Source organism: Pseudorasbora parva, chromosome 14, assembly GCF_024679245.1.
Source record: "Pseudorasbora parva isolate DD20220531a chromosome 14, ASM2467924v1, whole genome shotgun sequence".
NCBI classification, from domain to species: domain Eukaryota; kingdom Metazoa; phylum Chordata; class Actinopteri; order Cypriniformes; family Gobionidae; genus Pseudorasbora; species Pseudorasbora parva.
This window is the reverse complement of record NC_090185.1, coordinates 6,762,358-6,816,738: the sequence shown is the minus strand read 5'-3', so window position 1 is coordinate 6,816,738 and position 54,381 is coordinate 6,762,358. Positions and strand designations below refer to the sequence as shown.

Genomic DNA, 54,381 nt, shown 5'->3' with positions numbered 1-54,381 from the left:
TCAATCCGAGGGGTGGATAAACGGTTGTCTTTCAAACTCCCTCTGCATGCGATTGGATAGCGCTACAACCAACCAGAGCAACGAAGGTGAAGCGGAGCTCGTTGATAGATTAAACTTTAGCCGTATCCAGTCGGAAAAACTCCGAACACATCTTCCCTTCTTAAGAATGACTTCAGTGCCGTTCTTTGTTCCTTTCTCAGAGAAGAGCTCCAACTCTTCCAGAGTCGCGGTCAAAGCCCAACCGAAAGATCGCCAGCTTCTGTGTTTACTAGAAGCACGCAAGCGCAACTCGGCCGTCATTGTTAAGCCCCACCCACCGACTCTACACAATGTGATTGGCCCGACCAGCGTTAGGTGTTTACAGCTCAGAAGTGTATTGAGAGTTGCTAGACGACACTCGCGGGCAGATTAGATTTGCTGCCACTAGGGTGCGTCTAGATTTCTAGGCTAGACTTGATTTTATTGCAATTCCGAGGTTGTTTATCACAGTCTTTATTTCTTGCAACAGAGAGGTGCAGTGTGACATCACTTTAAAGGCCAAAACATGGCGAGTTCGCATCTAAGCACTTCTGGGTCCCGAAGTCGATGTTTTTTTTTTTTTATCAGGGTTTTGGTTAAATGGCTGAAATAACATCTGTGGTGAACACAAAGTCAAGACACGTTTTATTCTGTGACACAAAATTTGACAACCCACTCATGATTTTTTTAAAGCTGTTACGTGTTTTGAAAAGGCGATTTGCTAACAAGTGGCTAAATGGGACTACAGGTGATCGAGAAGATTAAACATCCACCAAAAAAGGTAAGCTCAGTCTTCTTTTACAGCCTCATTATGTTCATAACTGTGCTCTTAAACTATTCTAACTCAAATGTTATGAGAGAGACTTCGAGTCGTCGGAAGTTTAGTGATGTGTAGTCGTTTATAGCTTACCTTTAGCTTTTTACTTCTGGCGACTGCATGTAGAAGTCAAAATTCATAAAAGTTGTGATCATCTGTGATAATTATCTTGATGGACAAAATGTGCAAGTATCAAACTTTTGATCACAGATCTTCGTTTTTAATTTTTTAGATTAATCCACCTATTGGATTATTGTTGAGGGAACCAGCGTGGCGCCAATATATTCTGAGGTTATCTCGCGATATTTTTTTCCCCTCAGAAATTTAGATAAACTCGCAAATGTGTGATATAAAGTCAGAGTTCAAGCAAACGTGCAATTCTGGAAAAATAGATTTGAATTGATATTTTTTTCCCTTATGCTGATAAACGTGAAACTGCACGGTATAACATCGACAGCGTTGATTAAAATAAGAGCGTTCTGATTGGTCGACATCAAGATTCCATCGCTGGCCAGTTGAGTACCGTCGCTAAAATAAAATAAAAATAAAAAACAGCCCGGCGGTGTTTAGGACCCTGCGTCGCTGCACCGTGTCGCCTGCAGTCACTGCGCCAGGAATCAAACCCTCCAAAATACTCAATATATCCTGCAAATCCATTGACTGCAAGAGGAGCAGCAGACAAAACTACCGTCTAGTTTTCTGCTGTTTTGCACAGTACATCACGCTCGTCCAGATAGACAGGCAGATGAAGCGAGAGACTATCAACTGAGCGCTTGTTTTTAATTCCGATGAGTGATTTGTGTTAGTGTGCGTCTCTTCTCGCGCACATTGAGGTCAGTAAGTCACATATGATGCACATATGAAAATACTGACGCGATTATTTCTCACTGCGATCATTTAAAGCTGCAGAGATGTCAGTCGTGTCTCTTCAGTGCCTGATGTTTGGTGAGTAAAATATTTATTTTGAGCGTTTGTGTGGAATTAATGAATGCTTGTTATGTGTAAATGTACTACAAAATATAACATTTTATATTTAAAAAAATATTTTTTTAAGTTTATTATAAATTATTGTTAATCTATTCAATATTTTTAAATCTTTGTCGGGTGAAAATTAACCTATGATGATCATTTCTTGATTTAATCATTGATAAACGATTTTCTTTAAAGTGTGAAGTGCTTTATAAATAAAATGTATTATTATAAACGTCTGAAAATGTGGTACAGTATAAATTTGATTTATAGTCTGTTCACTATTGTGTCTGAGAATTTGCATCATCACTAAGACTTTTCATTGTCGCCATGAGTGGAGGAAAAAAGGCATTGTTGTTTTCTAGGATGCTCATTTGTGATGTGCTTGTCATCTCCAGCATCTTGTATGCAGAGTCCAGTCACTCAAATCATTCAAATATTTAAGTTATTGATCTGATAGTGCAGATTACGGCACACGCCCCTTTTTCCTCCCTATCTAGAGACAGCTAGTGTATTCAGGTCCAGTCAGGATTTTCAGCATGATTCATCATGCAACTGAGAAAAGAACATTTTGCAGCTGTTGTGGACGCTGATTGTTTTTGGCGTGCTGTGTGTGTGATGGCTTGTCATGCCCATGAGGCCACGGCTGACAGATTGTGCTGGTCAAAAGCCGCTCCGGACAGACCGATGACCAGACACAACAATGACAGGTTAGGTTTGTTTAGTCTAATGGGCAGCACACATTCAGACTTAAGCCAAGTCTCTTTTTAACACTGAACTCATCTGGCATTTATTAATGTCCTGATTTAATGTTCATTTGGGAGTCTTTGCTCTCCCTTTTCTAAACTATTGGTATTACCATGTTTTGTTTTTAACATACAATCCTAATATCTTTTTTTATTCGGATAAGTACATTGGAGCACCATGTAAATACCATGGTATTACTGTATTTTATGGACACACATAATGATATTCTTTCACATACTTAATTGTAGGAAAGTAATCCAAGGAGTAACTATAGGATTACTTTTTTTAAACCATTTTCACTTCGAAATTTCTGGTAAATTTCACAAAGACAAAGAAATGGAAAGAAACGCATTGGATTAAATGTGAAACTTTGAAATAGTAAGAGTGAAATATCGTATCGTGATATGTATCGTATCGTAAGGTCCTTGCCAATACAAAGCCCAATAGTATTGTCTTGAAAAACACTCCAATAATCTTATTTACAATGTAAATACATGTGAATATCATATGCATTTTGTCGCCATTAATACCGTGGTGTAAATACCATATTAATGACCCAATACCATAATATTTATCAAAGTATCACACATTTTTGTTGTATTACTATTATAATACAATGCCCTTTGAATGTATACCATGGTGTTCTTTGAAATAAGTTAGTGTGCCATACGTTAAACATTTCATGTCATGTAATATATTAAAACACCTCATTTTGGTTATGGTCTCGGGATCAGGTTTATGCCACTGTGCCATATGTATGGTATGGGATGGATGGATAGATAGATTTTTTTACTATGGAAATACAATGTTTTTGAACTTATACCATGTCATTGGTATACCTTGGTGTACTTTGGCATCATTTAATTTAGGTTGTAGTAACAGTATCATGTTTATACCATGTATATATCATCTTTAATTGCACTCGTACCATTTGGAGAGCAATTTAAATACCATAGTATACAAATATGGCAGTCATTCAGTACTATGGTTCCACTCATGCTCTCTTTAGCAGTAACAGCAACCGCAGACCTGCAGCTGCCAGTCTGACGACTATAAATCTGACTCCTAATGCTCGATGCCACCTACACCCACAGGCTCTGCTGCAATGCAAGCTGGCACAGCCCAGAAACCCATTCAGGTCAGGTGAAATCAGCATTTATCTCACCGCGCAGCCCGTCTAGACTTCATATCCGAGAAGAAAAGAAAAAGGACGGGGGGGTTTAGAAAGACGTGGGGCCATGAATAAATCGGCAACTGTGATTTTGCAGTGGGTTGCTAAATTCCACCAAATTGGGCCAAGATTTGGTGGGATTGTGGATTTATGAATCATCTTATTCTGTGCTCAGGTTCCTCGCCTCTTTCGCAGAGTCTGGCGCTGACTGAACTGCTCATATATTTAGTACAATAGCTGTGAAGGATTTGTGTTCGTATCAGATGGCAAAGGATTGTGGCGTCTTGATCTTTCTATATTAAGACATGTGAAATCAGTCAGAAACAGGTGGGCGCTGGACACCACGGTCTCAAGAACGTGACTGATACATATTTCACATCCATAGCAAGATATTTCCTTGTCTTCCTCTTCAAGTTTATGCACAAATGTTTTGTCTTCTTGAGTTTCATCTCTCCGTAGTGTAAATACCCCGGACAGGGTTTGTGGCCGCAGAGCTTTGATAAACGCGGTAATAGCTTTTATGATTAATGTATCATCCAACGCGTGTCGATACTTTGAGAGCATCTCTGAGGCAGAAGGCCAAGGAGCGTTTCCTCAGAGATAGACGTGCTTGGGTTGAGCCGTCAGCAAATTCACATTTTTCATTCACTGTTGTTCAAGCGAGGTCAGAAGTAGCCTTGCAGAAACCAGAGTCCACTGAGGCAAAATAAGATTGCGTCAACCATAATTAATGTGATGATCTGGGGTGAGGCACTGACGCTTTCTAAGGGCATGCACCACAGAGATAAGGTGACTGTGTGTATGCGACTGCACTTTTGGGCTGGTTTAATGATTGCTTGATGTTTAGTACAATAGAAAGGTCCATTAGTTCTTACCCAATCACCCGCAAAATGTAACACTGTAATTTTTCCTTTTTGTTCAACACAAGTATGGCGTTCTTTCTATTGTAGAAAACAAAAGGAGAGCATGTAGGGGCCGCCAAGTTCCAAAAAAAGCTCAATGAAAGTAGTTCATGCGGCTTGTGCATTGTGTTCCAAGTCTTTTGAAGTCATTTGACACTTTTGTTTTAAAGGGGGGGTGAAACACTCAGTTTCAGTCAATCTCATGTCAATCTTGAGTACCTATAGAGTAGTATTGCATCCTTCATATCTCCGAAAAGTCTTTAGTTTTATCATATTTATAAAAGAAATATGGGCTGTACCGAGTCTTTCCGGAAAAAACCGAGCGCCTGGAGGCGTATCGTGTGGGCGGAGCTAAAGAATGACGAGCGCGCAAAGCTGTGACGTCCTCAAGCGTGGAGAAACCCATGGCTATCGATCTCAGCTCATAGATATGGTCCAGAATCAGATCCGGAGGCTGAAATAAATTGAACAGGAGAAACAGCAACAGCAGGACGTCCGTCTCTGTGGTATGGACTGTATTTAGTGGCCTGTCAACATTTGTGTGTGTTTACTCGCAGTTTATGAGGACATGATTCGGTTTATGGACTATTGTATGCGACTAAACCTTAGCAGTAGCAAGCAAAAAGGTTTTGCACGTCAGACTAGTGTAACGTTATACAGAACAACAATGAAGTAACCGTTAGCGCATTTGAATGACGAAGCACGCGATCGTGTCGTTTACTGATGTTTACTCTCGCGACGATAGCCAACAACAGACATTTGAAGCAGTTTTACTCACCGGCTGCTTCCAAAGCAGGACCGAACCTTTATCGCTGGGACCGCTCCGTCAAAAACACACTTCTTTGGTGTGATTTGCTGAAGTCCTGTGACAGCAGTGACCGTGGAAATCCGCGATGTTGTGAAGCTTCCCGTCATTTCGGCGTTCAAATCGGTTCAAATGCAGCGCTGCCTTCCCGGAATGCTGTGCTGAAGCGTTGAAGTCGCTTGATGTCACCCATAGGAATAAAGTGGAGCGGGAGCGTGGCGCGTCAAAAGTGTTCAGGGACGAGTGGATCTGCAGCTGAGCGAGTGTTTATGGGCGTGCATTTCCTCTCTCGCTCTAGTCACGTGCGCGCGCCCTACCGGGAGAAGAGGCCCTGTTTAGATGAATTAAAATTAAATAATGTTAGTTTTTAAATCAATATAAATGTTTAGTTAAAAATATGTTTAAAGGTCCCGTTCTTCGCGATTCCATCTTTCAAACTTTAGTTAGTGTGTAATGTTGCTGTTAGAGCATAAATAATACCTGTAAAATTATAAAGCGCAAAGTTCAATGCCAAGCGAGATATTTTATTTAACAGAAGTTCCCTTTCAAAGCCTACAGTGAGCGGCCGGTTTGGACTCCACCGCTGCACTTCCTGCTGTAATGACGTCACTAGAACCGTTTGTTGACTAACCCTCCGCCCACAAGAACACGCAAAATAGGGGGAGTGGTCTCGTTGCTCTCCCACGTGGAGAAGAGCTGCATTCAGCGCTTGCATCTCCCCGTTATGGTAAGAGGCGGGACCTTTCCAGGCAAAGTGCGCTAAGCTGCTGTCCAATCACAACACGGGAAGCGCTGGCCCAATCAGAACTCGTTACGTGTTTCTGAAGGAGGGACTTCATAGAACAAGGAAATCATGAGGCCGTTTTTAGGACAGAGGAAACAGCGCTGGACAGATAAGAAAATCGTGTGAAAAATACTGTTTTTTTACACGCGAAACATGAACTCGTTATATTGCACACTGTAAACATAATCAAAGCTTCGAAAACACGCGAAGAACGGGACCTTTAATTAAATTAAAATGGGGGGAGAAAAAATGGGCAACATGACATTGTGTCAAATGATGGACAACGGTTCCCACTTCCCGTCATAATACGATTAAGTAGGCTAAATATTTATTACTATTAAATAAAAGTAAATACATAAAATGTGAAAGTAAAATAAGTAGCCCTAAGTTAATGATCAATTAGATAAATGAATAAGAGGCACTGGATATGCTATGTACGGTGGTTTACAATGGTCTCCCTCTTTTCGTTTTCTTCCTTGCTGCTTTTAAAAATGAAATGGTTACTTCTGCTTTCACGCGAGCGTAGTGAGGGGGGAAATCAGTTTGTGGCGCTGCTTCAGCTGTGCGATAACCTCACGATGGGCGACCAGAATTTCTGACACCCCAGAAATTCATCCGATTCCCGATCCGGAGGGGTTTGTCGCCTCTCGTCCCCTGTACACTGCACGAACACCTCACAACAAACGACGCACGATAAACCTGAAAATCAGCGCGACCCAAAGTCGAAATCGGATGAAAATTGCACCGTGTATGCCCAGCTTTAGTGGACACAAGTAAATTGAATATTTATTGTTAGGCAAATGGCCAATTCGTCTCTTTAGAATTTATGCAATATACTGGAGCCGAACCTGTGAAGGGAGTCCTGAAATTTCCACAGCGTAAAATACGTGTTCAGGAACGCTGTTCTGTGGGGCCTATGCTAATTGTGGAGGATTGTGTACGTGCACGATATTTACGAATGATTCGCTAACATGTTTAACTATCAAATTCGAGCGTTTGCGAATCCGGAGAAGAGTTTTCGGGAATGTCTGTTTCACTCTTAAATTTCTCAGAATTTACTTATATATTTACTAAATTTAATGAATGATGTCCATTATGTTTTTCTGTCGTCGTCACATTCATATGCAAATTGTATGAGCTATTTTGTCCATTAGATCGAAATTACCCGTTCTATTCCATTTACCTGTCCGTAGACCCTTGAAGAAATCAGGACAGAAATGGTTAAAAGTGGACAAAAGCGATGGGAATGTGTCTACTCGTGATCGACCAAAATGCATCTTAAATGCCGGGTGTAAACAGGGCCAAACTTTATAATCAGGACATTTACTTAGTAAATGTCATTTGGATATTTGGGATTATACTCTCCCAACAGCCTTCTGGTTTGCTTTGTCGCATTGCATGGCTCAAGTTCGCTGGCCATCCAGGGCCTTTAGATTCTCTAAAGACCACTGGAACGTTTCCAGAAAGCAAAGTTGATCGATTCATAAATTGGAGCAGGAAGTGCCCCGTTTTTCCACCCTGTTAATTACCGCACAATCACACACTTGCTAAATATAATACCAGAGTCGCCGAGACATCATCCTGCTGGTCTCCTTAATTAAACCAAGCCTCGCTAGAGAATATATTTCATTAAACAGCTCCATGAATAAAAACTAAAGCTGTGTCAGACTTGGAGAACTGTGTAATTGGCTTTGAAGCTCCAGCAGAAGGGCAGTTGCAGATTTCAGCCCAGTTGTCGCCTTTTTCAGCTGCCCACTGTAAAACCAACGCTAATCCTGTGGTGACCTGGTAGAGCGAGCAAAGATAAGACCAGCTGGGTTGAGCGACAATGCTAAGCCGTCGTGATGCAGAGCCATCTGTGGTTGAAGCCCATTGAGGCCAGGACTCGAGATGTCTCCAGTCAGTCTTTGATGGAGCTATAGACCCTTGAAACCATCTGTCACTGTTTCATTTGTAGTGAAGTAGATTGTTAAAGTTGGTTTGGTTCTTTCATGTTTGTTTGTGTGTTCACTCTGCCCAGGGGCTGTATTCACAAAACATTATATCTTACCACTTAAGAGTTCTCTGAAATGGCAGTAAAAGTTCTTGGTTACGAGTTTTTTCTTAATCTATTCCCAAAGCTGCTGAGAGCAACTTTTACTAAGGAATAGAGAGAAGTCTTAAGCTAAGAGTAAGGGCGGGGTTAACCTACTTGCTATGGGTGATGTAATCACTCTTACTAACTATAACCACAGTGATTGGCTGATGGGGGAGGAGTCTCTGTCAGTGATTTAATTATAGAAATATTTAGTAAAACGAGGTTTCATGTTGTCTATATTCAAATAAAATGTTTAAAATAAGAATGTTGCCATATTCAAATAAAGATTTAAAAAAGTAGGCTTAGTGTCACTAATTAAACTAGAATATGTTTAGCTAATTGTCAGACTCTATGATGTCTACATCTCGAGAGATTGCAGAATTCAAGTGAAAATGATTTTTTATAAACAAAGTTTGTGAGGAGCACGTTCAAACTGTCTGTCTAATCAGTGCGAGAGGAGCTGAGAGCCAACTCTTGTCTTCGGGTGGATTGCAGCCACAGTCAATTTGATTGTTCAGTGATTTGGTCTTAGTGACTTAGCAGTCCTCTCGACTACTAGCGTTTCATGGATTAGGAGCTAGTTTTAGAGCTAAAATGCTTTGTGAAATACTCTTAGAGCACAAAGTCCTCAAATTAGGACTGACACAGCCATTATTTTTAAGAATTTCTCCTAAATTGGTAAGTTTGGAGCTACTTTTTCCTTCAGATGTTTTGTGAATACGACCCCAGGCCCATAAAGTGAGGTATTTAAGTCTTTGTCTTTCATTTAGGTTCAGTATTCCTGGTTCTGGTGTGTGCCGAGGTTCTAAATGCCGGTGCAGCGCTCATCCCCAATCATCTCCGCTCGCACGGGCCAGTTCTGGATGTTCCCATAGGCTTTGAGGAACATGAGAAGGTCTCGAGGGATCGTAAACCCGGATTCATGGAGAGTTCTCAGGAGGGCTCCGGGTTCTTCAGCGAAGACGGCGAGGACGGCAAGAACGCTCAAGCCAAGACCAAAGACAGCGGTGCAGGTGCCGTTAATGGTGAGTAGAAGCAGTGATTCAAAACTTGATTCATAAGTGCACCTTATGCTACAAAGTCATTTCAAACAAAACTTTCAAAGACACAAAAGATACGACTTTCCTCTCATTTGTCAACTTGGGGTCTAAATAATTTGCTTCAACTATAATTTGACTTGATTGGTCACATTTTATGATCTGTCAAGTACTTGTCATTTGTCAACTAGGGGTGAGCAGGACTTCGTGAGCAGGGACTTTCTGAGGGGGACATTTTTAGCTAGCCTGACGTGTTCATACTCAACTGTAGTCAGAATAGGAGTCTGATGCTCCATTGGGCTGTGATTAAGAGGCGTGTTTCAACCCAACCAGGAAAGACCTCAATTGGATAGACCTTTAACCAATCATACCCCTTTTCCACCAGAATGAACCGGGTGCTAGTTCGGAGCCAGTGCTAGTGTCAGTTCTAAGTTGGTTCGACTTGAGAGCCTTCTAAGAACCGTTTGCTTTTCCACATGCTAAGAGCCACAACAGAGCCAGGTCTTACGTCATACCAGAGTCCTGCACGGGTCCATCCCAGACCCGTTAATATTTGCCCGTTACCCGATCGGTGCCCGCAATAAATCACACACACTAAAATCATTCCAATTAAAATGCTTTATTTTTTTTTTATATTGCACTTCTCTCAACATCAACAGCATCATGAATGGGCTAAAGAAACAGGCTAAAGTGCCTTTATAGACTCGTTGTCAACAATTTTATATACTTCACTCACCAACTTTACTTTTACTTCATCCATTGCTTATCCTGCAACGCTCGCTCCATCTGGGCTACGAGTGGCATCAACAAAAGTCACAGTGGTGGTGACGTGATGGATCATATGGCATATCGTTGTTGCGTGTATGTGTAATGGTAAATTGGACATAGAAATTGTAATACAGTATGTTTGGGGGGGAAGAAGGACGACCGGATCGTTTTGATCGTTTTTCGAGAACCGGCGAACATTTAAAAGACTTAACCAAACAAAGCGAAAGTAACGCGGCCCCTCACGGACATCTGCCACGCACACACATAATAAAACAAACACAACTCAACGTAAAATCCAGGTCTGGTGATCTCTCGTCCTTATATGCCGCCGAGCTCCCTCGTGAGAGGATTTGAGACCGGTGTGGCTCACAGGTGACACTCATTCGCCATCACGCCCCGGTCTCGCTCGCTCCTCCGCCTCGCCACAGCACAGAAAAATATTGCACACATTTTTCATCCGCGCTTCTACCCGCTCGCACGGAATTAATTATCCGCCCGCACCCCGCCCGTGTATTTTATAATTTATGTCACAATCCACCTGTTTAAGCCACTTTTATGCCCGCGGGTACCCGACCCGTTGCAGGACTCTACTGCTAGCGAGGCAGCGGGAAACACACACACACACACACACAATTTCCAGGCGTGTTCTATCTAATGCATTGACGCTGCGCAGACCAACCCACATATGATCCAAATACTGCGCGAGCGATTCAAAAGCATAAGGGGTCGTTGGCGCTCGCTCTACTTTGATGTCATACGCAATCAGTCCGCTCAGCGCGCGCCGATGCATCTCGAACAAGCCTTCCCTCAGTGGCTCATGGCTTAATGATCCTACATCAGCATTAAAACGCTGCAAATCCAACGCATTTGTGCAGCTCTCCATGATTTGTATAGACGGAGATTACAATCCAGCAGCTGTTAGCTTGATTAGCTGCTATTGAAAAAATGGCGGTCACAGGTTTGTGTTCATCTTGTTGATTACGGTAACGCCGCCCCCAGTCAGTGACGCAAGCAGTTCTTACTTCTAGCCCAGCAATGTTTTGGTGTTACTTAAGAACCACTTTTCCTGGCTCAGAGCTGGTGCTTTGGCTGTGGAAACACAAAGAACCGATTTGAAACTAGGCTCTGGCTCCGATTTAGCACCAGCACTGCCTTGGTGGAAAAGGGGTATCAGAGCAACGAAGCGACGTCAACAGAGCTCAACTGCACTGTGTTGCCAAGTCCGCGGTTTTTTTTCGCGGGTTGTTTTCTATGTCCGCGGGTTGAAGCGACTATTGTGTGATATATAGACCCATGAGTGCGAATTTTAGCAGACAACCTAGGCAAAATAACACATTTTACCCCAAAACACCATTTTTTTCTGAAGTACCCCCCCCCCGAGAAGTGATTGTTTAGGGCTAGTAGTTGGCGGGTTTTGTTGTAAAAACTTTGCAACCCTGTCTGCACACGCGCTGGAATAAACGATCTTTGCTGGTGTTAAAAAATCCGAACAGTTTCTGTTCGAGGATAATTACTCCTCGATGGAGCGAGGCCAGACTGAACTGCCCGACCTAAAAATGTTGTGGGCGGGGCTAAGTTCGGCTGGCATCCAGGCTAATTTTTAGCTGAAACTTCATTTAGACCCTAGTTCCTGTGGTCGAATCACACTGAGTACCACTCCAAAGTTCCTGGAGAAACTTCCTCCTGTGGAAAAGCGGACATTAATAGGATCTGTAGACATTAAACCAGGATCTGTAGTGTGTAGTGTCTGCTGTACCAAGAGTAATTGCAGTCTTTTTGTTTGAGTGGCTTGATTTAACTAAATTAACATTCATCCTTGTATTTGGAGTGGAAATGTCTGTTTTTAGTGTTTGAATCTCTATCAAGTTTTTATTTTTGCAATTTCATTTGCTGCTGCTAGTGCTGCGAAAATGACTTGTTCCATGGTGGAACAAAGGCACTGATTTTTATGTCATTATATGATGTTGGATTCATATTAGGTCAGTCTCTCTGTATGACTCAGCCTCTAGACAGCTATTTAACTCTCAAAAATGACTTGATTGTCAAAACGGCAGTTAGAAGTGTAAAGTGGTGCGAATAACAGCTTTTAGGACACATTATCGTGCGTCATTTCCTCGACACCTACCGCTCCCTCCTGATGCTTACCTTATTTGTGTTGATTCGAGTTTTGTCGGCTTTAACGGATTCTATTGTTTCAGCCATGGAGGTGTTTCGCAGTAGTGTGTAGAGAAAATACATCCACTTTTTACTCAAACGCCTGGGAATTAATGTGCCTGAAAACAGTATTATTTTTAGTTCACCTGCTAGCTCGCTAACAGCGCTTCTACCGCAGTGGCCCGTTTCCGGCGTGTGTGTGTGTGTGTGTATAAGATGGGGAGAAGGACAGAGCAGTCCACAGATTTTCTGCCGTGAGGAGTGTGAAATTGAGATTTTCTCTGGTGGATATCAGCTCGGGTCAGCTGGCACTCTTTAATAAGACATAACTGTTATAAATGCACATATTAGGGTTAGTGATATGAACAAACCCCTAGAACCAAGTGTAAAACTAGCCTGTCATATGCTATTGAATATATGAAGCAGTAAAGTCATATGGTCTGTCATACGGACCAATCAGAAGACACCAACATAATGATCTGCTTAAAGTTCACCTAAAAATTAAACTTTGACCTTTGTCTGCTGACCCCCAGGGCATCTGAGATGTAGGTGTGTTTGTTTCTTCAGGAGAACACAAATCAAGATTTTTAACTCAGCCGTTGCTAATTGGTGTTCAACTGAAGAAACAAACACACCTACATCTCAGATGCCCTGGGGGTCAGCAGACAAACATCAAAGTATCCTTTTAGGTTGAACTATCCCTTTAATGACTCGAGATAAACTTCCTTTTCTAAATGTTTAGTAAAGTGTTTCAGTGTCTCCATATGGAAGATGACTACATTTGTGCCCGCCTCAGTAAATCTGAGCGTGAACACGAGTCTGTCACACTCAACCGCTGCTGAATAAATAACACACACACAGTGTCACACTGCAGACAGGCGTGACTGATCAGCCATATGGAGAGACAGGTGGACAGAACCGTGACTGAGTGTGAGTGTGTGAAGACACGTCCAGGTGTGTTCTCCTCGCCTGGCTCTGTGCCTGACCCATCTATCTATCTATCTATCTATCTATCTATCTATCTATCTATCTATCTATCTATCTATCTATCTATCTATCTATCTATCTATCTATCTATCTATCTATCTATCGTTCTATCGTTCTATCGTTCTATCGTTCTATCGTTCTATCTATCGTTCTATCGTTCTATCGTTCTATCTATCTATCTATCTATCTATCTATCTATCTATCTATCTATCTATCTATCTATCTATCTATCTATCTATCGTTCTATCGTTCTATCGTTCTGTCTGTCTATCTATCGTTCTATCTATCTATCTATCTATCTATCGTTCTATCGTTCTATCTATCTATCGTTCTATCGTTCTATCTATCTATCTATCTATCTATCTATCGTTCTATCGTTCTATCGTTCTATCGTTCTATCGTTCTATCTATCTATCTATCTATCTATCTATCTATCTATCTATCTATCGTTCTATCTATCGTACTATCGTTCTGTCTGTCTGTCTATCTATCTATCGTTCTATCTATCTATCGTTCTATCTATCTATCGTTCTATCGTTCTATCGTTCTATCGTTCTGTCTGTCTGTCTGTCTGTCTGTCTGTCTGTCATTCTGTCTATCCTTCTGTCTGTCTGCTGTTCTATCTATCTATCGTTCTGTCTGTCTGTCTGTCGTTCTGTCTGTCTGCTGTTCTATCTATCTATCTATCTATCTATCTATCTATCTATCTATCTATCTATCTATCTATCTATCTATCTATCTATCTATCTATCTATCTATCTATCTATCTATCTGTCTGTCTGTCTGTCTGTCTGTCTGTCTGTCTGTCGTTCTCACTATCTATCGTTCTGTCTATCTATCGTTCTGTCTGCCGTTCTATCTGTCTATCTATCGTTCTGTCTATCTATCGTTCTGTCTATCTATCGTTCTGTCTGCCGTTCTATCTGTCTGTCTGTCTGTCTGTCTGTCTCTGTGGTTTTGTGCTCTCTCACAGGAGTTTCTCCGTCCTCTTCCCTGTTTTCACACATCCACCTTTCTTTAATTAGTGTGAAGACCTTCAGTTACCTCATACTTTTTATCCCAAGCCAATAGCAGTTCAGTAACTGACCGGAGGGAGCGACTTCGACAAACGTTGAGATTCTTGTTCTCTAAAGAACGCTTCCAGAAGTTCTCAGTGTGTGTATTCTGTTTGTTTTGGCTCTCAGAGCACTGTCTGATGCCCAAGATGGTGGGACCTTGCCGTGGGTCGTACCCTCGCTGGCACTTCAACCCCGCAACCATGAAGTGCGAAAGCTTTGTATTCGGGGGCTGCAAAGGGAACCTCAACAACTTCTTGTCGCTGGAGGAGTGCGCCAAAGCTTGCCACACAGTCTCTGGTACACTGCTTTCTTTTATTACATCCAGTTATGGTCATTTCCTTGAAAAAGTATAGATGTAACAGCTCTCACCTGCTGACATTAGACAAAAGCTCTCCTCATTACAGCATGTCTCAGTGTGGCAGTGTGTGTGCGTCTCATGAATAATCAGGCTGCGATCAAGAGCTCTCGAGTCCCTGATGTGTGTGTTGTGCCAGACGCAGGTGCAGTGCTGCAGTGCAGCTGCTCAAATCTGCTGTTCACGAGAAACCAAAGATGAATAAGACAGTGTACTCCCATCAGATCTTACTACACCCTACCCTACTATACTGTACTGTGAAAACATTTTCCTAATCCTGGACAAAATAAACTATTCTGTTAGACTTCAACTGTTTACTATGCTGTGCATTACTATAACATGCTATGCCATACTTTATACTTAGCTATATTATACAAGACTTTGGCATCTTCGACTAGACTTAAAATAGACTGATATTTTTTCCAATAATCACACTTTTAAACGTATTGGTTTGTAGTATCGAGTCTTCCAACAAACTTAAGGGAGAATAGACATACACTAGCCTCACGTGGTCATACTCAATTCTAGTCAGAATATGAGTCTGATGCTCCATTGGGCTGTGATTATGGGGCGTGTTTCAACCCAACCAGGAAAGACCTCAATTGGATAGACCAACAACCAATCAGAGCAACGAAGGGACGCATTGTCAAATGTCAACAGTGTGTTGCCAAGTCCGCGTTTTTTGCGTGGGTTGAAGCGACTATTATGTGATATATAGACCCATGAGTGTGAATTTTAGCAGGCAACCTTGCCAAAATAACACACATTTTACCCCCCAAACACCATTTTTTCCCCGGAGAACCCCCCGAGAAGCTATAGGGCTAGTAGTTGGCGCGTTTTGTTGTAAAAACTTGGCAACCCTGTCTGCACGCACGCTGAAATCAGTCTGGAATACACGATCTTTGCCAGTGTTGTAAAATAATTTCATGATACACAGAGTACTTACCCAACATGATCATCATTTCTGAGAGAAATAGTGAAGGTGAATGCAGATACAAACAAGCTCTCCGTTTAGGATTTGAACAAATATAACCCAAGCCCCTTTGATGACGTGATGATTACGTTACTGTTGATCATCTGTCCGTCATCGTCTAAAGCCCGCCCTGATGATTTCATTGGTCCGAACAGTTTCTGTTCGGGGATAATTACTCCTCTATGGAGCAAGGCCAGAATGAACTGCCCGACCTAAAAAATTTGTGGGCGGGGCTAAGTTCGGCTGGCATCCAGGCTAGACATACACTATATTGCCAAAAGTATTGGGACACCCCTCTAAATCTGTCACTTCAAGACCACAGGTGTATAAAATCAAGCACCTAGGCATGCAGACGCTTCTACAAAAACTGAAAGAATGTTTTTCAGGGGCTGGGCTTGACCCCTTAGTTTTAGTGAAAGGAACTCTAATGCTTCAGCATACCAAGACATTTTGGACAATTTCATGCTCCCTATCTCATGCATCCCACTCATTTGTGGGATGAGTTTGGCCCCATTCTGTTCCACCATAACACCAATGCACAAAGCAAAGTCCAAATAAAATAAAGAACCCCTTTGGCACTTAAAAGGGTTCTCTATAGAACCTTTTAGGGGTTCCAAATACGTAGCTCTGATAGAACCCTTTAAGGTTCTGTATAGAACCTTTTCTTCTAAGTGTGCTTTCACACCTGCCTAATTTAGTTTGGTTGAATCGTACTAGAATTCGTTTCCCTCTTTGGTGCGGTTCGTTTGGTCAGGTCTGAAAGCAGCAATCGCACTCGGGTGCGCACCAAAAGCGGACCAAACAAGATCAAACTCCTTGAAGAGCTGGTCTAGGTACGATTTCAAAGGAACTCTGGAGCGGTTCGTTTGTGGTGAGAACGTGATCCGACCTCGAACAGAACCAACTGCAAAAGTACTGATCATTTTTGGACTTAACCAGCTGCCGTAGTTAGCTGCGCTGACATTGTGTGCATGATATTATTACCTGATAGATCGTTGGCAATATTTTCAGTAGATGAGCATGTCAAGAGTTAATAATTAATGCACACCTCCTCTTGAAGTGACGAGTAATGCGCGGTCGTCGTCTGCAGTGCATTAGAATGTTGTTTTCACGTCGCATCCGCGCTTCATTATAGAAAGGTATTGTTTGCGTACTATGGCAAATACACACAGTGAAGTAGATTATGGCCAGGGACAAAACTGGCCCGCGCAGTCGTCTCTCCATAGTGTTATAGTTTGCTGGCTTTGCCTCTTCTGCTGGAATTTTCCCACACGTAAATTCTGACCAATCGAAAAGCAGTTTAGGAAATACGCCATGGCCAATGAGTGATGTGGATGTTGTCACGTGCCTGCGTTTTGGTTCGTTTCAACTAGTTCTAAACAAAGCAATCAGTGTGGTGTGAAAAGGAACCAAAAAAGCTGAAAAATGCAACAATGTATAATTGTTTCCCCTTGATTCGGACCAAATGAGACGAACTAGAGATGTGAAAGCACCCTAACAGTGTGGCTTGAAGTCAAAAATTACTTCTTTTGTGTGTTTTGATTTATAACACGTTTGCTTTCCTTTAATCAGATTACACTCCATCTCCAGAACCGCCATCTTCTCCACTTTCTCTGACCCAAAACCCCAGTGAGACCAACTCCTCCTCTTTGTTCTTCGTCCCTACGGCTGAGACCGTGGACCCGGAGCAATGGGAGAGTGATTCAGAATCTAGCGGCTTCCCCATCCACCCCACCCTCGTGCCGTCAAGAGCAGGTGCTGAAGACCACGCCCAATCCACAGCCACGCCCCCTGCTCTGGTCCGTCAGAACCGACAAGAGGCCACAGCTGGGCCTGACAAAAGCCTGGCATCCCACGACCCGTTTGATGATGAGAGGGGCCGTGTTGTCACTCAAATTCCCACGGCTCCTGAAATTGGGACCCTGCCCAGTCGGGACCCCCTGCAGCCTGACGTACGGCACCGGGACGATTCTGAGGAAGAGGAGGATGAGGAAGAGTTGGTGGCTTTTCCCACCGAACCGGAGGAGGAGGAAGAGGACAACTGGCGGTACCTCACGCCGCTCACGACCGGGCCCTCGTCCTCGCCCTCTTCGGATCTGCCCTCCGTGATCTTCACTGAGTCCACATGGCAGGGGGCGGCGCTCACCACAACGGAGGACGAGGAGGGGGCGGAGCTTCGTCACGGCGGCACCGAATATCTCGCCGAAACGGAGCTCCACGACTCGGAGCTATCCCAGGAGGCCGAGCAGGTACTTAATGACAGAAGATGCAAATTAACTGAGAACTAATTTAGTTTAAAGAGAGTCAGTTTGCTTAAAGGAACTGTATGTAAGAAATGTATTTCAATGAATCATAAAATGGCCCTGATATGTCACTAGACATCATGTTAGTGTCAAATACTTCTATCACTGACAACAGTAGTCCGGCCAGGATATTGCCATTTAAAAGTTGTTGCAGCCCTCAACTGATGTTGATGTTGACATGTTGTGTTTTGGCCTGAAGCTCCGCCCTCCACCTATCGACCAATCAGAAAGTCAGTAGTGTTTGGGCCTCCGGGTTGCCAGATCTGCTCTAGTTACCACAGCTGCAGATCTACAAACGTTTCTGCAGATCCTGCAGCCAATCTGGCAACCTCGAGTCAGGGGGAGGGGAAGAGGGATACACCGCTCTACAGTCATTTGAAAGTGATTGCAGTACCAGTTTTGGCCACAATCTTACATACACTTCCTTTAAATATAACAGAAATATATTTCTTTTTTGTATAAAATGTTCAAACACCATGTTTGAAGCTGAGAAAACAGACCTCAGAATTCAGTTGTAGATGTTTTGTTCACATATAAAAATATGTACCATTGAATAATTTTTAAAGTATTTTGAGATGTATTTGTGACTATATCAAATATATTTATAATTATAAAAATGAAATAAATATATAAAACTATTATAATTGTATATAAAAATATAAATGTAATGTATTAATAATAATATCTAACTATGCGTATCTGACAAATAGTAATAAAAATATATTATTATTAATAAGCATAAATATAACATTGTTTCTTTGGGGGTTCAGACCTCAGAATTCAGTTGTAGATGTTTTGTTCACAAATAAAAATATGTACCATTGAATCATTTTTACAGTATTTTTAAATGTATTTGTTACTATATCAAATATATTTTTAATTATAAAAATGTAAAAAATAAATATATAAAACTATTAAAATAGTATATAAAATATAAATGTAATTTATTGATAATAATATCTATCTATACATATGACATAGTAAAAATATTATATTATTAATAATTAGGGCTGTAACGATACACCAAACCCACGATTCGGTTCGTATCACGATTTTTGACCCACGGTACGATACAAACCTCGATATGGGGGGAAACAATACAGTTCAAAAGATATTTTGAGGGAAAAAAATTCATTTATTAAATAACATTAGAAGAACCTGTATAAACTGAACACCAAATAACAATATTAATTATGCAAATTATTAACAAAATACCTAAGTAAATTAAACTATATAGCCAAAGCTATAACACTTCTGTTTTCTTTGTAATAAAATACTGTTGAAAAACAAAAAGAACTAAAGTCCATAGTGGAGATGATTCGAGCATTTTGAAAATTCTTCTTCAATCAATCTTACATTTACAAAGAAAACTGGTTAATGTTTTTTTCGCACTGAGGTAACTGAGGCTTACTCTCTGTGGCTCTCTAGCGCGTGTTTGGGCGGGGTTTGCTATTTGCCAATTGGCCGTGATATAGTGTGCGGTTATGGTCATATAGCTGTCTGTGGCACGGGACGTCCATCCATCGGTGGTGATTGTGATGGATTCAGCAGTACTCAACCCTTCCTCCACCTTAGCCTTCGTTTTCTCCAGAAGTTTTGGTAGCACATTTTGAGAGAAATGCGACCGGCTCAGTAATGCATAACGGGGCTCGAGCACACTAAGTAAATAGGCTACGTGAATCCCTCGTTTTCAACAACCGAAAAAGGGTGCATATCCAGTGACATGATTCCAATTGCATCTGTAATTTTTTGTGCTCGATCTGAATTGGCTGGAAACTTTGCTTGGAATAAACTAGGCAGTGTAGGCTGCTGCTGTTCGGTTGTGGGGACACACTGCAAGCGTGTCGTGAGCGTCTCGGCTGCGTGGCGTGTCCGTTTTTATTTCGGCTCTCATGTTAACCGGTTACGAGTTTGCATAATGCCTGCGTGACACGCACGGAAAACGCATGCATGCTTCGAATAGAAGAGAACGCCTATTTTTAACTCGACACGCGAGCGTGTTGGAAGCGTTTCCAGGCAAAATAGAATAGGAAAAGATGTTTATATGTCATTTTGACACGAATGCATATTAATAAAATCCGGTTGGGGAAGCTTCTCGAAACACTTACGCCAAATTTTGTGGGTCTTGTCAACTACACGATTGCCATCCTTGTTCTCCACCGGCGAAATGTTGCCATACTGCTTAAAAGTTGGACCTGGACAGGAAGGATAATTCTGGGAGTTGGAAGGGGTGTGTCGCGATTCTGCCTTCACACATCGCGATACAGGTTCGTGGACCTGCATATTGCGATTTCGATTTCATATCGCATATCGTTACAGCCCTATTAATAATACATAAATATAATGTGTTTCTTTGGGGGTTTTTTTAAGAACAAAAGCAGTCATAAACCATGACATTTATAAATATAATATTTCTATTTATCTTTAATTTATTGGTATTTAATTGTAACTTTTACCAATTTTAGAACTTTAAACTTATTTGTTAGTTGCCAAGGCAACATTTCAAATTTTCTTCTAAGTTTTCTATAATCTAATATTTATATTGAATGCTTTTTTTCAATGATCAAATGAATTAATTTGAGTTAACAATAACAAGAAGTACAAGTAATGTTTCATTACAACTCTGTAAAACAAAATTGTTGACATGATGTTTGAATTCCTCAGGTGCTTTTTGGTATAAAGTTCTCAGTTGTTTGGATGAAGTACGTCGTGTGTTTGACGTAAATGATTTTGCGATTGATTTATCTGAACGTGTTGGAAGAGTAATGTGTTTATAGATTTGTTCTCCAGGCAGCACGGCAGGTTGTCAGTGAGCATTTCGATAAACCACAACAATTCAGAGCAATAAAGTGGCTGTTACACCAAACAGCGTCTTTTTCTCATTGTGTGCAGGTGATTTGTGTCGACTGGAGCAACCTTGCAGGAAAAGGCTACGTTATACTCAACATGACGGACAACTTTGACTGTGTAAGTCCTTTTTTTTTTTTTTTAACAAACCCACCCAGAAAACTCTTGTTAGCCATGAGTGAACCAGTCACCTTCTGGCGATTTGAGCTAATTGCTCTTAATTAAGCTGCGTGTTCTGTTCAGACCCTTGTTTCACGTACTGCAGCAGAAATGCTGAACGGCGCAGGAAGATCTCTGTCTCCGAAACATGCTGACTGTACAACTAACGACGCTCAGCACAAACAATGACACACGCTGTGAGCTCAGAGCACATTTGTTTTATTAGCAGCCTGAACAATCCTCACGCTCTCTGGCCTTTATAGTGAAGAACAAAGAAAATGTGATTCTTAATCTTGTGTGCTAGTTAGCGGCACTGCGATCAATCGGTTAATCTTGGCCTATTGTTGTTGACTTTCATGTTTAATTTAAATGGATATCCGAAAATGAAGTCAGTCAGCAAAGCTACTAAAATGACAGAATAACCCGATACAAGCGGTGCCAATGATATTTGACATCCAAACTGCCTAACATATTTTGTTTCGCCATATCCGAATATTGGATTTGAGTTACATTTGGTTCTGTTCATCATATGAAGTTATTTAATGGCTTCAGTAGACTTAAAATACACTGCACAAGTTGTACTAACAACTTAAACAATGGACTTCTATCATTTTGAGAGTTATTTTAGTATAATTACTAAATTATTGACTTATTATTACGTATGTATAATGTAATTCAATTTTATTTGTATATATTGTATTTTACTTTTTAGACATTAGTATTATTTTCTTAATGCCTATTTAGTTTATAATCTTTATTTTATTTTATTTTTAGTAAATTTAGTTATTCAACTTACATTTATATACGACTTATATACAGTATACAATATACAGAGCCCCACATATAGCCAAAAAATGATATTGTTGCCACAAATCATGAATTAATTCCCATGACTTCTTAATTCGTAGCCACGCTGTGCTAATTATTTTCATTGTTTTAGTAAATCGTGACCACATTGAGTGAATCCGTTCCCTTTAATACACTCTCAGTTGTGCTAATTCAATCCCTTGTTTTAGTCAATCGTAGCCGCGTTATGCTAATTTGTTCTCTTGTTTTAGTCAGTTGTAGCCGTGTTATGCTAATTTGTTCCCTTAATTTACTAAATTGTGACCACGTTATGCTAATCCGTTGCCTAGTTTTAGTCAGTCGTAGCTGCGTTATGCTAATTTGTTCCCTTGTTTTAGTCAGTCATAGCCACGTTGTGCTAATCTGCTCCCTAGTTTTACTCAATTGTGACAGCGTTATGCTAATTCGTTCCTTTGTTTTTGTAAACTGTGGCCACGTTGTGCTAATCCGCTCCCTTGTTTTAGTCACTCGAAGCCCCGTTATGCTAATTTGATCTCTTGTTTTACTAAATTGTGACCACATTGTGCTAATCTGTTGCCAGTTTTAGTCAGTCGTAGCTGCATTATGTTAATCTGTTCCCTTGTTTAGTCAGTCGTAGCTGTGTTATGCTAATTTGTTCTCTTGTTTTAGTCAGTTGTAGCCGCTTTATGCTAATTTGTTCCCTAGTTTTAGTCAGTCGTAGCTGCGTTATGAAAATTTGTTCCCTTGTTTTACTAAATTGTGACCACGTTGTTCCAATTCATTCCCTCTTTTTAGTAAATTGTGACCACATTGTGCTAATCCGTTGCCAGATTTAGTCAGTCGTAGCTGCATTATGCTAATCTGTTCACTTGTTTTAGTCAGTCGTAGCTTTATGCTAATTTGTTCCCTTAATTTACTAAATTGTGACCATGTTGTGGTAATCCGTTGCCTAGTTTTAGTCAGTCGTAGCTGCGTTATGCTAATTTGTTCCCTTGTTTTAGTCAGTCGTAGCCACGTTATGCAAATGTGTTCCCTTGTTTTAGTCAGTCGTAGCCGCACCGTAGTTATGCTAATTAATTCCCTCGTTTTAGTAAATTGTGGCCGCGTTGTGGTAATCTAGCTGTTCCCTCGTTTTAGTAATTGTGGCCACGTTATGTTAATTAATTCCATCGTTTTAGTAAATCGCTCCCTGTTTTAGTCAGTCATAGCTGTGTTATGCTAATGTATTCCCTTGTTTTAGTCAGTCGTAGCTGTGTTATGCTAATTTGTTCCCTAGTTTTAGTCAGTCGTAGCTGTGTTATGCTAATTTGTTCCCTTGTTTTAGTCAGTCATAGCTGTGTTATGCTAATTTGTTCCCTTGTTTTAGTCAGTCGTAGCCACGTTATGCTAATTTATTCTCTTGTTTTAGTCAGTTGTAGCAACGTTATTCTAATTTGTTCCCTTGTTTTAGTAATTTGTGGCCACGTTGTGGTAATCCGTTAGCCTGACGTGGTCATACTCAATTCTAGTCAGAATATGAGTCTGAAACCGCTCCATTGGGCTGTGATTATGAGGCGTGTTTCAACCGAACCAGGAAAGACATCAATTGGGTCTATCCAATTGATGTCTTTCCTGGTTCGGTTGAAACACGCCTCATAATCACAGCCCAATGGAGCGAAGCGACGCATTGTCAAATGTCAACAGACAGAGCTCAAATGCACTGTGTTGCCAAGTCCGCGTTTTTTTCCGCGGTAACTATGTCCAAGGGTTGAAGCAACTATTATGTGATGTATAGACCCATAAGTGCGAATTTTAGCAGGCAACCATGCCAAAATAACACACATTTTACCCTCCAAACACCATTTTTCCCACTGAGAACCCCACGAGAAGCCATTGTTTAGGGCTAGTAGTTGGCAGGTTTTGTTGTAAAAACTTGGCAACCCTGTCTGCACACTCACTGGAATAAACTATCTTTGTCGGTGTTGTAAAAAAAAAAAAAAAAATTATTGATACACAGAGCACTTACCCAACATGATCATCATCTTTGAGAGAAATTAGGAAGGTGAATGCAGATACAAACAAGCTCTCCGTTTAGGATTCGAGTAAATATAATCCAAGCCTTTGATGACGTGATGATTACGTTACTGTTGATCATCTGTCCGTCATCGTCTAAAGCCCGCCCCTGATGATTTCATTGGTCCGAACAGTTTCTGTTCGGAGATAATTACTCCTCTATGGAGCAATGCCAGACCGAATTGCCAGACCTAAAAATGTTGTGGGCAGGGCTAAATTCGGCTGGCATCCAGGCTAGTAATCCATTCCCTTGTTTTAGTAAATTGTGACCGAGTTTTGCTAATCCGCTCCCTTGTTTTAGTCAGTCGTAGCTGCGTTATGCTAATTCTTTCCATCGTTTTAGTAAATTGTCAGCAAGTTGTACTAATTCATTCCCCCATTTTAATAAATCGTTTGTGTGTTTGTGCTAATTCACTCCCTCGTTTTAGTCAATCGTTGCTGCGTTGTGCTAATCCTTTTGCTCTCCATTGAATGTTATTGCTGTCTAAAAAGATTGTGTGATGTTTATTGGCACACACACACAGTCTCGCCAGTGTAGAAGAAGCCCGTTGTCTGTTGCCACGGTAACGCTCTAGTGCCATGTAATTGCAGCATGTTCGCAAAGAACTTTTCTCCCCACTGGCTCTCTGACAACTGTGTGCTAAACCTTCAACATATCCTGCCATGATGGAGTGTTTTGAACCCGAGCTGCACTGCAGAGCGATTGATCAGAAACCAATTCAGCCCACAGGACGAGAGCTCACAGCGAGCCACGCTCAGCCTCTCTGTCTGTCTCTGTGTGAATGACTCAGCGCTTGCTGTGAATGGCCTGAAAAAAATGCTTCTGATTTCTGTAGCCTGTCTGATGTGTGTCTGCTTCTGACTACAGGAAGCCTGTTACAGTCTCGGTTACCAGATTTCTAGATCATCTTAGATCAATTTTAGATAATTTCTAGATCATCTTAGATCATCTCAGATCATTTATAGATCATTTTAGATCATCTCAGATCATTTCTAGATCATCTAAGATCATTTTTAGATAATCTCAGATCATTTCTAGATCATTTCTAGATCATCTTATATCATCTTAGATCATTTCTAGATCATTTTAGATCATCTCAGATCATTTCTATATCATCTCAGATCATTTCTATATCATCTCAGATCATTTCTAGATCATTTTAGATCATCTCAGATCATTTCTATATCATCTTAGATCATTTCTAGATCATCTTAGATCATTTTTAGATAATTTCTAGATCATCTTAGATCATCTCAGATCATTTATAGATCATTCTAGATCATCTCAGATCATTTATAGATCATTTTAGATCATCTCAGATCATTTCTAGATCATCTTAGATCATTTTTAGATCACTTCTAGATCATCTTAGATCATTTCTAGATCACCTTAGATCATTTCTAGATCATCTTAGTTCATTTTAGATCATCTTAGATCATTTCTAGATCATCTTAGTTCATTTTAGATCATCTTAGATCATTTCTAGATCATCTTAGTTCATTTTAGATCATCTTAGATCATTTCTAGATCATCTTAGTTCATCTCAGATCATTTTAGATCATCTTAGATCATTTCTAGATCATCTTAGATCATTTTTAGATAATCTTAGTTCATCTCAGATCATTTTAGATCATCTTAGATCATTTCTAGATCATCTTAGATCATTTTTAGATAATCTTAGATCATCTCAGATCATTTCTAGATCCTCTTAGATCGTTTTAGATCATCTTAGATCGTTTTAGATCATCTTAGATCGTTTTAGATCATCTTAGATCATTTCTAGATCCTCTTGGATCATTTCTAGATCATCTTAGATCATTTCTAGATCATCTTAGATCATTTCTAGATCATCTTAGATCGTTTTTAGATCATTAGTGTAATCAATAAATACAATAACTGTAAAGTAAATTGTGTTTTTGTAAACTATATGGGTCACTGGTTATCTCTTGTCTCTCTGAGCTCCTGATTCTGGAGAAACACAGCATGATTTGCCCTCATATTTCATTTCAACTCATATTTGAAGGATATCATCAATAAGTGTTTAATTAATGTTGTGTGATTTATTACCTTTCAATGTGTATTTTTCAGTTTTGTTTACAAAAATACAATTTACTTTACAGTTATTGTATTTATTATTTACACCAATTTATGATGTAGTCAATCATGTAGTTTTTTTTTTACTTTGTCCACTATATTACATTTGATTTGTATTTTGTGCACATTTATTCTCCCATTTTATTGCAATTTTTTTGCAACATGTATAATCAATCAAATTTATTTATATAGCGCTTTTACAATCACGATTGTGTCAAAGCAGCTTCACAGTGTCAAACAGGATAATATTGCGACAAAATTAGATTTGGCTGTACAGTCGTTCTGGAGAAAATAGTAATGTTATCAGCTTAGTTTAATTTATCATATAGCAACAATGTTGGCAGATCAATATTTAAGTTTATAGAATTAAATAAGACCTAATTCATACATTTTATTTGTATAATAAGTTGAATAACTTTAATCATATTTTTAGTGTCCCCAATAACAAATAATGACTTATTTGTTTTGTCTGCTATATATTACGTTTTCAAGGTGCCATTTTTAATGTAAATATTTCATTTACATAGTTACAGTTTACACCGTATGATTACAATTTAATGAATTGTTGATTTATTTTGTCCACTATATTACATTGGGATGCATTTTATTTTATTTAAAAAAAATTTGCATCCCATTTTATTGCATTTACTTATTTTTTTTTGCAACATTTTATTTGAAGCATTTCACATACTTATTAGAATTTTGTCCTACAATTTTCTATGTTGAATTATACTTTATGTAAATATCTATATATATTTTTTGTCAATTTTTTTCTTTTTCATTTATACACTTTAACATCCCTCCATAAAATAGTGTGGAAGACATTGAAAAATCTGATTAGTATTTCTTCATTCAATTTTCTTTATTCTCATAGAGAAGGATTTTGTTAGTATTTATTTATATATTTTTAAAAAACTTAAAAAATAGACCACTGTATATTCAGTTTTTCATTTCTTTTCATTGCGTTTCTCTCGCAGGATGAGTTTCGTATGGAGAGTGGCGACAGACTCCTGGATATGCTGGAAAACACTTTCTCCAGAAAGATGAACATCCCACAAGGCTCCTGGCTCATTTTCCTCAGCAAACCCACACAGCAGGACCACCAGCTCCTGATGGCCTTAGCCAGCGAGCAGGGTAATACACAAACACACACACACACACACACACACACACAACCCTACACCTAAACCTATCCATCACACAAAACTTTCTGCTTTTTTACCTTTTTAAAAGAACTTATTCTGTATGATTTATAAGCTTGTTTCCTCATTAGGACCTCAATTTAAGACTACACGCACACACACACACACACACACACACACACACACACACACACACACACACACACACACACGTTTGTTTTTGTTAAGTGTGGGGACATTCCATAGGCGTAAAACCGTATTTTCTATCCCCTTACACTGCACCTGCCCATCACACACACTCACACACACACACACTGCCCTTACCCCTAAACCTACCCATCACAGGAAACTGTCTGCATTTTTATTTTCTCAAAAAAACTAATCCTTTATGATTTATCAGCCTTTTGAAAAGTGGGGACATGGGTAATGTCCTCATATTTCACCCTCTCCTGTAATGCCTGTGTCATACCCATGACATTAGACACATTTGTGTCCTGATATTTCACGAAAACATGCCCCCACCCACCCACACACACTCATTCAACTTGCTCAGGGCCTCTGTGGTTACATATAATGTCATGTTTATGGTTTAGATGAGAGGTGATAATAATTTGTAAGCTTTTAATTTCATGCTCTATAAAAAGGATAAAAATAGCATGAATTATCTCTGTTCAAAGCATTAGATAGATGTCATATCTTACAAAGCCTCTCAAAGGTCATAATACGTCGCGAAATCAAAAGAATAAACCGAAAGATTATATTTTGCACAAAGAAAATAAAGCCCTGTTAAGGACCATTAATCATGTTTTGTATCTTTTTAGCAGCATTTTCATGACAGTGAAGCACATTTTGCCCTCAACTCATTTATTTAAATAAAGACAATAATAATTTAGTATTTATATGACTCGGTAGTATTTGTTATACTTGTAATTTATGCTAAATTGTTTTCAAAAATAGATTCAAATAATAAATTATTGGTTGCAATATGTGCTTAATTCAAACTTTTTTGTTTGCTTTATTCTCCCTTATTTGATTCAGCAAGTCTACATTTAGATTTACTTCCTTTAATAAACAATGTTATATAATATTTGTGTCTAATTTTCTGTTCACAATGTGAAGAAATCATAGCCCCCAAAGATGTCCTGTCAATGCTGGGGGAAATCAGAAGAGGTCTATATGAGGTGGGACTGAAAGCAGCTAATAATAATAATAACCATTGAATTCAAATATTGTAAAATTGTGAATGATGTATGTAGCATGAATATTATATATGAATATAATTTCCTCAGATTGGAATCCAGAATTACTCCACCGTGAACACGTGCCACTCGAGGCCCAGTCAGACCCGCAGTGACTACGGGAAGCTGTTTGTGGTTCTAGTGATCATCGGATCGGTGTGTGTGCTCATTATTGCTTCTGGAATCATCTATATCTGCTGGCAGCGCCGTTTACCCAAACTCAAGAACATGGTAGGTCCCCTCGGCAATGATTTTGCTTTAAATATAGGCCATAACCATGTCTTGAACATTGGGGGAGACCAAAGTTTTCTTTTTAAGGGGGTGTTTATATTTAAAGAAATTGCATATTTAAATTATTAAAATTGAATTAAGGGAAGAAAGAAGAAATTATGGTAAAATAAGTTCTAAATCTAATTATAGCCTGTGTAGTTGTGAAGTAATCCATTTAAATTTGCAAATAATATTTTATTTAAAAAAAAGCACATTCACACTTGTTAGTATGTCAAAAAATGTGAAATAAATGTATATTTAGCCCATACTCAAGACTGATCCTACGTGTTTATGACATTTTTTTTTCAGACGAATACAATCAGTTATATTAAAAATGTCCTGGCTAGTTATTTTGGTCTATAAAGTTTTAAATATTGATATTTTTCTTCCACAAACGCATCACTTTGCTTCTGAAGCCCTTTATTAACCCCCGGGGCCGTGTGGATCAGTTCTATGATGGATCGATGCACTTTTATCTTCAAAACTTCAAAAACTCACCACAAATCAATGTCATTATAAAGCTTGGAAGGGCCAGGACATTTTTAATATAACTCTGATTGTATTCGTCTGAATAAAGAATGTCATACACACATAAGATGGCTTGAGGGCAAATATAACATGGGCTAATTAAAACGTTTGGGTGAACTATCCCATTAACAACAAATGTGTGTAATGGAGAGCAGCATTAAGAAATATCAAATATTTGAGGTGGACAATTTGGCCATTTACAATTGTGGGGACTTGCCACCCTCAATGCTTATGGTGGTTACAACCCTGCTTTAAATAAAAATAAAAAACAACGGAGGTATCCGTCAAAATGTTCTGTAATCAAGATTCTGTCAATATAGAGCTTGAGCGCAATTAATAATAAAACTCGAATGCTAATTAGTAATCTCAACACACTCCGAGTGACGTTTGGGGCTCAAATTAATTAATTATTTATTTTATCTTTGTTTTTGGTTTGTCTTTTCTGTGTTTCAAGTCGCGAGGCGAAGAGCTCCACTTTGTGGAGAACGGTTGCCACGACAACCCCACACTGGACGTAACCAGCGACAGCCAATCAGAGATGCAGGAGAAGAAACACAGCGCCAATGGGGTGGCGGCAGGCGGGGATGGCGGGAGCGGATGGCAGGTGCTCGTCAACAAGCCCGGGAAAGACGAAGAAGACAACCAAGAGGAAGACACGCACCTTTAATCCCGGGAAACATTCGGGAGACGGCATGGGAAAGCAGCATCGCATTAAAGACTATGAAGGCACAAAACATTTTCAAGCTTTTTCGAAACATCTGCTGTATAAAATGTGATGTCCTTTGGCGTGTATGACGTTTATTTTCGTTATCTGCATTACTAAATTCAGACGGACTAAACTAAAGTGCTTTAATTTGTTTGCGAGTTGTATTATACGGGACAATGTTCAGTGTAGGAGCTAATGATCAGTATTTATATTTAAAATCGAATGTGTCAAACAATCAGTAGGGCATTTTAGAATTTAAAATGTGTTCAGAAAATTGTTTCTTGCACTGTTAAAGCAATAGTTCACCCCAAAATATGAAATGTCTTTTTAATCTGCCACATGTTGTTCCAAACTACTTCAAACTACAAGGTCCACAAAACTAGATGTGTGCTGTATTACAAGACTATCCACCTTATTTTTCAGGTAAGAAAAATTTAATTTGAATGTGTCTGGCTAACATATCATTAGCTTCCAGCTGTGTTTAGCTGTATAAAACAGCTCGTTATGCTGCTTGATTTTGCAACTTGGTATTTCTTACTGTATTATTTTAATGTATTGTGTTAATTATATAAACAGTTACTGCACTTCGATATATTCTTCTCGTCATTTCCCTATAGATCAGATGTCTTGCACAATGACCAAAAACACCTTACTTCCGAGATTGAAAAATAAGGTGGATAAACCATAACGTATGTGCTAAAGAAACAAGCGTGCAGCCATCTTTAGCATTTTTTTTGCGATAGCTTGGTATATTTCTATGGCATTGGCATCGCTGTCGAAGAGTAAATAACTGGTGAAGTGGATTTTCTAATTGTAGAGTTAAAGGAACACGCCTCTATTTTTCTTTTTCTTTTTGAAAATAGGCTCATTTTTCAACTCCCCTAGATTTAAACAGTTGAGTTTTACCGTTTTTGAATCCATTCAGCCGATCTCCGGCGTTAGCGCTTTTAGCATAGCTTAGCATAGATAATTGAATCTGATTAGACCGTTAGCATCTCGATCCAAAAAAAATTACTGATAATTTTCCTATTTAAAAACAGACTCTTCTGTAGTTACATCGTGTACGAAGACCGACGGAAAATTAACGTTGTGATTTTCTAGACCAATATGGCTATAAACTATACTCTCATTCCTGCGTAATAATCCAGGAGCTTTGCTGCCGTACCATGGGTATGAAAATAGTTCCCAGCACGCTCTCGGTGTAAGCCAAGTATAGCAGGTTGTCACGTTGGTTATATTGATGGAAATTAGCTTAATTTCATGCACTGCAAAATATTACGCCGCTACCCTCACGGTATGGAAGCAAAGCTCCTAGCCATATTGGTCTAGAAAATCACAACTTTTCGTCGGTCTCCGTACACGATGTAACTACAGAAGAGTCAAGGTTTAAATACGAAAATTATCCAAACGCTTTGGTCATTTTTTTAGCGACATGCTAACGGTCTAATCAGATTCAATTATGTATGCTAAGCTATTCTAAAAGTGCTAACGCCAGACCTGGAGATCGGCTGAAAACTGTTCAACTCTAGGGAAATGGAAAAGGAGCCTTTTTTGCGCTGTGTTCCTTAAATGAACGTTATCATGAGTATTGTAATGTTTGAAGCGGCTGCCATAACATGTCAGTAGACTCAACCGGTAAATTCATAAATCCGTAAGCTCTTGCCTTCATGTTGTGGAAGTGTAAGAGCTTCGTAAGGTCAATTGATCGAGTTTTTATAAAGTACCCCGATGACAAATTGCAGCAAACCTGACGTGATCTCTAGAAGCTGTATGAAAATCCCTACATAGCCAATAGATAATTCAAATGGCAAACTGGTTTGAAACGACATGAAGGCGATTAAATTCATTTTCATTTTTGGTTGAATTACAGAAAAACACTAGCGTACTTGAAGACAGAGAAAGAGATTGTACAAAGGATTTTTTGTTGTTTTCTTGAAGACGTAGACTGTGTATCTCCAATAATACGCTATAATCAGTCATTCTCGACTTATTTTAATGCAAGTATTTACAGTTAAGCAGGCTGCATATTGTGTTTTTACATGCTGAATGCTGGATGGACGCCGCTGCCTTGCTCTTTTATTGTGCATCGATCGGAATGGCTGCTCCGTACTGGATCAATGTCGCTCTTTAAGGTTTTTTATATTGCACCTTTAACGTTGCTCAGCACCAACGGCCTCCAAAGCAGAACATGATTCTTCTTACAAAAGAATCTTTCATATAGAAATGTGTCGAATGGCGCTAGGTAACGATTTCTTTGTTTTCTACATGTTTTCAGTGTTTTTAAAAGCAGAAACCGTGATTAAAAAAAAAAAGTCAAATTAGCTATCTTCATGGTGGTTATCTTGTTTATGGTACAGTCTATTTGTCAAAGAGCAATCTTGTTTCACAATAGATAAAAAGGCTATTCTTTACTCATTTTAAGTGCATGAAACATTGTAGTATAAGTCTATGCACATGTCAGGAGTCAAAATGATTGTACACAATTTAGCAAATGTGAACAGTTCATGTTAATGGTTAGTACTCCAGAACGCTCTATATAACGTACATGCATTTGTTTCTTTAATAAGCCTTGACGTAGGAGAGTTTGACGCCAGTGTAGAACGCTGTGAACGCTTGTTTTTGTACCTTTCTGTCCTGGTACGAGAGCTATTAGCAAATTTGCACTTCTTCCATTTTGATTTTGTACTTCAAACTGCTTTATGTATCTGATTGTAAGGAGATTTAGATCTCGTTGTTTTCTGGTAATTTTGTGTTATCCCACCTCTTAAAAAAGGCAAAAAATAAATGTTTTGAGAAGGTTTGTCCAGTACTTTGTAAACGCACCATAAAGTTTGAAGTGTCACTGCTGCCCCCTACTGAGTGGTGAATGACTTGCCGTATATCATTTGACTTCAGTTAAAACACAGTAGAGTTTAAATCATTTTATTTTCTCCATAAGAATATTTTAACATTGCACTGTCATGCTAGTGAACCCTGTGAAAGATGACCAAGTTTAACTTGTAAACAATGGCACTAGAAGATGCATATATAATATGACTTCTGAATTGGATTTTGCGTTTTGATAAATTTGGTCATGATGATTCTAGAACATTGCACATCTACATCCAGAATCTACAATCAAGAGCTACGTCAAAAGCATGAATATTAATATACATCCCAGCATTTCAAACATCAAGTTTTGGCAAACTGCATGAGGAAAGAAATAAAAACAATAATAAAAAAAAAATTTCTTGCCATCATGAATACAAGAGTAACTTTAAACATTTAATCGAAGTAGTAATTTTGGAGGAAGATGCTGTCCAGGCCATTGAAGACGGGCTGATAGTTGTAAATAAGGGCTTTTTCCTCTTCACTTTGCGAAGAAAAGCGATGATGGTTTTTCATTGCTGAAAAATTTCAATACATAAATTCAGTGATCAGAAAGTAAAAGTTATGATTATAAGTTGCATTTTCTGACTATGCAATTTAAAATCTCTTGAACGTTGACTGCTTTCTAATTAAATTTTAATTAAAAGGGTAAAAGTAAGCACATTTTTTTTTTAGATGACCAACCTTCAGAAACAAAGAAGTAGGCAGTGTAGAAAGTGGCTTTGATGGCTGAGAGGGTGTGCACCATACCAGGTTTATCAATCCACTCAAATGGGCTTTTCTCTGGGTGCCACTGCACAGCGTAGAAGGGATATCGTGACGCTACAGGATACATGAGGTTCATTAAACATTCAGGGATATAATACACGAGGAGTAAATAAATAATACAATTACACAGCACAAACCCAATATCTATACACCAATCAGGCACAACATTATGACAGGTGAAGTGAATAACTGATTATCTCATCATCACGGCTCCTGTTAGTGGGTGGGATATCTTAGGCAGCAAGCGAACATTTTGTCCTGAAAGTTGATGTGTTAGAAGAAGGGTTAAAATAGGCAAGCGTAAGGATTTGAGCGAGTTTGACAAGGGCCAAATTGTGACGGCTAGACGACTGGGTCAGAGCATCTCCAAAACTGCAGCTCTTTTGGGCTGTTCCTGGTCTGCAGTGGTCAGTATCTATCAAAAGTGCTCCAAGGAAGGAACAGTGGAGAACCGGCCACAGGGTCATGGGCGGCCAAGGCTCATTGATGCACGTGAGGAGCGATCCAATCAAACAGACAAGCTACTGGAGCTCAAATTGCTCAAGAAGTTAATGCTGGAAGTGTCCGAATACACAGCGCATCTCAGTTTGTTACGTATGGGGCAGCATAGCAATCCCATTTTCCTTCAGTAGTTAAATCCCCTTTACATGTTTTGTGTTTCAGGAATCTTAGCCCAGGAAAAGACCAGTCGGGGTGCCCATGCTGACCCCTGTCCACCGCCGAAAGAGCCAACAGTGGCACGTGAGCATCAGAACTAGACCACGGAACAATGGAAGAACGTGGTGATAAAGCTTGTTGTTTTCTTTTATATTATGTGGACGTCGCTTACCTGGGGAACACATGGCACCAGGATGCACTATGGGAAGAAGGTGGTGATAAAGCTTGTTGTTTTCTTTTATATTATGTGGACGTCGCTTACTTGGGGAACACATGGCACCAGAATGCACCATAGGAAGAAGGCAATCCGGCAGTGTGAAGCTTTGGTCAATGTTCTGCTGGGAAACCTTAGGTAACCATCCATGTAGATGTTACTTTGACACGCTCCACCTACCTAAGCATTGTTACAGACCATGTGCACCCTTTCATGGAAACAGTATTCTCTGGCGGCAGTGGCTCTTCCAGGAGGATAATACTCCTGCCACAAACCAAAGGTTCAGGAATCAATGGTTTGAGGAGCACGAGTTTGAGGTGTTGACTTCAGCCTATCAAATTCCCCAGATCTCAATCCAATCGAGCATCTGTGTGATGTGCTGAACAAACAACTCCAATCCATGGAGGCCCCTCCTTGCAACTTACAGGACTTAAAGGATCTGCTGCTAAGATATTGGTGCCAGATACCACAGCACACCTTCAGGGGTCTAATGGAGTCCAGTGCTGCGTTCCACTCCACTTTAAGACACGCACTTGCAAACTTCCCTAAGCACTTCCCCTTGGGGGAATCCCTGCCGCCATTTTGAAGTGCGTTCCACTTCGTGAAGTGGACATGGGAAGTTTATATGGACAGACCCTTGCTCCCTCGATTTTGACCGAGTGAGCGAGTCTACTTCATGTGTACACTTCAGGCAGCTTCATATACCACAATGCAACGCGATTGTGACGTCACCACATATGGCGTTTAATTTACCCCACAACAAACAACTCTATGATATTTTTAAAAACATTTAAAACAACCCAGACACATCCATATACATATAGAATGCTGCATTGAACTATTTCGTAAAGGAAAAAAATAAATAATAAATCAACTCCATAGTGGATTTCAAGTGATCAAGGGCATTCCAGATCAGTGCATTGCAAAGTTTCCGCCAGTATTGGGCACTCATGCAACGTAAGCAATGACGCACATCTGAGTGAACGAGACAGAGGGAAGTTTGCGAGTGAAGGGCATGATAAAAACCAACTGGAACGCAGCACATGTCTCGACAGGTCAGGGCTATTTTGGCAGCAAAAGGGGGACTAACACAATATTGGGAAGGTAGTCACAATGTTATGTCTGGTCAGTGTATATACACTTCTAAAAATAAAACCACCCAGTTAGTTCACTAAAGCACAGTATTATGGGTGAAATCAGTTAAATAAGAATCAGCCGACCATGAGACTGTTTTATGTTTTACATCACACACAAAGAGATGCTCTGTGATGTACAGAGCATCATTCATACCCTCCATGGTGGAAATGAACTCTTTCTTGCCGTCTGTATTTGTGGTCAGGACTCGATAAAAACGCTTCAGCTTTGCATTGCCACTGTAATTCTGAAACAAATTAATATTATGAGAAAAGCAGAAGTCAGTGTTCATGGTTTTAATGTTAGTGTTGGTTCTGTTCCACTTAATGCATTGTGAAATTACTTCTGACAAAAACCTCAGCTAAAGATTGGTACCTGCATGGACAAGCTCCAGCTGTGGAAATTAGATGTGATGTTTTCTTCTGCCAGAGACTGAAGAACATCCTTTGGAAACTTTTTGAACAAGCGGCTTTTGTTGGCTTCTGTAATCAAATCCAAATCATTGATCAAGCATTAATGAGCAAATGCACAAGACTAGTAAACCAGACGACAAAAAACTGGTTAGCAATTTGTCATTTATATATTCTAACATGTTTACTTGTACAACAGAAGTATGCATTATTATGTTTTCACCAATCACTTTAATCATTGTGATGAACAACAATGATAGCCGGACGTGGTCATACTCAATTCTAGTGAGAATATGAGTGAAACTGCTCTATTGGGCTGTTGTTATGGGGCGTGTTTCAACCGAACCAGGATAGACCTACAACCAATCAGAGCAACGGAGCGACGCATAACGTTAGTTGTCAAATGTGAACAGAACTCAACTGCACCGTGTTGCCAAGTCCGCGGTTTTTCCCACGAGTTGTTTTCCATGTCCGCGGGTTAAAGCGACCTTAATTATGTGATATATAGACCCATGAGAGACTTGCCAAAATAACACACATTTTACCCCAAAACGCAATTTTTTTTCTTCGGAGAACCGGAAATCTTTTGGGCTAGTAGTTGCGGGTTTTGTTGTAAAAACATGTCAACCCTGTCTGCACGCGCGCTGGAATAAGTAACGTTAGAAGAAGAAGAGTGTAAACGATCTTTGACGGTGTTGTAAAAAAAAAAGAATTTAAGGATACACAGAGCACTTACCAACATGATCATTTCAGAGAGAAATGAGAAACAAGCTTTCTGTTTAAGATTTGAACAAATTCAATCCAAGGCCAGCGCCTTTGATGACGTGCATGATTACGTTACTGTTTCTCATCTGTCCGTCATCGTCTGAAGTCCGCCCTGACAATTTCATTGGTCTGTCTATTTCATTGGTCTGGGACCTGTCTACATTTCACTGCCGGTTGTATTCTGTATAACTGTGTATGTGACAAATAAAACTCTTGAACTTGAACTCTTGAACTTGAACTTGGTCTGAACAGTTTCTGTTCGAGCATAATTACTCCTCTATGGATCAAGTCCAGACCGAACTGCCCAAGCTCAAATGTTGTGGGTTGGGCTGAGTTCAGCTGGCATCCAGGATAGAACAATCGTATATTACTAGAGAGAAAATGTGACGCATTTGGTGGAAAACACAGTTACCAACCTGGGCTGAATGTCAATGGCAAGGCGACTGCTTTGGTGTCGGTCAAGGTCAGCAGGTTCTTGTTGCTGGTCAGAACTGTGAGCTGCTGGAAGCCCTGGCACGTGCCCCAGATTGGAAAATAATCCGAGGCATCATTCGCCTGTTGTAGATAATGAAGAACCCTCAAAGTACATTCAGAACCTATTCAAACATATTGTTCCCCCATTCGCTTTTTAAACGTACCTTTATTGCAAGTTCATAGAAAATCTTTGCCGCTCTGGTAAACTGAGACTTTTCAATGTCCACATTCCCTCCAGGTAGCAACAAACTAACCAAAAAAATAAAGGTGGGGGAAAAAACATCAATTTAGGAAATTCCCGCTTTGGAACATGGTGTCTTTTCTAGTTGGACCAGTTTCCAACATCTTTATTTTACTCATCCATTATTTTGGCAGGAACATCTCATTGAGATAATCTCTTCTTCCAGAGAGTCCTGATTTAAACACAAAGTTTCACAGAAAAGATAAGCACATGGTTTCCTTTTGAAGGAACTGTTAATATATAATTTTGCCCAAAGAGCATAAAAAGAGGACGAAATTCTACCAAGCGCTGAATGTACCCCGGAAACTTAAGCAAATTAGTTGTAGATCCATAGCAATAGTCGTTTATGTGATAAAATATAACAGATTCGATTACCTAAAATAGTGGTGTAAATGCATGTAGATCAGTATAACCCAACACGGATAGAAAAGGCTCTGGCTCCACATGGAAACCGTCACATTTTTACCAGCTTATGTCAAACTATTCAGAATCACTCACCCGTTTATTGCGTTGAACAGTTTTTCATACTCCTCCTCTGTGCGATTTATGCTGCAAACAAACATATTTATCTGTGTGCATTTATTTAAATGAGTTTTATTAATAGCATGTAGCTTGCGTTAAACATACCGGATCGGTACAACCCTGGCACCAGCTGACTCCAAGTGCTTCACATATGATGCAGCAATATAAGAAGATCCCTGTGCATGAGGGTCGTCCTCCAAGTTTTCCTGGGCTAAGATTCCTGAAACACAAATAATAAAGGGGATTTAAACTCCTGAAGAAAAATGGGTATGTTGGTCTTAGCTGGTTTAGCTTGTCAGTCGATTAGCAGCTGGTGTCACAACCGCGAGTTCCCACAACCCCTCGATAACATCAAACCAGACAATTTTTTATGTTTTAAGCATTTTCTCTTTTTTGTCAGCAAGGCTGAGGTCTTCCAACCATATGTTTAAACCCCTTTACCTGTCGCAATGCATTTAAGACTTCATAAATAATCTAGAAGAAACTAGAACGTTCCAGCTGCAGAGATGCTCCGATAATAAATAAAAAACTGCATGACATCGCAAAAATACCATATGCAAAATCATAACGTCACCTACAAGACATCACACACTACTTTAAGATGAACTGGCGCATTTTTAAAAAATAGAGAGAGACGAATCGCTTGTACTCTTACCAATAATTGGTCTGTAATTTAAATTACGAGCGCATGATGCTGTAAAACCGCATAGAATAGCGGCGGAGACCGCGAGCATGAGCACCTGGCGATACATCCACCTCAGGTAGCACACCAAAGGACGAAATAAATTAAAGCTCCTTGATGGTATTAAAAAAGAAGACGACGTTAGCTCCACTGGCGATGTCAGGCTTTTAAACGAAAGCTGCACTCGTCAGGTAAACCAAACTGCGTCTCGACACGCGCGTGAGTTACTGAGGGGAGGATCAGCTCTGAAGAACTCACAGTCATCCAATCAGAGCGAGATGTCACGACTGGCCCCGCCCACCTGATTCGTCACAAATTTTAAGACAAGACACCCCAGGTGAATAATAATAATAGAAAAAATATATACCGAATAGATATCACCATACTTAAATACTTCAAAAATAACAACAACAATAATAATAATAATAAAATGTATCTAAAGTTTTCTGAAATGTTATGTTTAACCCTTTAAATGTCACCCCCTTTTTGAGAATAGACATTAAAATGCACTGTCCAAACTTAAATGGTTGTAATTCAAGAATGCTTTGAAACTAAGTTTGGCAGACACTCGGCAGATTTTATTCTGAAGTTATTGAAGTTTAAGAGATAACTGTACTAGATATTTTATATTAAATATATAATTTACACAAAAAAATACTATAAAATAAAAGCCATATGTCTAACCAAGTTGTGTTCCAAATTTTAAGTTGATATCACAAAAATTGAAATTGTTCCCATGACATTTCGTTTAGGCGCTGTACAAAAAAATAGCTACATGTATCATACACAGTCCATTGATTGTTTTTTTAAAATGCTTTTTCCTGTAAATTTTACTCTTGTCCAAATATCACTCCCATCACAAACAGTCAGCAAATATGGAACCTTGAGGCTCAGACCTTTCCGACAATATGCGTTTTGTCAAATAGATAAAGTGCTATAAAAGATACATTTTAAATGATAAGTTTAGATATTTCCTTTCCACCAATCAGCACTTAACGAAAGCCAAAAAGTGCAAATTCTCTAAATTGACAAACGCACACTGTAAAAAATTTCCCTGTAAAATAACAGTAAAGAGCTGGCAGCAGAGACGCCAGCAGTATACCGTTATTTTTACGGTATTCATATGTAAAATGATTTTACGGTAGTAGTCTGTAAACTAGAAAAACGGTATATTTCTGTATTTTTATAATTTACAGTAAAGAGCTGGCAGCAGAGACGCCAGCAGTATACCGTTATTTTTACGGTATTCATATGTAAAATGATTTTACGGTAGTAGTCTGTAAACTAGAAAAACGGTATATTTCTGTATTTTTATAATTTACAGTAAAGAGCTGGCAGCAGAGACGCCAGCAGTATACCGTTATTTTTACGGTATTCATATGTAAAATGACTTTACAGTAGTAGTCTGTAAACCAGAAATGCTGTATATGTCTGTAGTCACACTGTTAAATGATTTCACAGTCTAATACAGTAAACTGTGAGAATTAAAGTAACAACCTAAACAATCTATTTTCAATATATAAATATATATTATAATTTTCAAATAATCACAGAAATATGTTGCATTTTTTAAAGAAGTTTTTTATTTTTTACTGTATTAGAAACACAATAAATTTAGCAGTTTCCTAAAATATCAGTCTTCGTTGCAATCAATATTAATTGCAATTAACTTCAGTATTCTCAGGGCTATAGGCAATTGCTTAAGATATGCATTATTGTGAGTATTATGGAAAATAAGCAATAACTTCAAAATCAAATACCTTTATTCCAAAGAGCAATGTCAATTTTAGCATGAATACAAAAAATGGAAAAAAATAACATAAAACAAAATCCTGTTGGGCATTTCTACGAGATTTCTAGTAGCAAAAAGAGCATAGTAGTATCTGTTTTAGACTATGGCAATAAACTTGAAGAGTTAGTTCACCCAGCCCATGATTTACTAACCTTCAAGTCAGTATATATGACATTCTTCTTTTAGATTCTTCTTTTTATTTCAAAATGCTTACACTACGTCTGACGTGCGTAACTGGTGTACAATGTCAGACGTAGTGTAAGCGTTTTGAACTGCGAGAGGCGCTACACTTTTTTCATAAGCTGAATAAGAACGGTGATTAGCCTGAAGCTAGATAATTTACTTTATAAAATTTTAAATATGGATATTTTTCTGACACAAACGCAATAATTCACTTCAGAAGGCCCTTTTTAATCCGCCGGAGCCGTGTGGAGCAGTTATATGATGTATATGTGCACTTTTATGGACTTAAAAAAACAGAACAACAATGCCGTTATAAAGCTTGGAAGAGCTAGGACATTTATTAATATAACTCTGACTGTATTCGTCTAAAAGAATAATGTCATATACACATAGGATGACTTGAGGGTAGGAAATCATGGGCTAATTTTCATTGTTGTGTGAACTAACCCTTTAAATTGCTCAGAGACTGCCCCTAACCCTTACCAAACATGAAGGGAAAAACCTAGTTAATTAAAACCTAGTTTAATTTAACACATAAGTTTGAAGACCTACAAAGTACAGTACAACATTTTGAGAGTAGGCATCAATAATATGCATCAATTAAAACATTTTAGGGTTTATTTCATTTCAGGTTACTCTTTAAATTGTCCTGTGAGGTAGGCTTGTATTTTTACCGCTTAAAGTAGTCATTTGAGGTAGCTTGTGTATTTACATCTTAGTTTATATGGGTCCAGGAGAGATGTCCATCACTTTGGTAGCCGCTGTTCCTCTCTGCAGTATTATTCCAGTGTTGTCACTGTCAAACAACAACAAACAATCATAATAATAAATAAACTGTAAAATCACGAACGTACAGTATACACTCCAAGCTAATGCTTACAAAAGTTAATAATACCAGTTCTCTTGTGGTTTAAAGTGGTAATGCCAGACTGTCAAAACAAAGAGAACGAGATTAAAGAGCTCACCGGTTTATATCAAAGTTCCATTTAAAGTCAAGGAGATTCTTCAGTAGCATGGCGACGTGTCTCAAAAGACTTCTTCTGGACGATCATACCGTTCTTCTTGGAGACAACCTTGCCCCTTTTGGCCTTTGTCCCTTTCTCTGGATTTATACCAACCAGGCACCTGAAATCAAAATAGTCTAAGATCAGAGTGTTGCAACAACATGCTTTCAGTTAAATGCAATGAATTGTTTTGTTTTTTGTCTTTCTTCATTGCACAAATAGAGTGGACTTGAATGACATATAAAAGTGACATCAAATTAAATTATATTAAAGTCAAGTCGACTTTATTTCTATAGCGCTTTTTACGATGCAGATTATTTCAAAGCAGTTACACAGTGTTAAACATGAAAATAATGCAACAGAATTTGATTCGGCTGTACAGCCACTCTGGAGAAAAAAAGTGATGTCATCAGCTCATTTCAAATATCATATAGTGACAATGTGGGCAGATCAGTAATTTAGTTTATTATAGTTAATTTAGTTTAGTAATTACATTTATTTGGATATTTAGTTAAAAAAATTATATACATACATATATATTTTTAATTATTACAATTTAGTATATAAAGCCTGTATAGTCAAGCAAAATACCATGTGTGTGGCTTGAAATGTACAGTACTAATACCATTTTATGCGGAAAAAAATACAAACAAATTAATTTAATTGTATATATCCATATAATGATGACAAGTAATGAAGAGTTTTTACCTCTAAATGAATTCCAGAGTGCAGGGTCCCTCATCTTGAAACTGAAGGTTGAATGTAGTTGCAAATACAGCAGCAAGCCCCATTGCAAATGTTGGTGTGATGCCCTAAGAGATTACACGGTCCTCAGAGATGATTATCCAACCTTTAACTGGGACTTGCCCAGTTGCACCTGAAACTTCAAGTCAAAGCATACATATTACCTTGTGTAAATGATATACAATGTGTCTATCGATGAATCTAAATGAAATATACTAGGCAGTATCAGACTAGGACTTGCAGGAAGACTAAATTGTCTCAATGTCAGCTGAAGTAGCAGACACCTGTAGGGAAAAAATACATTATTCTTACCATGGTAAGATTTTTAAGAAGAAAAATTATAAAAGGTCAATAATTAGTAAACACTAGGTGAGAGCAACCTACAGGCAAATGAGGTAGGCTAAGTACCTACAGTCAAACTGCTAAATAGATTTGGCAATCAAAAAATTATGGGTAGCAATTTTATTTTTTACAGGTATTGGGGGAGTTCTACTGCAAATGTTACCAAATTTAAACAAAAAAACACCCAAAAGTAATATTGTTTTGGCTATTCAAATCTGAGCCTCACTGTTAAATGAAATGTTCAAATACCAAGCAAGATAAGCTCCTGAGCATCAGTTTGATATCAAAAATTATTTGCGAAATGAAAAAAATTTCAATTACCGTTTATTTTGTAGATGCAAGACCCGATAGAGGTTGATGAAGAACACTCGATGATATGCAGCACGTTCTCTAAACTGTGTGTCCTCTTCTGGAAAATCTCCTATCCAAATAATGTTTCCTGAAGTCTCCCCAGGAGTTAATGGCAAATTATTTCTAGGTTTCATTAAAGAAAATTGTCCAAAAGCAGTAGCCTCGATTTGTTGTATCAAACTTCTGAACGTACTCCAAACTCCACAGTCAACACTCAGTTTCCAAAAAATACTGTCGTGTACTGTAATTTAAAACATTAGCATACTGTTTAGGGCCTCTTTCCTGTTCCTCCAAATTAAGCAGCCCACAATGCATTGCTAACTACAGTATTAAACTGTTTAACAAGAAAACGGCATTTTAGTGTTGAAAATTGGCTGTAAATTTACAGCAATTGCTTACAGTGCATAAAAACAAAATGTGCCTGTGGTGTCTCGCCTTAAAAAAAAATTAAACAGCCAGTCTACATTTTTTAGTTTTTGTTGTTGTTGTTGTCTAATGACGCTTAATCATAACGCCCTTTTTTGTAATTATTTTGTAATGTTCTCCTCTATGGAAGATAATTAGAAAAAAAATGCATGTCATTATAAATAGAGAACTGGCAGTCCTGCTCACACAAACAGAACAGGGCACGCCTCATCTATATCACGCAAGCCTTTAATTGTGTTGAAAGAATAGTCTACATCAGAAATAATGACACATGGTATAATTGGATTCTGACAAATATAATTTATTTTGCATTTAAAAAGATCGCACACATGAAGAAAAGAATACTGTTACAGAATATATATAATAAGTGCTCGGTGAGCGATTTGGGGGTTTGGTGGATTGCTCAAGAGCGTCTCAGTCATTTCCTGCCGGTGTTGAGAAACCCGTAACCTTCGGTCCAACTCTCTGACTATGCCACAATAACCAGTTTCCTTTGTTCCAGGAGAGAGTCACATGATCATCAAATGCAAATAGCCCACCTGGTTGGCAAAGGCTATTTGCATTGCACAGTATAACTCTTGCTGTGCTGATTTCAGTTGATGAATTAACAGAACTACTACATGCTTACTATAATATCACGCTTTTGTCATGGCACCCAAAATAAGTGCGCACACACACACACACACACATGCACGCACGCACGCACGCACGCACGCACACACACACACACAAGCACATCATATTCAGGACTTGTAAATATGCTGGTCAGCACACTTAGAAATGTCTTTAAAAGAATATTTACAGAAAGCTGACAGAAAAATAAATGTTCTCTAGTATGAAATTAAGCTATTGTTTATCAGAAAGTTGCAAAGAATGTTACAGAATACAATGTTTTAAAATTCTGTTTTATGTATATGCATTTGTATCCTATATTTTTGAAGGTTAAATGAATCCAGAAGTGTTAACCCAACAAAATAAACCATATTTATTCCAGATAAGAAAATGAGAACACAACATTTTTCTCTTTGACTCACAAACAGAACATATTGTCATGCATTCAGTGAATCATATCTAATATTTCTGCTGTAACATTTTTTTCTTTCTGTGGGTCGGTTTTAAAAATTGCATTTTATACCAAGTACTAAAACCAATTGCCGTGGGTAATTCTAATAAAGGTGCAATATTTATGATTTTTGTAGTTAAATATATCCAAAAACCACTAGGCCAGTGTTATATATTTTGTTCAGTTGAGTTCTTACAATATCCCAAATGTGTCCAACTATTTGTAAATGGTGAGAAAGTTTTAGCCAATGAATGGGGATGTGTGAGGGAGTCACCTGACAATAGTATCATATCTGCGTTACCCTCGGTTTCCACTTTTACTGCCGTAGAAACCATGACAACAGATGTGGACAACTGTGTAATATTTCGCAGCACACAGTTGTAGTTTTGTTCAAACATATGGACCATGGCAAGCAGACTTTGGAACAAAATGAGAAATCAAAAGAGGACCAGGATCAAGATGACGTTTTCGAGATGCCGAGAACGTTGCTAAACTTCGACTTGACAGAAATTCAGTTCTTGCATCTGCTTTATTAGAAAGGTGAGTAAATGTACACAAAAGTGAAAATTACTCAATTATCACAAAGTCAAAAAGCCCATGACGGCCATGAAGTCCTGGATCTCCTCATCTCTACTGCACTACACACTCCCGTAACAACTATGACATAAAAGTGGAAATTATTCAATTATCACAGGAATTCAAAATTGACATAAATACTGAATTACGACAGTGTATACTATGACATATGAGTGAAAATTATTCAATTGTCACAGGAATTCAAAATTTACAAAAATGCTGAATTACTACAGTGTATACTATGACATAAAAGTGGAAATTATTCTAATATCATATGAATTCAAAATGGACAAAAATACAAAATAACGACAGTGTATACTATGACAAAAAAGGGAATTTGTTCAATTATCACAAATTCAAAATGGACAAAAATACAAAATAACGACAGTGTATACTATGACAAAAAAGGGAATTTGTTCAATTATCACAAATTCAAAATGGACAAAAATACAAAATAACGACAGTGTATACTATGACAAAAAAGTTCAATTATTCAATTATCACAAATTCAAAATGGACAAAAATACAAAATAACGACAGTGTATACTATGACAAAAAGGGAATTTGTTCAATTATCACAAATTCAAAATGGACAAAAATACAAAATAACGACAGTGTATACTATGACAAAAAAGGGAATTTGTTCAATTATCACAAATTCAAAATGGACAAAAATACAAAATAACGACAGTGTATACTATGACAAAAAAGGGAATTTGTTCAATTATCACAAATTCAAAATGGACAAAAATACAAAATAACGACAGTGTATACTATGACAAAAAAGGGAATTTGTTCAATTATCACAAATTCAAAATGGACAAAAATACAAAATAATGACAGTGTATACTATGACAAAAAAGGGAATTTATTCAATTATCACAAATTCAAAATGGACAAAAATACAAAATAACGACAGTGTATACTATGACAAAAAAGTTCAATTATTCAATTATCACAAATTCAAAATGGATAAAAATACAAAATAACGACAGTGTATACTATGACAAAAAAGTTCAATTATTCAATTATCACAAATTCAAAATGGACAAAAATACATAATAACGACAGTGTATACTATGACAAAAAAGTTCAATTATTCAATTATCACAAACTCAAAATGGACAAAAATACAAAATAACGACAGTGTATACTATGACAAAAAAGGGAATTTGTTCAATTATCACAAATTCAAAATGGACAAAAATACAAAATAACGACAGTGTATACTATGACAAAAAAGTTCAATTATTCAATTATCACAAATTCAAAATGGACAAAAATACAAAATAACGACAGTGTATACTATGACAAAAAGGGAATTTGTTCAATTATCACAAATTCAAAATGGACAAAAATACAAAATAACGACAGTGTATACTATGACAAAAAAGGGAATTTGTTCAATTATCACAAATTCAAAATGGACAAAAATACAAAATAACGACAGTGTATACTATGACAAAAAAGGGAATTTGTTCAATTATCACAAATTCAAAATGGACAAAAATACAAAATAACGACAGTGTATACTATGACAAAAAAGGGAATTTGTTCAATTATCACAAATTCAAAATGGACAAAAATACAAAATAATGACAGTGTATACTATGACAAAAAAGGGAATTTATTCAATTATCACAAATTCAAAATGGACAAAAATACAAAATAATGACAGTGTATACTATGACAAAAAAGTTCAATTATTCAATTATCACAAATTCAAAATGGACAAAAATACATAATAACGACAGTGTATACTATGACAAAAAAGTTCAATTATTCAATTATCACAAACTCAAAATGGACAAAAATACAAAATAACGACAGTGTATACTATGACAAAAAAGGGAATTTGTTCAATTATCACAAATTCAAAATGGACAAAAATACAAAATAACGACAGTGTATACTATGACAAAAAAGTTCAATTAGTCAATTATCACAAATTCAAAATGGACAAAAATACAAAATAACGACAGTGTATACTATGACAAAAAAGGGAATTTGTTCAATTATCACAAATTCAAAATGGACAAAAATACAAAATAACGACAGTGTATACTATGAAGAAAAAGTTCAATTATTCAATTATCACAAATTCAAAATGGACAAAAATACATAATAACGACAGTGTATACTATGACAAAAAGGGAATTTGTTCAATTATCACAAATTCAAAATTCACAAAAATACAAAATAACGACAGTGTATACTATGACAAAAAAGTTCAATTATTCAATTATCACAAACTCAAAATGGACAAAAAAAAATAACGACAGTGTATACTATGACAAAAAGGGGAATTTGTTCAATTATTACAAATTCAAAATGGACAAAAATACAAAATAACGACAGAGTATACTATGACAAAAAAGGGAATTTGTTCAATTATCACAAATTCAAAATGGACAAAAATACAAAATAACGACAGTGTATACTATGACAAAAAGGGGAATTTGTTCAATTATTACAAATTCAAAATGGACAAAAATACAAAATAACGACAGAGTATACTATGACAAAAAAGGGAATTTGTTCAATTATCACAAATTCAAAATGGACAAAAATACAAAATAACGACAGTGTATACTATGACAAAAAAGGGAATTTGTTCAATTATCACAAATTCAAAATGGACAAAAATACAAAATAACGACAGTGTATACTATGACAAAAAAGGGAATTTGTTCAATTATCACAAATTCAAAATGGACAAAAATACAAAATAATGACAGTGTATACTATGACAAAAAAGTTCAATTATTCAATTATCACAAATTCAAAATGGATAAAAATACAAAATAACGACAGTGTATACTATGACAAAAAAGTTCAATTATTCAATTATCACAAATTCAAAATGGACAAAAATACATAATAACGACAGTGTATACTATGACAAAAAAGTTCAATTATTCAATTATCACAAACTCAAAATGGACAAAAATACAAAATAACGACAGTGTATACTATGACAAAAAAGTTCAATTATTCAATTATCACAAATTCAAAATGGATAAAAATACAAAATAACGACAGTGTATACTATGACAAAAAAGTTCAATTATTCAATTATCACAAATTCAAAATGGACAAAAATACATAATAACGACAGTGTATACTATGACAAAAAAGTTCAATTATTCAATTATCACAAACTCAAAATGGACAAAAATACAAAATAACGACAGTGTATACTATGACAAAAAAGGGAATTTGTTCAATTATCACAAATTCAAAATGGACAAAAATACAAAATAACGACAGTGTATACTATGACAAAAAAGTTCAATTAGTCAATTATCACAAATTCAAAATGGACAAAAATACAAAATAACGACAGTGTATACTATGACAAAAAAGGGAATTTATTCAATTATCACAAATTCAAAATGGACAAAAATACAAAATAACGACAGTGTATACTATGACAAAAAAGGGAATTTATTCAATTATCACAAATTCAAAATGGACAAAAATACAAAATAACGACAGTGTATACTATGAAAAAAAAGTTCAATTATTCAATTATCACAAATTAAAAATGGACAAAAATACAAAATAACGACAGTGCATACTATGACAAAAAAGTTAAATTATTCAATTTTCACAAATTCAAAATGGACAAAAATACAAAATAACGACAGTGTATACTGTGACAAAAAAGGGAATTTTTTCAATTATCACAAATTCAAAATGGACAAAAATACAAAATAACGACAGTGTATACTATGACAAAAAAGTTAAATTATTCAATTTTCACAAATTCAAAATGGACAAAAATACAAAATAACGACAGTGTATACTGTGACAAAAAAGGGAATTTATTCAATTATCACAAATTCAAAATGGACAAAAATACAAAATAACGACAGTGTATACTATGACAAAAAAGTTCAATTATTCAATTATCACAAATTCAAAATGGACAAAAATACAAAATAACGACAGTGTATACTATGACAAAAAAGAGAATTTGTTCAATTATCAAAAATTCAAAATGGACAAAAATACAAAATAACGACAGTGTATACTATGACAAAAAAGGGAATTTGTTCAATTATCACAAATTCAAAATGGACAAAAATACAAAATAACGACAGTGTATACTATGACAAAAAAGGGAATTTGTTCAATTATCACAAATTCAAAATGGACAAAAATACAAAATAACGACAGTGTATACTATGACAAAAAAGTTCAATTATTCAATTATCACAAACTCAAAATGGACAAAAATACAAAATAACGACAGTGTATACTATGACAAAAAGGGGAATTTGTTCAATTATTACAAATTCAAAATGGACAAAAATACAAAATAACGACAGTGTATACTATGACAAAAAAGTTCAATTATTCAATTATCACAAGTTCAAAATGGACAAAAATACAAAATAACGACAGTGTATACTATGACAAAAAAGGGAAGTTGTTCAATTATCACAAGTTCAAAATGGACAAAAATACAAAATAACGACAGTGTATACTATGACAAAAAAGGGAATTTATTCAATTATCACAAATTCAAAATGGACAAACATACAAAATAACGACAGTGTATACTATGACAAAAAAGGGAATTTGTTCAATTATCACAAATTCAAAATGGACAAAAATACAAAATAACGACAGTGTATACTATGACAAAAAAGGGAATTTGTTCAATTATCACAAATTCAAAATGGACAAAAATACAAAATAACGACAGTGTATACTATGACAAAAAAGGGAATTTATTCAATTATCACAAATTCAAAATGGACAAAAATACAAAATAACGACAGTGTATACTATGACAAAAAAGTTCAATTATTCAATTATCACAAATTAAAAATGGACAAAAATACAAAATAACGACAGTGCATACTATGACAAAAAAGTTAAATTATTCAATTTTCACAAATTCAAAATGGACAAAAATACAAAATAACGACAGTGTATACTGTGACAAAAAAGGGAATTTTTTCAATTATCACAAATTCAAAATGGACAAAAATACAAAATAACGACAGTGTATACTATGACAAAAAAGTTAAATTATTCAATTTTCACAAATTCAAAATGGACAAAAATACAAAATAACGACAGTGTATACTGTGACAAAAAAGGGAATTTATTCAATTATCACAAATTCAAAATGGACAAAAATACAAAATAACGACAGTGTATACTATGACAAAAAAGTTCAATTATTCAATTATCACAAATTCAAAATGGACAAAAATACAAAATAACGACAGTGTATACTATGACAAAAAAGAGAATTTGTTCAATTATCAAAAATTCAAAATGGACAAAAATACAAAATAACGACAGTGTATACTATGACAAAAAAGGGAATTTGTTCAATTATCACAAATTCAAAATGGACAAAAATACAAAATAACGACAGTGTATACTATGACAAAAAAGGGAATTTGTTCAATTATCACAAATTCAAAATGGACAAAAATACAAAATAACGACAGTGTATACTATGACAAAAAAGTTCAATTATTCAATTATCACAAACTCAAAATGGACAAAAATACAAAATAACGACAGTGTATACTATGACAAAAAGGGGAATTTGTTCAATTATTACAAATTCAAAATGGACAAAAATACAAAATAACGACAGTGTATACTATGACAAAAAAGTTCAATTATTCAATTATCACAAGTTCAAAATGGACAAAAATACAAAATAACGACAGTGTATACTATGACAAAAAAGGGAAGTTGTTCAATTATCACAAGTTCAAAATGGACAAAAATACAAAATAACGACAGTGTATACTATGACAAAAAAGGGAATTTATTCAATTATCACAAATTCAAAATGGACAAACATACAAAATAACGACAGTGTATACTATGACAAAAAAGGGAATTTGTTCAATTATCACAAATTCAAAATGGACAAAAATACAAAATAACGACAGTGTATACTATGACAAAAAAGGGAATTTGTTCAATTATCACAAATTCAAAATGGACAAAAATACAAAATAACGACAGTGTATACTATGACAAAAAAGGGAATTTGTTCAATTATCACAAAATCAAAATGGACAAAAATACAAAATAACGACAGTGTATACTATGACAAAAAAGTTCAATTATTCAATTATCACAAATTGAAAATAGACAACAATACAAAATAACGACAGTGTATACTATGACAAAAAAGGGAATTTGTTCAATTATCACAAATTCAAAATGGACAAAAATACAAAATAATGACAGTGTATACTATGACAAAAAAGGGAATTTGTTCAATTATCACAAATTCAAAATGGACAAAAATACAAAATAACGACAGTGTATACTATGACAAAAAAGGGAATTTGTTCAATTATCACAAATTCAAAATGGACAAAAATACAAAATAACGACAGTGTATACTATGACAAAAAAGGGAATTTATTCAATTATCACAAATTCAAAATGGACAAAAATACAAAATAACGACAGTGTATACTATGACAAAAAAGGGAATTTATTCAATTATCACAAATTCAAAATGGACAAAAATACAAAATAACGACAGTGTATACTATGACAAAAAAGGGAATTTATTCAATTATCACAAATTCAAAATGGACAAAAATACAAAATAACGACAGTGTATACTATGACAAAAAAGGGAATTTGTTCAATTATCACAAATTCAAAATGGACAAAAATACAAAATAACGACAGTGTATACTATGACAAAAAAGTTAAATTATTCAATTTTCACAAATTCAAAATGGACAAAAATACAAAATAACGACAGTGTATACTGTGACAAAAGAGGGAATTTGTTCAAGTATCACAAATTCAAAATGGAATAAAATACAAAATAACGACAGTGTATACTATGACAAAAAAGTTCAATTATTCAATTATCACAAATTCAAAATGGACAAAAATACAAAATAACGACAGTGTATACTATGACAAAAAAGGGAATTTATTCAATTATCACAAATTCAAAATGGACAAAAATACAAAATAACGACAGTGTATACTATGACAAAAAAGGGAATTTGTTCAATTATCACAAATTCAAAATGGACAAAAATACAAAATAACGACAGTGTATACTATGACAAAAAAGTTAAATTATTCAATTTTCACAAATTCAAAATGGACAAAAATACAAAATAACGACAGTGTATACTGTGACAAAAGAGGGAATTTGTTCAAGTATCACAAATTCAAAATGGAATAAAATACAAAATAACGACAGTGTATACTATGACAAAAAAGTTCAATTATTCAATTATCACAAATTCAAAATGGACAAAAATACAAAATAACGACAGTGTATACTATGACAAAAAAGTTCAATTATTCAATTATCACAAATTCAAAATGGACAAAAATACAAAATAACGACAGTGTATACTATGACAAAAAAGTTCAATTATTCAATTATCACAAATTAAAAATGGACAAAAATACAAAATAACGACAGTGCATACTATGACAAAAAAGTTAAATTATTCAATTTTCACAAATTCAAAATGGACAAAAATACAAAATAACGACAGTGTATACTGTGACAAAAAAGGGAATTTTTTCAATTATCACAAATTCAAAATGGACAAAAATACAAAATAACGACAGTGTATACTATGACAAAAAAGTTAAATTATTCAATTTTCACAAATTCAAAATGGACAAAAATACAAAATAACGACAGTGTATACTGTGACAAAAAAGGGAATTTATTCAATTATCACAAATTCAAAATGGACAAAAATACAAAATAACGACAGTGTATACTGTGACAAAAAAGGGAATTTATTCAATTATCACAAATTCAAAATGGACAAAAATAAAAAATAACGACAGTGTAGACTATGACAAAAAAGGGAATTTGTTCAATTATCACAAATTCAAAATGGACAAAAATACAAAATAACGACAGTGTATACTATGACAAAAAAGGGAATTTGTTCAATTATCACAAATTCAAAATGGACAAAAATACAAAATAACGACAGTGTATACTATGACAAAAAAGGGAATTTGTTAAATTATCACAAATTCAAAATAGACAAAAATACAAAATAACGACAGTGTATACTATGACAAAAAAGGGAATTTGTTAAATTATCACAAATTCAAAATGGACAAAAATACAAAATAACGACAGTGTATACTATGACAAAAAAGGGAATTTGTTCAATTATCACAAATTCAAAATTCACAAAAGTACAAAATAACGAGAGTGTATACTATGACAAAAAAGTTCAATTATTCAATTATCACAAATTCAAAATGGACAAAAATACAAAATAACGACAGTGTATACTATGACAAAAAAGGGAATTTGTTCAATTATCACAAATTCAAAATGGACAAAAATACAAAATAACGACAGTGTATACTATGACAAAAAAGGGAATTTATTCAATTATCACAAATTCAAAATGGACAAAAATACAAAATAACGACAGTGTATACTATGACAAAAAAGGGAATTTGTTCAATTATCACAAATTCAAAATGGACAAAAATACAAAATAACGACAGTGTATACTATGACAAAAAAGGGAATTTGTTCAATTATCACAAATTCAAAATGGACAAAAATACAAAATAACGACAGTGTATACTATGACAAAAAAGTTCAATTATTCAATTATCACAAATTCAAAATGGACAAAAATACAAAATAACGACAGTGTATACTATGACAAAAAGGGAATTTGTTCAATTATCACAAATTCAAAATGGACAAAAATACAAAATAACGACAGTGTATACTATGACAAAAAAGGGAATTTGTTCAATTATCACAAATTCAAAATGGACAAAAATACAAAATAACGACAGTGTATACTATGACAAAAAAGGGAATTTGTTCAATTATCACAAATTCAAAATGGACAAAAATACAAAATAACGACAGTGTATACTATGACAAAAAAGGGAATTTGTTCAATTATCACAAATTCAAAATGGACAAAAATACAAAATAATGACAGTGTATACTATGACAAAAAAGGGAATTTATTCAATTATCACAAATTCAAAATGGACAAAAATACAAAATAACGACAGTGTATACTATGACAAAAAAGTTCAATTATTCAATTATCACAAATTCAAAATGGATAAAAATACAAAATAACGACAGTGTATACTATGACAAAAAAGTTCAATTATTCAATTATCACAAATTCAAAATGGACAAAAATACATAATAACGACAGTGTATACTATGACAAAAAAGTTCAATTATTCAATTATCACAAACTCAAAATGGACAAAAATACAAAATAACGACAGTGTATACTATGACAAAAAAGGGAATTTGTTCAATTATCACAAATTCAAAATGGACAAAAATACAAAATAACGACAGTGTATACTATGACAAAAAAGTTCAATTATTCAATTATCACAAATTCA

General features: G+C 36.6%; 2 protein-coding genes and 1 long non-coding RNA gene across 5 annotated transcripts; 1 reads left to right on the top strand and 2 right to left on the bottom strand.

Moving 5' to 3' along the window:
- Positions 1-1,435: 1,435 nt before the first annotated feature.
- podxl2 (podocalyxin-like 2) lies at positions 1,436-32,567 on the top strand. 3 transcript variants are annotated; one of them, XM_067415380.1, is made up of 9 exons: positions 1,439-1,780; positions 9,061-9,315; positions 14,421-14,591; positions 17,195-17,871; positions 20,818-20,892; positions 26,863-27,019; positions 28,147-28,208; positions 28,317-28,496; positions 29,518-32,567. In XM_067415380.1, the coding sequence occupies exons 1-9, from the start codon at positions 1,747-1,749 to the stop codon at positions 29,728-29,730; spliced, it is 1,824 nt and encodes a 607-aa protein (XP_067271481.1). In that variant the 5' UTR covers positions 1,439-1,746; the 3' UTR covers positions 29,731-32,567. The 3 variants fall into 3 exon arrangements, with proteins under 3 accessions (XP_067271483.1, XP_067271481.1, XP_067271482.1); XM_067415381.1 differs by lacking the exon at positions 1,439-1,780 and adding an exon at positions 2,417-2,514; XM_067415382.1 differs by lacking the exon at positions 14,421-14,591 and having other exon boundaries at positions 1,436-1,780.
- Positions 32,568-32,675: 108 nt separating this feature from the next.
- Positions 32,676-38,753, bottom strand: zgc:171566. Its single transcript, XM_067415384.1, has 9 exons — positions 38,478-38,753; positions 37,928-38,042; positions 37,799-37,849; positions 37,224-37,308; positions 37,002-37,140; positions 35,786-35,892; positions 35,567-35,657; positions 33,322-33,459; positions 32,676-33,155 (listed from the first exon to the last, which is right to left on the bottom strand). The coding sequence occupies exons 1-9, from the start codon at positions 38,572-38,574 to the stop codon at positions 33,034-33,036; spliced, it is 945 nt and encodes a 314-aa protein (XP_067271485.1). The 5' UTR covers positions 38,575-38,753; the 3' UTR covers positions 32,676-33,033.
- A 1,382-nt stretch (positions 38,754-40,135) lies between these two features.
- On the bottom strand, positions 40,136-43,320 carry LOC137039393 (uncharacterized). The gene is made up of 3 exons (XR_010897630.1): positions 42,192-43,320; positions 41,445-41,604; positions 40,136-41,275 (listed from the first exon to the last, which is right to left on the bottom strand). It is a non-coding gene; the product is annotated as an uncharacterized lncRNA (long non-coding RNA).
- Between the last annotated feature and the right edge of the window lie 11,061 nt (positions 43,321-54,381).

Excerpts from the sequence above, each read along its gene's own strand:
- podxl2 (XM_067415380.1), top strand. The coding sequence starts at position 1,747 with ATGTCAGTCGTGTCTCTTCAGTGCCTGATGTTTG. Across the intron at positions 20,893-26,862 it reads TGACGGACAACTTTGACTGT|GATGAGTTTCGTATGGAGAG; the intron begins GTAAGTCCTTTT and ends TTTCTCTCGCAG. Across the intron at positions 27,020-28,146 it reads GGCCTTAGCCAGCGAGCAGG|AAATCATAGCCCCCAAAGAT; the intron begins GTAATACACAAA and ends CACAATGTGAAG.
- zgc:171566 (XM_067415384.1), bottom strand. The coding sequence starts at position 38,574 with ATGTATCGCCAGGTGCTCATGCTCGCGGTCTCCGCCGCTATTCTATGC. Across the intron at positions 37,309-37,798 it reads CTGTTCAACGCAATAAACGG|TTTGTTGCTACCTGGAGGGA; the intron begins GTGAGTGATTCT and ends TTTTTTGGTTAG. Across the intron at positions 35,658-35,785 it reads GCTGGAGCTTGTCCATGCAG|AATTACAGTGGCAATGCAAA; the intron begins GTACCAATCTTT and ends AATTTGTTTCAG.